Source organism: Lactuca serriola, chromosome 3, assembly GCF_051521515.1.
Source record: "Lactuca serriola cultivar US96UC23 chromosome 3, Lser_US96UC23_V15, whole genome shotgun sequence".
NCBI classification, from domain to species: domain Eukaryota; kingdom Viridiplantae; phylum Streptophyta; class Magnoliopsida; order Asterales; family Asteraceae; genus Lactuca; species Lactuca serriola.
In genome coordinates this window covers 146,810,526-146,882,614 of record NC_136410.1, presented here as the reverse complement: position 1 = coordinate 146,882,614, position 72,089 = coordinate 146,810,526, and the positions used below count along the sequence as shown (strand labels likewise).

The 72,089-nt window shown below is 34.4% G+C and overlaps 2 protein-coding genes across 2 annotated transcripts; both read left to right on the top strand.

Annotated features, from left to right (window-relative positions):
* The first annotated feature begins 401 nt into the window (after positions 1 to 401).
* Positions 402 to 2,997, top strand: LOC145093244 (salicylic acid-binding protein 2-like). Its single transcript, XM_079031327.1, has 3 exons — positions 402 to 805; positions 2,391 to 2,528; positions 2,599 to 2,997. The coding sequence occupies exons 1-3, from the start codon at positions 431 to 433 to the stop codon at positions 2,878 to 2,880; spliced, it is 795 nt and encodes a 264-aa protein (XP_078887453.1). The 5' UTR covers positions 402 to 430; the 3' UTR covers positions 2,881 to 2,997.
* Positions 2,998 to 41,062: 38,065 nt separating this feature from the next.
* Positions 41,063 to 50,951, top strand: LOC145093243 (salicylic acid-binding protein 2-like). The gene is made up of 3 exons (XM_079031326.1): positions 41,063 to 41,478; positions 50,356 to 50,493; positions 50,567 to 50,951. Exons 1-3 carry the CDS (start codon positions 41,092 to 41,094, stop codon positions 50,846 to 50,848), a joined length of 807 nt encoding a protein of 268 aa, XP_078887452.1. The 5' UTR covers positions 41,063 to 41,091; the 3' UTR covers positions 50,849 to 50,951.
* Positions 50,952 to 72,089: the final 21,138 nt, after the last annotated feature.

The window sequence follows — 72,089 nt, the reverse complement described above, 5'->3', positions numbered from 1 at the left end:
TGTAAACAACTTTCACAACAAAACGAATTTTCATTCCACAAACTCTTGTAAAACTTTTATTCTAGGTAATCAGTGATCTGTAAGGGAAGAAGTCAAATATTTTTTGAGTGTCTTTTCAAGACGTGAATTTTTTTATTATTATTATTGAGCGTGGAACAGTTAATTTTTTGTTAACTTTAAATATAATGATTTAATTATGTGATTTATTTTTTAAGGAACTTGAGGTTCGATATTATGCATATCATGCCTAGCACAATGTATATCCTTGATTTTTATTTATTATTATTCTTTTTTTGTGAGTGAGGCCCCATCTACCGATGGGCTATTCTAATATTAGTCATGATTTGACATACTGTTATGGACAATTTTGTCCTCCGGATCTTCCTTTAAATAATCACTCCAACAACTGGATGTGGATGGAGTGTCAAAAATGGCAACCACCGGAGATGAGGAGAAGCATTTTGTTCTGGTACACGGAGCATGCCATGGAGCATGGTGTTGGTTCAAGCTCAAACCTCTTCTTGAAGCTGCCGGCCACCGCGTCTCCGCCTTTGATCTCTCAGCCTCCGGCACAAACACCAAAGTAATACAAGACGTGGCTACACTTGCTGATTACAGTTTGCCGTTACTGGAATTCATGGCCACCATTCCGCCGGAGAAGAAGGTGGTGCTCGTCGGACATAGCCTTGGTGGTATGAACTTGGCTCTCGCCATGGAGAAGTTCCCGGAAAAGATCTCTATCGCAGTCTTCCTCTCTGCTTTCATGCCGGATACTGGACATACGCCTTCCTATGTTTTAGACCAGGTAAAAAAAAATATTTTTAATTGTTTTAAAATAAATAAATTATCTTTTTTTAATTGAGATTTTAATCTAATTTTATTTTTTTATTTTTTTTAATTGTTCTTAATATTATTATTAGCATTAGCCTTTTGTTTTATTTTTCTCCGTATCAAGTTGTACCAGTGCATTAACATATACTGATATATGTGGATATTTATCAACAAATTTTAGTTAAAAAGATTATATTTCCATAATTTAAAAAATATAGATCGTATGCGACACCATATAAGGAAACAAGTGACCTAGAAATGAATTGTTCAAGAATGTGATTGACGTAATATTTTGTCGATTTAATAATTAATCAAATACTTTTAAAATAACATCATAATGTTAACGTTTTTGTGTAAATATTAATTACTTTGGTCTATGAAATTTATACGTTTTCTTTCTTGATGTTTTGATATATATGTTTGAATACCAAGTTGTATGATTATTTCGTTTAGTCTGCACGTCATGTCATATATATATATATATATATATATATATATATATATATATATATATATATATATATATATATATATATATATATATATATATATATATACTAGGTGTAACACCCATTATTACATGGGTTCATTTTAAAGAAAAACATATAAAATTTTAAACATTTGAGAAATTTAAATTTATAAGAAAAAAAATAAAAAAATATTGAATTATTAAAATTAAATTGTTTGTTTTTCTTTTAAATTAAACAAATAATTTAGATCTACCTTAATAAATAAGAATGATTTTGTCACATGTCCTTCTCTTAATTATTTTGTCACATGTCCTTCTCTTAATTAATTTGTCACATGTCATTTTGAAACATAACTTGTTTCGGTAAAAAGTAAGATCCAGTGATCCACATAAACATAAATAACAGGTTATCATGTTAATTCTTAAAAATTTGTGGTTAATTTCGTACGTCATATTTTCAAGGATATTAACCATACATAGTTATCAACACAAAGCAATAATTGGGGCATGACTAATATAGTAAACGTTTAACATTTTCAAATAGTCCATGAATAGTAAAATCTACTAAAGTAGTTGTGGTGGACTCGTGGGGCCTAAAAACTATATCCACAAGACTTCAAATTAATTGCTGGTTTGAATTCAAACAATCAAAATTGTCGATACAAACATTATTTTTTCCATTAGGGAGTTAAAGCCTGACCATAAATTTCAATAATTTGTATTAAATGTGGTAATTCATTAATATTTTAAGTTGTAATATCATAAGCCAATATTTGTAAATTATTCTAAAACAAATTCTATCCTTATAATAACCAAGTTGAGAAGAAAATTTTAAGATCATATGACCGAATGTAAGATATTACAAAAAAGAAAATATACATATAGCTTTGAGCTCATGTATCCCTAAATGATTAAAACCACCTGATATAAAAAAACTTAAATATTAAATAACATTACATAGAAATGAAATGCGCATTAACAAATATATACTTCGATCATTTATCGTTTAAATTGTATTTACAATTATAATTTCTATTAAATTTTCATGCATTATATCTTAAAATTTATTTTTGTTACTGAATATACACAGTATAACGAAAGCACGCCGCCAGAAGCTTGGTTAGACACACAATTCTTGCCCTACAATAATGAAAATGAGTCTGAAACATCGATGTTTTTTGGTCCTGAGTTTCTATCATTGAAACTCTATCAACGTTGCTCCAATGAGGTAATAATTGTCATTTTCAAAAATAATAATTATCTTTGGATTAATGATAAAACTATATTGTTACCTATAGGATCTTGAATTAGGAAAAATATTGGTAAGGCCTGGATCTTTATTTCTAAAAGATCTAGCCGCAACAGAACAATTTACAAAAGGAAAATATGGCTCTGTAAAACGAGCATATATCATTTGTGATGAAGATAAAGCAATCAAAGAAGAGTTCCAACGTTGGATGATCGAAATCAATCCGGTAATTATGGTGAAAAAGTTGAATTGTGTGGATCATATGCCAATGTTGTGCGACCCGAAGCAACTTAGTGTTTGCCTCCTCGACATAGCACATGAATATGCATAGCCATGTCGTTCATATTTAAATAATTTTCTGAAAAGATTTTGATTGAAAATAAAGTTTAATCTTAATGTATAGTTGATTATGTGTGGAAATGTTAAGTTGAATTTACTTTCGGTATGATTTCACGATTTTGAAGCACTTGAAAATGATTGGTCATTAAACAACTCTCATACAATTTAAACGATTAAATAACTATCATTTAATTATAAGATGTGACTTTTACCGATAAGGGGAAAAACATTTCACCACTCCACAAGTTTTATTACCCCCCCCCCCCCCCCCCCTCTCCGTCGTGAAAGCAACTAAATTGTATAGAATTACCAAAACTATATATATATATATATATATATATATATATATATATATATATATATATATATATATATATATATATATATATGCTAAAGTGAATATACCTAACAACCTTATATAAACTTAGATACCTAACATCATCATACTGCGTAATTTTCCATTATATTTTCATGGCAATCGACCAAGGTTCTTAAACTTCATCCCTAAACTTGATTTACTTCAAAAAAAAATTGGAAATTCACTATTATATTCCTCCTACATCATTTCATTTGTAGCAGTAGTATATGAAGCCCATCATGAGGTATTCGACAGAAAAACGTGATGTAAAAAGAAGATAATATTGAAAGTCCAAAGATTTTGGATGTGATCAAGTTACAAGGTTGAAGTTTAATAACTTTAGGGCAATTGCAATTTAAATATGACACAAACCGATGTAGTATTATGGAGTTAGGTACCTAAGCTTATATAAGGTTGTTAGGTATATTTACTTTACCCATATATATATATATATATATATATATATATATATATATATATATATATATATATATATATATATCCCGTGACAACTACGGTTAGAAAATTAATTAAACTTTCATCGTAAAAACTCAAAATTATTAATCAATTATTTCAAATAAATTATTTTAAATAAATTATTAATTAAGAGATATTTTTTAGTTATATAAAATTATAATCGTTCATTTAAGTAAATACATAAATTATATCACCTTATAATATATATATATATATATATATATATATATATATATATATATATATATATATATATATTATTTTTATTCTAATGTTATTAATTTAATATAATTACAGTGTGAAATTAAAAACTTAAAATTTAAAATTAAGAATCAGTTATTAATTTAAAATATTTAGAGTGAGAAATTTAAAATTTAAAATGAAGAATTAATAGGTTGATATGTAACATATAATATTAATGAGAATTTCTAATATTGTGACACTTGTCAATATGAGAATAAATTTATTCATTTATATATATATATATATATATATATATATATATATATATGTGTGTGTGTGTGTGTGTGTATATATATATATATATACATATATATATATATATATATAGAGAGAGAGAGAGAGAGCTAGGTTCAAATGCGGATGAACATCTATTATGCGGACGTGTGGCCAGTGTTATTCTATAAGAATGACAAAGAAAATATGTTGTTTGATAATATGAATAGGTTCAATCTTACATAACTATTTTCATTATCACACATTCTCACAAATTAAATCGTCTATAGGGTTATTATAGACTTTTTATTATCATTCTCATTCTGTCAGAATATTTATTGAGTCGTATTCTGTCAGAATGAAAATGAGTGAAAAATGATTGGTGAGAACAAAAAGGAATAAAAATTAGTAAGAATGCATGAAAACGACGATATTTTTGTAAGGTTGAACGTATTCGCATTACTAAACAACTTATTCTCTTAGTAATTTTCATAGATCGCATTGTCCACACGTCCGCACAATAATTGTTCATCCACATTATAACATAACCCTATATATATATATATATATATATATATATATATATATATATATATATATTAGTTTATTTGAGATCATGTTAATTTTAAGAGATATAAAGATGCCATCATAGTGACTCATCTTAAAGATCAACACATATAAAAGAGAATTATAAAATAAAAAAGTGAACCATATATAACAACATGTCGGGTCCAATCAACCATTGGGTTGGAATATTCCAGGCCTAGTCATCCTTCGGGTCTAATCAAGCTCATGATGGAATACCATAGGTGGAATGCCAATATATAATAGGTCCACTCAATCATCGGATTGGAATACCTTCAAGCCCTTAGTACGAGTCTGGCATGCCAACCGGTGCTCAGCTCGTATCTGGAATGCTCATGAGCCCTCACTATGAGTCTGGTATGCCAACTGGCCCTCAACTCATATCTAAAATGCTCCGGGTTTGTTGGCTACAGCACAAAGCAGTACAACCTCAACCCACCATAATATGTCGACAGGTAACAGATAACAAACATATACAGATGTAACGCCTGTAGATCCGGGCTAGTCAATTTATAGACGATAAGTGTCAAAAATGACTTTTTGATAGAAGATTGTTTAGAATGAATAATCTTAACCAAGTGTTAGTGGCCGTGACAAGGATTTCGGATATATAAAGAATGTTGAAATCCAAGTTATAACGAAGAAGTTATGACATGTCAAAGTTTCGCGACAGAACCGCGACAACGTTGAGTAACGTAAATAGTGAATTTACGATAGAATATTTTTAGTCTTAGTGATCTAAACATAAATCGTTGTGTTCATTAAACCGGGAGCGTGCATAAAAAGAAAGCCCAAATCTGACTTCGTATGAGGAAGTTATGATTTTTCTAAGTTCCGGACTAGCAGTATGCAGCCAGAATTCGAATTATAGATCGAGTGATTTTTAGGTGACACAACCTAAACGAGAATCGAAGATCTCGTCAATAGTAGTTTAACAACAAAAAGACAGACGAAAACCGACGTCGGATGAAGAAGTTATGAATTTTTAACGGACTTTTTCTATCTCGGCCTGTTAAAAATATAATATTAAAAATGAAGTCAAAATTAGCCAACGGAGTCTAAACAAAAGTTGTAGAGTATAATCTCACATACGCGTGAGTCACACCCCCAAACCAAGGATGGAGGAAACGTCTGGGGGTGGAGGACTTCATGTATAGTATCATAACAACAATTATAATAATGATCAAAGTAAACACAACCAACATAAATATAATTGAAAAAGTTACACCATAGTATGAGTTTACTTGTTTCCAAATCAATTACAGTATGTTGAAAAAAATAAAATGTTTGACGCCTTACATCCCATCCTCAAAAGCACTTGGTTACCTGTTTATGGATTTCCTGAGAATACAAGTAGTTTTGAAAAAGTGTCAATATAAAGGTTGGTGAGTTCATAAGCTTTTGTATGCAGTTATGAAAAATGTTTCTTGTAAAAGTAGTGTTCGTTCCAGAAAAATCCAATATTTTCCTTAATGTGTAAAATGTAGTCTTAAAAACCCAAAGACCGAAATGTACAAGTAACTTTCCTTACTTATAGTAAATAATGCAAGTTTATATCAACATAAACTCGTTTGATTTCTATGAAATTTCCGTAAATCCTATCTTTGTTAATACTTAATGTGAGTTATTATAACCATGCTATGACCTAGTTGGCCTGAAACGACGTTCTTCGGGCGTCAGAAATGTTATGACATTTGTCACCCCAGACATGCCGGTCTAGCTGTTGCAAGCACCTAAGGTGTGGGTTTGTCAGACCCAATATAGATTTATATACAACTATCACGCTCTCCCTACAAGATATTCTGGTTACAATACGGGACTTAAGTGTATTACTTGAAAAGTAACATGAAGCGAAATGTCTCACAAAAGTCACTAACGGATTTACGTGTAGTGTAATGAAAACCCTTTTGTATAAGTGTACCCTTTTGTAATGAGTGTGTTATGTAATGAATCATAAACTATACTTATTATAGTTTATCAAAACAAGGATAGTAGTAGTGAACATAAACTATACTTATCATAGTTTACCAAATGTTTGCATGTAATGGATGTACTTTGTTGATTACAATTTGTTATTTACCATACTTAATATAACAAAAATCCATTTGTTTTCTGTTGTATGTCTAAATACCAAGACAAAATGACATGTAATGTAATAACGTGTAATTACATAATGATATGCACCTTGCTCAACAAGTTACAAGGTGTAATGAAATTGATAGGATTTTTCTGTCGTTCATATTTTCTATTCTTGTTCTTAGAAAATTTGTAGAAAAACCATCGAAGGTCCAAATCAGAATCCGTAAATTCTGAGAGTTTGGAAAATGAGTCTAAATTGTTCATAAATTTTGTCATGATTTTTAGTGACCTCCAACTTGTGTGAAAAAGTCCATAATCACCATAAATTGTAGAAAAATCGTATGGAGATATGCAAGTAGTCATTTTAAATCTATGAACTTGAACTAATTGCACCTAGTACAGTTTTGAAAACTAAAATGTTTAAGTTGTCCAAAACAGTCCAAGAATGGAGTCCAACTTTTCAGATGAAAGTTGTTGGAAGAGTTTAGTTGTGTTCTGGTTGTTTTCTGTCGCGCGCTCGCTCCCCAGCGAAATTCTCTACTCTGCCAGCGCACTCATCTGGCTAAGGTTACTCCCTAGGCTCTTCCTAGATTCCCACACTTCTCTGCCATCAGCTGTTGAAGGGATCCTAATGATGCCAGCCATCTACCACCTGAATATCGTCATATTCGCTTGGTAGCTGACTCCCATCATCGAGAGTTCCACAAAGCACGAAGCAAGCAGCATTCGAGTATCGAAGAATATATATGACTCACTCTGGGTGGTAACTCGGCTTGCTCTGCTCATCCTCGAAAGTACCACCGAACTCTGCAAATCTTCCCCTCGCGGGTTCTAACTATTCTTTCGCTAAGTACCACAGTACTTATCTAGGTATCTCCCCTAGATTACTCCTCTACTCAAATCCCCTAAAGGATTCCAACTAAATATTATCACTCATCACATACTCAAAAGCACATCGCATATAACAGCAATTCCTAGGCTAAGGCATCACAAATCAGGCCACTCGAGTCCTAAGATATGGAATACCTAGCATGTCTCTAGCATGCAATAATATCTCATAAAGTGCATCATAAATATCTCATAACACAAAAGTAAGGGTATTTTGGGAAGTCACCGTTCGGGCTCTGGCTGATTGTACACACTGCTCTTTCTCGCTTCCTCTTTGAACTCTTATTCGCTTTAGAAAATTATTTCTTTGAAAACTTTTCTTACTTCCTCAGTTTGAGTCCAGATGTACCCGAAGGCGCATCCGAATCCCTCAAACCAAGGCTCTGATACCAACTTGTAACACCGAAAATTTCAAAACAATTTTTCATTTAAAAATAATCGTTTAATTCTTAAAAACAATTTGCTTAAAATATCATTCATAATTGAATTACAAAACATGACTCCATTTCACTTGGATAATAAACCAGGATCCTCAAAACCATGACTCTTTCTCCGGTGTGTACAATCGAGTCGGTGTCGTCCCGTGATCCTGAGAGAAACCTGAAACCCATAACACAAAACAATGTAAGCACGAAGCTTAGTGAGTTCCCCAAAATACCATATATAACACATATTAGCCACTCGAGGCTATAACTCTGTGGGTCCGTGCACCCAACTCTGTGAACCCTCAGGCTCTATCTCTGTGAACCTTCCGGTTCTAACTCTGGGAACCTTCCGGTTCTAACTCTGTAAACATGCACGACATAAATCAAATAGAAATAATGCAGTACAACACATAACATACACAGCATACAAATACTCTGTCACATAACTCTGGTTACCTACTCAAGGTAAGGTATAGTGAGAAGACTCACCTCGCGTATCTCGGTAACCCGTAAATCCCTGAAATCACTAGTGCTCGATCTCCCGAGGTATAGTCCTCCTATAACACAAATACATCTCTAATTAACACTTTCCCAACTAAGGTTGACTAACTCTATCAAGTCAACATCGGTCAACTCTGGTCAACGGTCAACGGTCAACCCAACTCGTCGAGTCCCTACGGGGACCCGATTCCTCTGAATCCCCTTCCGACTCACTAAGTCACTCACCCAACTCGGTTTCTCAACCCCTGGTTCGAAAACACGGAACCACTCGCTCCAACTCGTCGAGTCTGCCAATGGACTCGACGAGTGCATTCCATGCACAACCCCAAACGACCTTCTGAGGTCAAATTTGTTCCACTAACTCATAGATCTAGTCTTTCCAAGCTTATTTACCACGTAAAGTTTATGTCTTGGCGCTCATATCACACCTATTGACTCATAAATGGTGTTTTAACCTCAAACACAATGATCCCAAACCAAAACCTCCATATACTCATATAAAGCTTGGACAAAGAGGCACTCTGGACCTCCATGGGTCCAGATCCATAACCTAACTCGCTTAAGGGACCATGGGAGCACTAGATCTAGTCACAAAAGGGCTCAATAAGCCCTAAATCAACATGAACATCACCTCAACAGAAAATGGTTCGAAAACAGTACCTCAAACGTGATGTTCTGGACCTCAGATCGTCAGGAAGTTAAACCTCTTGCTTCCTCTTGGCTATATCTTCCTTTCCCTTGCTAGACAACACCACCAAGGTCGACAATGGCTCCTTCTCTCACTACAAACGCTCAAGCTCGCTAGGGTTTCGCTCTGGGGCTGGTGAGCACAAATGATGGCCATAAGGCCCTTTAAATAGGTCCCAAACCCGAGAAATTAGGGTTTCATTAAACAACACAGACTCGCCGAGTCCACCAATGCGACTCGTCGAGTCCGGTTATTAATCCGGGTGAGAAATCACGTCTCTACTCGGCGAGTCTACGCACCAACTCGCCGAGTCCTTCCACAAAACTCGAAATAAAATGAATAAATATAATACCTGAAATTCCGGATGTTACACTATTGATTCTCCAATTTTGGATTTGACCAGAGGGGCGCAGACAGATGGAGTCAAGAAGGAGAACTAGAAACAGGAGAGTATCAGGGGAAAGATCGACATATTCGTCACCAGTAGTTGGGGATTGTTGACCCAGTGTGGTCGGGTTTGGATTCCGGTTTTTGGCGACGTCAGACATATAGTTTTGGAGGAGGCACATAAATCTCGCTTTTCAATACACTCAGGAGCTACCTAGATGTATCGGTACTTGAGACTAACTTACTAGTGGCCATGTATGAAGATGGGGATAGCTTGGTACGTTTAGAGTTGCTTGACCTGCAAGATGGTCAAGGCCGAGCACCAGAGGTCGTATTGCAAGCGGCAACCTTTGGAGGTTCCCATGTGGAAGTGGGAGCATATCACCATGGATTTTATCACCAAGCTACCGACGAATGCCAAGGGTATTGATGCTATCAGGGTCATCGTGGATCGATTAACCAAGAGTGCCCACTTTTCGGCCATCCAGGAGAGCTCATCGGACGAGAAATTGGCCGATGTGTATGTTCACGAGATTGTTGCTCGTCATGGGGTTCTGGTTTCCATTGTATTAGATCAAGATGTTTAGTTCACTTCACTATTCTGGCAGAAGTTCCACGAGGAACCGAGTACAAGCCTGCATTTCAATATTGCTTATCATTCGCAAACTCACAACCCGAGTGAGCGGACCATCTAGACACTTGAGGATATGTTGTGAGCTTGTGTCATAGATTTTGGTGGGAGTTGGGATTCCTAACTACCTCTCACAGAGTTCTCCTAAACCAACAATTATCACTCCAGCATTAGTGTACCGCCCTTTGAGCTTCTATATGGCCGGAGATGTTGTACCCCAGTTTGTTGGGGAGAGGTTGGTCACAGATTCATGGTGAGGACTAAGGTAGTCCTCCATACTATAGAGCTCATCCAACAGATCAGGTATATATTGCAGACAGCTTAGAGTCGGAAGAAGAGCTATGTCGACCGGCGTCGATCAGATTTAGAGTTTCAGGTCGTCAATATGGTACTACTAAAGGTATCACCCTAGAAGGGTGTAATACGCTTATGAAAGAGGGGGAAATTGGTTCCCCGGTATATTGGACCATTCTGTATGATCGCTAGGGTGGGCATTGTGTCCTACCAGTTTGATTTACCAAGTGAGCTCAACCAGATCCACAACACTTTCCATGTTTCGCAGTTGCAGAAATGTGTGTTGGATGAGGAGGCACTAGTCCCCTTGGATGATATTCAGGTTGATGAGTTCCTGAATTATATTGAGAGGCCGGTAGTGGTGGTGGAGGGAAAGATGAAGTTCCTATGCAAAAAGGAGATACCTTTGGTAAAGGTTCAATGGCAGCATTAAAGAAGTGGGTCTCGCATGCGTACGCTGGGCGTACTCAGCAGATACGTCGTGCCTATGCTGCTCAGGACAAAACCCTATTTTTGATGGTTTACACCCTATATAATCTCCTTATGGACCCAAGGCCTTGACCCTCATTAGCCTCCACCTAAAACTCGTCCCTCTAGCTAACCCTTAGTGTTAATATTTCATCTTTCAGCTCATTTGTGTGCTTTGGTTGTGCTCTTGAAGAAAAAGAAGAAGAAGGTGGTAGAAGTCTTCGATTAGTGTCTAAGTCCATAACTATAATTGGTATGTACTTGACCCGACTCGGCATGGTCCATTTGGGTTGCATGGCATCGAAAACATTTGGATAGACCGTTTGTGAGAAAAGGACATTTGTGACATATTAGTATATTATGAGTTCTAATAGATTAATATGAAATCATGTTATTTAATTAGTATTGATCAAGAATTAATTTGGACTTAATTTAGTGATCAAAATAGACTAATTAAATATATGGGGATTGATTGTGTAAATCATTCATTCTTACATATGTGGGCTTATGATCAAAGATTCCTTATGTTGGGTTTAACCCATGTGGTGACCCATGGATACTCCATGGAGGTTAAATCCCATAGAGCATAATGAATGGGTAAAGTCATGAGTTATATGGTGTAACCCTAATAGCCACACTATATAAGGACCCCTTTAGCTCAAGAAATTAGCACTAGTGATACATATGTGAGGGCTAGCCGATTTGAGCATGGAGTGTCTTCTCCTCATGGTTATTCCATGTGTTGGTGATGTTGTCTGAACCATTTGAGGTGTCTCATTTGGGGCACTAGGCTCTCAAGCTTCATGGAGTCAAGCTACATCAACAAGGTATGTATTCTCTCCATTTTATTACCCAAGTATTAAAAGATTGTATGCTAGTTAGAGTAATACCTTGGAATATTCATATTTGCATGTATAATAGAGAAAACATAGATCCAAGGTATTTAGGATTACATGTACACTTAGGAGTGTTATAATGCTCATAACCCAACAGTGGTATCAGAGCTTAGGCTTGTTTTCTTGTTATACTTGCAAAATCTACTTAAAAATCGAAGTTTTTTGTTGTCTGGACAACGGACTCGACGAGTCCATCAGGTGACTCGACGAGTCCATGCCTTAAAAGTGTTCAAAACGATCCAACTCGCCGAGTTGGTTCATGCACTCGACGAGTTGGAACCCCAGACAGCATATCTTCGACTGTTTTGGCTGGAAATGGACTAGGAACATTACCCTAAGCTGTTTTTCAACTTATAAACCTGTTTTTAATGTGGTAATGTTCATGCTAATCCAATTTCAAAGATAATTGTCAATAGATTCATGTTTTGTATCAGTTTAAGGTTTAGGCTAATTACATGAAAAAGTTTGATTTGAATTATCTTGTTCTTATGAGTTGCTTAGATTAATAGGAAAGTTATGTGAGATTGTTGTTTTCAATCCAAATTAATCGAAGAGTTGGTTCTAAAATGTGTTTTTGTAACTTGTCCTCAAGTTATATGAAAAGTCACATTTAAGATCCATAAAACTCATAAAGATTTCCATAAGTTATGAATAAGGAAGAGTAACATTCTTTTAATAGTTTAAAGTCTTCCATAACTTGTCCTCAAGTTATGGAACTTGAAGAGTTTTTAGATTAAAACTACTTTAAACACATAAGTTATGGAAATTGAATAGTTTCAAAACTTTCCCTCAAGTTTTGGAATTTTCAAAGTTACTCCCCATGTATACTTAAATTCCAAATTAAACCCTTAGAATTTTAAAAGTTAAAATTCAACCCTTATACTTTTAAAATATTAACAGTTAATAGTTATACATATATGTATAAGAGTAAAGTCAGTCTTACCGTTAGTAGGCCTCATTCATGAAGCCGGTCTATAAGGGGGTATAAGGTTACTGCCTATGAAATGGCAGTTTAATGGGTGTCTACTCTCACCCATCGCTTCCTTGACTGGTGGAGGGTCGTTAGCCGAACGGGTTTGACAAGACTATAATTCTCTCTTCATTAAAAGTATTAATGATAAACACTAAGTAACTAAACATTTATAAATTCCCAATCTTAGTTACTTAGGAAAATGTGAATTTGGTGCTAACCTATGAAATTCACAGTTTGTACCTTACCAAGTCGTTGGTGGAGCGTGTGTGGGTAACCGACACATTAACTTGGACTAGTAAGGATGACAAAGGGTGACTTAATGTTTATCATAGATCGGTGGAGCGTGTGTGGGTAACCGGCACATCGATTAGGTGATAATATTAAGGGTACCAAATGAATTTGCATGGTTATTCACACCTTGTTTTGTGATCCTCGGCATCCCAGTCACAAAATTTGAGAGGGCACACTCGAGATTGAAACATGCCATTGAAAAGTTCAATGAATCTCAAAAGATCTAGGAATTTCAAATCCAAGAAAAACCTAATAAAATTATTTCGTTTTCATGGTGGAAATTGGTGAATCGTCATTCGCCTACCTTCAAATATTTTATGGCTTGGATTACGGCATCCCTCTTCCAAGTTATAAAAATATTTTGTTGGGTCCTAGCCTTAATATTTTATATTGGGTGTTATATTAAGGACTTAAAAATTAACTTACTTGAATATCTCCCATATTAGATGTCTGGTTAAGACAACTATGATCTTCCCAAATCTCTTAAAACAAGTTCTCCTAATGAAGATGATGTCCCGTTATTGGTTCATGGAAATCATGCTTCTCTTCCTTCACCTTCTCTAATTATTCTCCCTAACCCACAAGTTCAAGGTCACTCAAGCCCTATTGGCAAGCAAGATCTATGTGTGATCACATCTTGGAGATGAAGTCACATATTGACAAGCCGGGAGAGTTGGGTGTCAAAGTCTTGAGAAAGGTGGATGTTCAATCACTTTCTAAGTCACATAGTGAGTTCCTTTGGGACTACTATGAAACAGACTATGACATTACCCTTAATGATGTTATCTATTTGCTTGGTGCTGCTGAATCAGCAATGATTTGGAGGACTAGCAAAGCAAATTTGATTAGAAGATCAACTTCCCAAACCTTCAATGGACATTAACAATGGTAACATTGGATATCCAGAAAAAGCTTTCTCTTCCCAACGGGAAAGGATCAGCCATAGTCAACTCGGTTGACCAAATGGTATAGAGAAAGGCTAACGCTGCAATAGTCTCGTGAACCATTCCCAAAGAATCAAAATGTTTCTATTGCCAAAGGAAGGGGCATTGGTTGTGAATCTGCCCTATTTACCTGAAAGATCATAAGGTTGGTTAATTCAAAGGGTTTGACTCTACTTCGGGTAAAGTCCACTATCTAACTCTATTAAGTTCCTATTTGGAGATTCTTATTACATGATGTGACTGGGTCACATGTTGATGTTTTAAGAGTCAAAGTAAAGAGAGGAAGCTTAAAGAAAGTATATGTTGATTCTGACTGCGAAGATGGATTTCGATCGCATGGTTCGGTGTTCAGAATTTTGAGTTGTTACTTAAGAGTCGTGATAGATTGCTTAAGAATAGATAACAACAAGGTTTTCATATGGATTGTAAAGATAAGTTTTTCCGCAAAGTTTTAAAATAAATTAAAAGGTTTTGATTTTATTTATTTTAAAATATCCTTACAATGGCATTTGTGAAAAAGTGTTACTTATATGATTCGATTAACAACAATATTGGTAAGTGGATTTGATTCTTTCATTTGTGGTAGTGTCTAAAATTACCAAATAAAGAAAGATTCTCATTACCCAAGTTTCAATTAGACCAAAACTTGGAATCATGAAAGTTGTATAGTATGATGAATGAGAATTCTCAGCTTTGGAAAATTAATACTAAGTCCTTGGTCACATGTATATGTGATTCAAGTGAAGGACAAAGGGATTTGGTACACTTGGGTGTGCGCTGATCAAGTCCACCACAAAGACTATTCGTCATGATTTACTAAAGTTTAGCAAATATGAAGAATCAAAATTAGGCAGAAACATAAAAGTTTCTCAAATCTGAAAAGATGGGAGAGTACTTTAGTATCATGTTTTATGATCATCTTAATGATTAAGATACCATATCACAATTGATCCTCTAAGGACATCTTAGTGCATTCTTATGGCTAAGAAGAGGAGTCATGAAGTGTTGGAATGGTTAAATCTTCATGATTGGAATGGTTAAATCAAGAAGATGAGTCATACTTCGTTCCAAAAACAAAGCCTTAGAGTCATATTCCAAGATTGTAACTTGAGTGACACATCTTAAAAAAGGTTTATTATCACTAGTCAAATGTAAGAGTAAAATGTTTTCTACTCTTGTACATTTGAAATTGGTAAGCTGTGATGTTTTGTATAAAATAGAGACCAACTTAGGCCAATTGCATGAAGTGTTAGTCTTGATAAGAATCCGCACTATCCCTTGAATATTTGTTTTGTCAAGCAATGGTTCTTGACAAGAGAGTCTTATATGTCAAGAGGACACTGGTAGTCTTAAAGGTCTTGAAAGTTTCATGAACTAATCAAGGATAAAACCTATAGTTCTTCACTAGCACACGACTTGAGGTTTATAACCTATCGTGTTGACATTTATGTGCCCATTCCAGTTAAAGCTGGCTTTGCATAGGAGTTCTAAGAGTTCTCAATTGATTGCATAACTACTTGGAAGCAATGGCAGGCCCTTGGGCTGCCAGGTGGCAAGAAGTTAAGACTGCACAAGTTCAATCCATATGAATTTGTAAGTGTCACTAACATTGTCTTGTGATTATGGTTTTGACAAAATTCACATGGAAAGGAACACATACACCATAAAATCTAAGTGTCATAAGGTTTCTCTCCGATTCATGAAAATGATGGTGATGAAACGCTTTCACTAAGTAGATTTTAAGTAGATATCAATTGTCATTTGCATTCTCAAAGTCGTTAACGGAGCGTGTGTGGTTAACCGGCACACTAGTAGGGACTTATGAAATGGCAAATGTCTAAACAATTGAGACTATGATTACGACATCCCTTTTCATAGTTCTAAAATTGCTTAGACTCACATGTGAGCTATCAAAGGAAAGGTGTATGATTTTGATAAATTCTTATCAAAGCATCGTGTATCAGAAATCTGAACTTTGGTAAGAAAGTCAATAAAGTATTGATTTCTAGAAGTCTAGCTGTTTTCTGAGTACATGTCAAAGCTAGTGGGAGCATAGGTGTTATGTTAAAAATAATCATGTTACTGGGAGCATGATAATTATGTTTAATATTGCAAGTTAGCAATGTTGATTATAGAAAACAAAAGTTTCAATTCGTGAAGTTGCAGGGATTGAAAAGTTGTTTTGCTATAATTAAGGGAGAGGAAATTATACTTCATTTCAAATCATCTTAGATAGTGATATTTTAATCATGTTTAGTCAAGTGTATATATATATATATATATATATATATATATATATATATATATATATAAATTTTATGTTGTAATGGTTCGAATTAAGGAAATTCAATATATATTGCGTTTTCAACATTCGATTATGATTATGACATCCCTCTTCATAGTCAAATTTTGAGAACATGGCAAATAAAAAAATATTGTAGCAAAAGATTGGTCTAGTATCATGTCTTTATGTGAGACATCATGAATCGTGTCCCATATGCTTCGGATATAGGATTGATTGCATGCACTATAATATTAATCCTTTCTAAATTTTCCAAATGCTCAGGGCATTAAGAGGGGAAAGTCTAGAATTAGATATGACTAAAATGATTAAACAATTTTCGAGGACAATCTAAGGTTTACCAAAGATTGGTTGCTCAGGGACAGTTGGAAGTACAGTGTTAATTTTTAGTAAGGACCATAATTGATATATTCTGAAAAGAGGCAACTCTTGTTCAGAAGTGATAGTCAAAATGAGAATATGGAAATATTACCATAGGTGGAAGTTATTCAATCTGTGTTAGATGAGAAAACTTAATACAAGAAGGATGTTCAAAGCAATGTACTTTGAATTTGAGACTTCGTTTCCATGGAATGATCTCCATTGGAATACTCTATAATGTCTGTTGACAAGTCTTTGTGACTTTGTGCATAATCATTACAAGAGGAACAATGCATATAAGTTTAGAATCTAACAGATTAAGTGAATGGTAGGAATTTGGAATTCTTACATTTATGATAAGATTTAGGGAATGTGAAATGAGAGTCATTGGAATTATGTTCAACCGACCTATTTCACAAAAGTAAAGATCATAGATAAACATAGTGGGCATACTTGGTGTATGTCATGACTAGTGTTTAAAAAAACATAGTTTACATGCTTGAAACATGGGACAACTATTGTTTTAATTCAAGTATAAAGTTGATAATTTGAAACAGTATCCAACGAATAATGTGTAACCAATATGGTGATAAATAAAAGGTGTTGTATTTATATTCATAAGTGTTGAGACCATATTAGATTCGATTATTCTTCTGTTTCACTTTGCATGTTTTGACTTCCAGAATAACTAGGTTATTTTTTCTAAATGACTAAGTTATTCAAACAATCCACAGTCAATATTATGTTGGAAGTAGGTATTAAGGCAAGACTGTCATGAATCGGGTTTGTAGATGTCCAAGGTAGTGGACATAGTAAGGGTTACTACAACATTCATGAGTACTCCTGGAATAGGGATTCGAGTATTGGATTCAACCAACGCTCATTTGAATCACTTCATAGATTTTATCACGAGTGATCATGGGACGATAATATCTTATATTCTTCAAACCTAGAGATATAATTTGTTGCCTATGAGTTGGTTATACATTGATTGCACGAAAACGCATTTGGTAACTCGATGTTATAAAACGTGCCTTTGTGTATGATTCAACAAGTAGTAGAACAAGCATATGAGTCGAAGTTTATCCATTCCTTTTACCCTTGGAGGGATAAAAGCGATATCTATGGGCCCCTCGATGATTTAGTGATGACACCCCGAAGTGCTTGGCCAAGCCAGGACTGATTTGATCTGCTCAATCAGTCGGTCGTCATAAATTGGAAATTGGGAAACAACAAATAGACAGAGAGAATGATTTATAATCCATGTCTCGGTCCATATGATATCTAGAATGGAGGAACATATGATCCCTTATCTAATGGACAATTCATTGACAAAGGTCAAAGTTCATCGACAAGGTCAGAGTTCGACAGCGGCTTTTGAGAGCTACGATTTCCAGTTAGGTTTTGAAGTCATAATCAATAATAGTTTTAGACCTATCCAAATGGGAGACTATTGGATTAGTGTCTAAGTTCATAACTATAATTGGTATGTAGTTGACCCGAATCGGCATGATCCATTTGGGTTGCACGGCATCAGAACATTTGGATAGACCGTTTGTGAGAAGAGGACATTTGTGACATATTAATATATTATATGTCCTAATATATTAATATGAAATCATTTTATTTAATTAGTATTGATCAAGAATTAATTTGGACTTAATTTGGTGATCAAAAGAGACTAATTAAATATATGGGGATTAATTGTGTAAATCATTCATTCTTATATATGTGGGCTTATGATGCTAGATTCCTTATGTTGGGTTTAACCCATGCGGTGACCCATGGATACTCCATGGAGGTTAAAACCCATAGAGCATAAGGAATGGGTAAATTCATGAGTTACATGGTGTAACCCTAATAGCCACACTATATAAGGACCCCTTTAGCTCAAGAAATTGGCACTAGTGATACATATGTGAGGGCTAGCCGATTTGAGCATGGATTGTCTTCTCCTCATGGTTATTCCATGTGTTGGTGATGTTGTGTGAACCATTTAAGGTGTCACAATTGGGGAACTAGGCTCTCAAGCTTCATGGAGTCAACCTACATCAACAAGGTATGTATTCTATCCATTTTATTACCCAAGTATTAAAAGATTGTATGCTAGTTAGGGTAATACCTTGGAATATTCATATTTGCATGTATAATAGAGAAAACATAGATCCAAGGTATTTAGGGTTGCAAGTACACTTAGGAGTGTTAGAATGCTCATAACCCAACAAGAAGGACATTGGAGCTTGGAGGAAGCTTGGATTTGGGATTCTCACCTTGCTAGCAACCTTTTGGAGGTAAAAAAAGCTTCTATCTTGACCATCTTTTCTTATAGATCTATATATTCCTTCATTTAGGGCATTTTTGGTCCCAACCTTTGTGATTCTTGAGCATGTCATGATCTTGATCAAATAAGTCATTCTTTCAAACCCAATGAGGGGTCTTGAGTTATAAAAATGAGACCTTGATGCTTAATTCTTCCCCATGCATGCTCTAGAAGGTCTTTAGGAGTTAAGAAGTTGGGATTTGTTTGTATTAAGCACTTAGTGGGCATGCAAAGTCATAAAGTTAGAAACTGTTGGGTTTTATGTACTACAACATCCCTATGGTGCACATGCAACCCTAATGCTTTGGATCTAAGTTTTCTCTAGTTATACATGCAACAAAAATTATCCAAAGCATGAAACCTATAACTAGCATACAACATAGATATTAGAAACACAAAAACTAATTAGAAGAATACCTCTTAGTTGTAGCATGTAGAATTTGGCCTTCCAAGAGCTTAGCACCTCAAGTGTGATGCCTCAAACAAGTCACAAACACCATGAACAAGTGGAGGATAATGAGAGAGAGGCTAGGAGCACACAAAATCGACTAGGGTTCTACTTTGAATCATTAAGCCAATTTTAGGTGCATTAGGGGTTACATTAATAGTGTGGAATTCCTAGGGTTTCAACTTGTAAACCCTAATTCACTTCGTTGGGCCTAGAATCCGATAATCCATATGATAAGCCCTTTGGAATAACTCTTAGTCCATTCTAATCAACATAGATCATTAGCCCAAACTATATGTAATACTAATTTACCTAATCAGTACCCGTTAATTTAATTAGTCTCTTTTGGTCACCAAATTAATTCTTGATCAATACCAATTAAATAATATGATTTCTCAGTTAATATATTATATTTATAATATATTAATAAATCACAAAACCTCTTTTCAAATATCCATCCTATCAGATTGTTCTGGTGAAGGCAACCCGAAATGGATTAAGCTACTCTCGGGTCAAGTACATACCAACTATAGTTATCGGCTTAGACACTTAATCCAACAGAAACTTCATGACTCTCAATGTTATTTTGGCCTTGGATCTGCATTTTGATGTGAAAAGTCGAAGTATTAAGCTCTTAAGTGGTTAAGAAGGAAACTTGTGCGTATGTTGGGCGTACCAAACGGTATGTTGTGCGTACGCAGGTTGAGCCCTGATGCCTCGGACCACGAGTACGCCTTACGTATATCCGAAGTATGCCCCCCATATGAGGCCTGAGTTGAATCGGTTAGGTTAACTCGGCTGGGTTGACTCGGTGGATTTTGTTGGTTTTGACCAAGTTGGAACGAGGGGTATTTTTGGTATTTTGAGCTGTTAATTGAGATTAGGTAATTGGTTTTTCGTTAGATGATCGTTGAGCCGATTTTTCAGAACAGAGAATTGTTTAGCTTGCATTCTGACCGAGATGTGAGCCTTTTTTACTGTATTTGTGGGTCGAAGGCACCAATATCAGCCCATTAGATTATGTATCCTGGTTTAGGATGTTGCTATATTGTAGTGATCTGCTAAGATCTACATGTTTATCTGTTTGTTGGTATATGTTTATCTGTTATGCATATGTCTACATAGTATGGTTGGGCTCAGGTTATACTGCTTTGTGTGGTAGCCAACAAACTCGGGAGCAATCTAGACATAAGCTGTGGGCTTTGGAGCAATCCAGATATGAGTTAAGGGCCCAATAGGCATGCCAAAATCATACTCTAGGATTAGGTGTAATCATATCTTTTAGTTGTGGACCCAATATATGTTGTTATATGTATGTGTGTGTTGGTACTTTTGGGGAACTCACTAACCTTTGGCTTGCAGTTTTTAGTTTATCGTTTCAGTTACTTCTGAGGATCATGGGAAGGCATGGGCGTGATCGTACACAACTTCCTGTTTTATGCTACTGGATCTTGGGAAAACTCTTATTTGATATATTTCTTTTGAAACAATGACCCTTTTTGTAAACAATGTTGATTAATGGTTGATTTTGAAAATTTTAAATTTATTTGAATTTTAGAGTGTTATATATATATATATATATATATATATATATATATATATATATATATATATATATATATATATATATATATATATATATATATATATATATATATATATATATGCTTTAGGCCAGATTGCATGTATTTTCTGGAACTTTGATACTTTATATATTTTACATGTAGTTTTAAAGATTGAACCAAATGTAGAGTAAAGAATTGTAGATAATCTTTTATTTTGAAACTGATACATGTTCAAACATTTAGAATAAAGAAACACAACCTGATGCATGCCAACAGGAATAACCTGATGCATGCCAACAGGAATGGGTCTTCACTCATATGCTTTACTTTGTTGCTTGATGCTAGTAGTTCATCTTTCTTATAAATCTGAATAAAGTTAAAATGTGTTATGTGGCTTATGCCTCTTGAAACCGAACCTTACAAAGATGGGAAAATTAATTTACATTAAAAGGAAAACAAAAATAAGTAAAACCTTACCGAATACAATAGATCCATCCGATCTCATCTGTTTAAGCATCATAATCCAAAATTTTACATATCACAAATGTAATTCCAAAATCAAACCTGGTTGAGATGGTTACCGTTGATAAACTGGAACAACCATGTGGAGTCTGGTTATTCCACTAAATTCATGCAAATAACCATGTAGTGAGATGGTCTGTAGAGTTTTTCCAAGCCCCTGAAATAATAGTACAATATAGTTAAGCTTTTAGTGTTTGATTATATTAAATGAAAGAACAAAAAAAATGAAAATTTATCAGGTAAAAGTGATGGTCACATTTTTAAAGTACAATGTTTTAATAAGAAACATATCAAAACTACATTGGTGTAATAGAAAATTTTGAAATCAGATGATATTATCCATTAATAATAGACGTTATTAGTCTAATTAAAATCCATTTCGTCGTTTGCGTTCTTTCATTTAAATGCAGTACTTTACCTTTATTCCTTTATGATTAGCCCATAATAAGTAAACGTTCATGGTAAAAAGTTTTCTAAAATATATGGTTTATAATCATAAATGATTATACCAAATACATGAAATTTATAAATATTGTCGGGAAATATTTTCTAAAAATATTATATTAATATGGTTATATCATAAATGATTACATCGGAGGACACAATGTTCATCATATATCTATTTATTAACAATAACTCAGCGTGATCACCTAACTAATTTCTAAATTGAATAATTAAATTAACATAAATTAAAATAAATAAAACAATATATATATCTATTTATTAACAATAACTCAGCGTGATCACCTAACTAATTTCTAAATTGAATAATTAAATTAACATAAATTAAAATAAATAAAACAATATAATTACACGAGGAAATACCAACCATATTGATTTTTTGAATCTTTTTATGTGCATACCAAAAGCTATTATATTGTCCTTCATCTCTTTTATGTCGAACCTGCAAAAAAATAAAGACTTTTTCTTCTCCAAATCGCACAAAGCCCCACCTACATAAAAATATGTCATAAATAATTATATTTCTTAGGGCGATTCAATACTTTCATAAGTAAATTATTTTAGAAAAAAATAAATAAAACTCTTCAATAATTTATAGTTTAAATGAATTCATGTTTGGATTAGAAAAATCAACTAGGAAAAGCTTTATTAAAAAAATTAGCATTTTTCCACAATAGCTTTTCAATTGAAGGATAACAATAAACATCTTAGCAGGAAACATAAAATACAATTATTAAAACTGACGTGTAACATCCTGTTTTCGACCATTTCTAGGTTGTGGACCGGAAGTCCATTGTGTAAGGTTTTGGGCCTTAAGGAGGCAAAGTTTAGTTCTTGTGGAATGAGGTAATGTTAGTTAAGAGATTTTACCCTTGAATTGTGTTTTAGGCCAAAGGGTAGAAAGGGAAAAGTTATACATGGGGTTCTTGCATGAAATATGGATTTTTATTCGAGAAGTTTTTAGTCCAAGATATTTAGATAATATTGTAGAGCTTTTCAACACCTTTAAGTTGATATAAAGAACGTCAAAAAACATAGTTGGAACAAAGAAGTTACGATCGTTTGAAGTTAGGGCAGTTTTTGAGTTGGTCGCGTATGTTAGTCGTACGGAGAGTACACTTGGCGTACTAGGGTATCCCCAGTACGCTGGGTGTACGTGATCAGTGCCCAAACCCTATTTTCATGGTTTGATCCTTATTTAAGCTCCTTAACTCCCCCAAAACCATTCCATTCTCAGCCTCCACCTCTCCAACACCTTCTCTTGAAACCTTAACCCTAGATTGAGCCTTGTGAGCAAAAAGAATGTGTTTTTAAGTGCTTTGGAGTATTCTTGGTGCACATTGGAGAAGAAGGAACTCATTGAAGAGGCATTGGTTGCTTTGGAGCTTGTAGATCTAGACCTTATTCACCTTGATCTTTCTTCTAAAGGTATAAACTTTGAATCTTGATGATGAAATTGCTAGATCTAGCTAGTTTTGGGTGTTATGAGCTTTTGCTCACTTCAAGTGCATAAAGTTTAGATCTTGAAAGTTTGTGAAATTGTTATGGATAAAGTTGGAAACTTTATCTATCTAAACATCATTTTGATTCAGATCTGAAGGTTGGAGACTTAGACTTAATGGATTGGGTCCTTTTGAGACTTAAATACTATAACTTGTTTGTGTGGATCATTCTAATGGATAAAGTTGGAAAGTTTATCCATTATAGAGCTATTAGAATAAAAATGTGATCTTGGTCCTTCTCTCCTTTCCATGTAAGAGTTGTGATGTCTTAATGGATTATTAAGTTAGGGTTTTAGCTTTTGGACCTTCCCTAGGCATGGAAAGTCATAAAGGTGGAAACTTTATGACTTAAGATAATGTTTTGAGGCTAGATTTGAGTTTGGGTGAAAATTATTTAACAGATTAAGTGCTTAACGGAAAGGATGGAACCAGGTCGTGTATGTTGGATGTAATTTTGATATGTTGGGCGTACTAAACTATCCTAGGTACGTTCGACGTAAGTTGAATACGTAGGGTGTACTCAACCAACCTTGGACTTTGAGTTTTGTTGACTCCATTGACCTTTGACTTTTTGACCAAATTTGACTTTAGGTCAAACTTGATGGTTTTGACTGGTGATTAAAATTTATATGGCTCTGGTGTTAGTGGATCCACGGGAGCAAGCAGTGTAGCAGAGAGTGTGTTGTATTGGTTCTCGGGTTTCTTCATTCAAGTGAGTTTTCCTCATTGTACTAGTGGGTCGAAGGTACCTATGCGGCCCACTGGATTCTAAGATATAAGATGTTACTATAAACATGTCTGTTTGTCTGACTGGTTATATGATTATCTGTTTGGTGGTTATATGTTATCTGTTATGCATATGTCGACATAGTATGGTTGGGTTGAGGTTGTAATGCTTTGTATGGTAGCCAACAAAACCCAGGAGCAATCAAGACATAATATATGATCCTCAAGGGCAAGACAGACTTATGTTGTGGGCTCGGGAGCAATCTAGACAAAATCTGTGGGCCCCGTGGGCAAGCCAGACTTATGTTGTGGGCTTAGGAGCAATCCAGATATGAGTTGTGGGCCTCATAGGCAAACTAGACTCATAATGTGGGGTATAGGGTAATCTAGTCTTTTAGTTGTGAACCCAGTATATGTTGTTATATGTTGTGCGTGTTGGTACTTTGGAGGAACTCACTAAGGTTCGTGCTTATAGTTGTTTGTTATGGTTTCAAGTACTTCAGATGATTGGGAAAAGCAAAGGCGTGGTCGTGCATATATTTTGGATTTTATGTTATTGGATTTTAGGATAATTTGATTTACATACTATACTTTAGAAACAACATTTTTGTAAACACTTATTTACATGGGTTTGTTTTGGAAAAATGAAAATTTTACTTTGATTTTTGGGACATTACAAGTTGGTATCAGAGCCTTGGTTTGAGTGAATTGGATGAACATTCATGTGAATCCAGACTCAAACTAAGGATCTGTGAAAGTTTTCAAATTATTTTCAAATTAAATTCAGATTATTTTCAAAAGTAACTAAGGATGGATGAGATGTATACGATCAGTCTGAGCAAGAAAGTATATCATGTGTTACCACACTATTACTTGTTTATGATGATTATAGTAGAATTGCATGCTAGTGATAGACTAGGGAACTTCAAGAATTTCATGATAGAATTTCCTGATATATGATGTTGGATAGCCTAGGGTTACTGTTAGATTAATGTCTAAGTCCATAACTATAATTGGTAAGACTTGACCCAACCCATCATGGTCTATTTGGGTTGCATGGCATCATGTATTTGGATAGACTATAATGAGAGAAATAACACTTAAGGTTTGTTAATATATTATAAGTTCTAATATATTAATAAGATTATTTAATTAGTATTGATCAAGAATTAATCTAGGATTAATTAAGTGATCAAAAGAAGACTAATTAAATATATGGGTTGATTGTGTAAATCATCCATACTTGTATAGTGGGCTAATGCTCCATGGATTATCAAGTTGGGATAAAACCCATAGGATGCTCCATGGATGCTCCATGGTGTATTTGAACCCATGGATCCAAGGAAATGGAAAGTCATGACAATTAGGGTTTACCCTAATTGTGACACTATATAAAGATCTTATTGGTGACAAAATCGGCACTAGAGTATATGTGAAAGGGCTAGCCGATTTTATGAAGTGTGGATTTCTATCTAATCTATTCCAAGTGTATTTGGTGTTGTGTGAACCATTTGAGGTGTCACACTTGGGGCACTAGGCACTCAAGCTTCATGAAGAAATTCTTTATCAAAGAGGTATGTAATTCTAACTTGATATATTCATATGAATCAATGTTATTATGCTAGTTAGGATGAATACCTTGAAAAGTTCATATTTGCATGTATAATAGAGAAAACATAGATCCAAGGTATTTAGGGTTGCATGTACACTTAGGAGTGTTAGAATGCTCAAAACCCATCAGTTACTTCTTGTATGAAATTGATCTCATTACTGTAGTTGCTTAGTGTCTTCGTCATAGTTGTACATAACAAATATTTTGTAGCCTAAGAATGTTTGATTTAGCTTAATTTGTTGTTCTCTTATGATTAAGGGCTTAGCGTAGAGTCAAGTATTCGGCTGTCAACGCGATCCAACGTTATGTATGATTAGGATGCACGAGTGGTTACAGGGTTGGTGGAAGTTTCATGATTGGGTGCAATTCATAGTTGGTTAGCCTGAGGAAGGATTAGCTACTCTTGTTAGAGTGAGGACAGGATGCCGGTGTATCCTAGATTCTTGGGTCTAGAGGTCGAGAATTTCGTATGAGGATCTACCTGATATTTATTGTGTCTTAGATCCAGTCGACTCCACTACCCAAATGCTACTTGCTTCTATAACGCCCTGTTCCGAATCGTTTCCTATTTCGGGGTGGTGACTGAAAATCGGGTATCATCAGGCTTAGGGCCTATGAGGAAAAGAGATTTAATCCTATTGGTTATGGGTAAGGTAATTTAGATGATCCGGTAGTTCGGTTTGTGTTTTGGAGCCAAGGGGTATATCGGTAAAGTGTCAGTTCGGGCTTTTATGGAAATTGGAATTTAGTTCAGGAGGTTTTAAGGAAAGTATAAGCTGATAGAAGCGTAGAGATTCTCATTACCTTTTTGTGGATATAAGGATCGTCGCAAACGGACTTATAGTGAAGAAGTTATGGCCTTCGAAAGTTTGGTGATTTTAGGGTTTAACCGGGTACGCAGGGTGTACACAAGTGTATGCATGGTGTACTAGTATGAAGGCCATTACGCGGGGCGTACATTGGTGTACAATGGGCACACTAAACAAATTGATTGTGGGTGCTTAGGGAAGTACATTAGGCATACCTGAAGTACGCAGAGCGTACTTCAATCAGACCAAAATCCTAATTTAGGGTCTTGGACCGTAGTTAAGCTCCTTAACTCACCACCAAACACTATTATCTTTAGCCTTTATCCCTCCAAACCCTAGAAACGAAAATCTAGCCTCCATTTGAGTGGTTTTTAAGCTTTTGGTGGTATTTCATGCTTTTTGGTGTTCATAGAAGAAGAAGGAACTTCTTGAAGAAGTGTGAGATTTCTTAAAGCTTTTGGATCCAGGCTTATTGCATCTTAATCTACATTTTGGAGGTCTAAAATTTCTATCTTGATGACCCTAGGTATCAGATCTAGTTTAAGGAGTATTTTGGCTTCATATTGGTCCTTAGATTCATCCTTCTAAGTAAGTGCTACTCCAAGAGCTTAGAATGTTGGATCTTGGCCTTTGGGAGGTCCCTTGTTCATAAAAACGTCATCTTGATGAATTATTTTGGACCATGCATGAGTTTAGATGTTTATTATGGATTTTATTAAGGATTTGGTCCCATTAAGACATGCAAAGGAGTAAAGTTGCCAACTTTACGTGTAAAGACATCTCATTAGGGTCATATCTGAGTTTGGAAGTCACTGTCTTAACCATTAAAGAGCTTAATATGGATTTTGGTCCCTGATGAGTATGTTGGGTGTACACAAGAAGTACGCTCCACCTAATGGGTGATTCGTGCATCAATAACTTGTACTCTGTGCTTCAAGGGTGAGTATGCGGGGTATACCATTCTGGTATGCAGGGCGTACACCCCAGTTTGTCATTTTGGGCTTTTTGAGGTTTGGGCCCTTTTAGGCCATTGGACTTCTGACTTTGGGCCATAGATGGACTTAAGGTTTTCTTGGAAGTAGGTTCATGATGGTTTTGGGGCCTAATCGGGTTATTGGGCCATAATGGGCTTTTGTTGCTTTTGATTTGGGCTTTGGGTTGCCATTTTGGGATTTTGTGCATTTTTGGTTGGTCCTTGGTTTTGGAACAAGTAAGAAAAGGGTAAAATGGTCTTTTACCCTTTAGGAAGTTGGTTTATGGAGTGGGCCTCGGATTTTGAGTTATCAGGTTAATTATTGATTAAGATTTTATTTATTGTTAGTTGGTGTGAGGTTATCCGGTTCAACGGTCCGAGTAGTATTTGATTATCAGCGGATTGAGGTGAGTCTCCTCATTGAGTTTAGCGGGTCGAAGGCACAAATTTCGTCTCATGGTTTATATGTTAGGATTCTAGATGTTTGTGTGACTCTTGCATGTGTTATGTGATGGTATGCTTACCGAGAAAGACCCGATACCAGGCGGGGCCTGATGAGTATATTGTATGCTAGTTATCACTATGTGTTTTTATGCTTACTAGGCAAGGCCCGATGCTAGGAAGGGCTTGATGACTGTATGGTATGCTATTATCTTTGTGATTATCGCATGTATTCATATGATTATATGTTTATAGGATTATATGTGTACCGGGTGGGGCCCGATCCCAGCTAGGGCCTGATGACTGACAGATATGTATACTGAGCGATGTTCGATGGCAGGCGGGACCCGATGGCGGGCAAGGCCTGATGAAGGGCGGGGCCCAATATGTGATTATTATGTATGGTATGTGGTATTTTGGGGAACTTACTAAGCTTTGTGCTTACAGTTTTTATGGTTATGGTTGTAGGAACTTATGGTTCAAAAAAGGAAGGGCCCGACTTGAATGCAACGCATCTACCCATGTTTCTGCATTATGATGATTGTGGGATTGTACTCTGATAACTATTTTCTTATAAAGAACTTTTGAATATTTAGAAAAAGGATATTAAATTTTCACTTAAAGATAATTAATGTTTTAGGACGTTACAAGTTGGTATCAGAGCCTTGAGTTGAGGGATTCAGGCACACTCTCGGGTGTGACTAAACTCAAACTGAGGAATTGGTAATTTTTCTTAAAAAGAAAACAAGTTTCTAAAAAGATTTTTGTAAAAGGGAAGAAATATCTAAAAGGATTTTTGTAAAGACAAACGGGGTATGATGTGTGCAATCGGCCGAGCTCAAGTATGTGATACCCAGAATATCCATACATGTTTGTTATGATTATGTTATGTGAATTGCATGCTAGTATGAGGCTAGGGATACTTTCAGGAATTGCATGATAGATTGGCCTGATATGTGATGCCTTGTAGCCTAGGAAGCATTGGATGCTATGCTAGATTGGGAATATATATCTTGGTATTACTAATTGCTAAGTGTATAATTTACATGCATAAGGAAACTGGCAGTGAGAGTGGAAGTTCCTAGCATGATTTGTAGTATGTGAGTTTGACTGTTCTTTTGTTATTTTATGGATTGGAGTGCTACTGCACTAATGTTGCTTGCTTTGTGCTTTGTGGAACTCTTAAGTGATGTGAGTTAGCTATTAAGTGAATATTTTAATCCATGTGTGACAAAGGTTGAATAATATTAGAGTGATGGATTTGAATCTATTGCGCAACTCTCGTTTGAGTCTAACCATTGTAGGGATGAGTATTTTACTCGAAGGATTATCTACCCTTTGTTTCATGTCATTATATCTATGAGGTGGTTAACTGACATTATATTTTGGGGAGTTCTTCAGCAGCTGATGGCAGGGTGAGGTCGGAAACCTAGGAATGCCTAGGAAGTGCTTCAGTGAGTTTAGTTGCACTGTTAGCAAGCATTTGGAGTATTAGTTTGAGAAGGTAAATTAGAGGATTTGGAATGATTCTTGAGGAAAGTATGGATAGGTGTGGAAGGTAGTATTGGGCACGTACTACTGAAAGCACAAGATCCATACTTGAATCAGGGAGAGTCTTAGAGAATCTAAGAAGCCTGTAGGATAAGTACTCTTGGGCACTATTGTAAAAATCCCGACTAGGTCCCGATTAATCTCCGATTAATCCCTAGGCATTACTCGACCGCTTAGAGGGCGCCTAGCGATTAATCCTTGCATACATAATGAGTGAAACATTATAAAACGATGAAATTTAGCATTTTGAAGAAGTTTTATCTCAATGGAAACTATTTGAGGCATGATTAGTGTTGTATTAATCATATTAACCTATTTTGTTATCCTATTAGTGGTATTTACAACCTTTGATGTGATATTAGTCATATTTAATTTTTTAAAATTCAACAAATTAGTAATTAATGGTCCCCGATTAATCCTCCGATTAAACCCCAGTCCACCGACTAGCTAGCGTCGAGCGTTTTTTACAACATGCTCTTGGGCATGTTCTGATCATTTGCATGGTTGTTTTTTTAGTATGGTGATGTCAGGAAGGGGGTTCAGGTTCTGGTTCCAGCTCAGTTGCAGGTACCGAGCCAATTGATGAGCGGATGCGGGAGTTCATATCGTCGGAGATTACCCGCGATATTTTGAGTAGACTCCTATGATCTTTGGTACGCTCAAGGAGGGGATTTTGGATGAGCGTCTGGGTGTGTTCCGTACTGAGGTTATGGCTATTTTTGGAACTCGCACTCTTTCTTTCTGTGAGTTCCGTGCTTGTGGAGCTCCCAAATTCTTTAGGGAGAAGGACCCCATTTCTAGTAGGAGATGGTTAGCGGATAAAGCTAACACTTTACGGACGCGTTTCTGCCCTAAGGGGTCGAGGGTCAGATTTGCCTCTTGTCTTCTGAAAGACAGAGACTGAGATTGGTGGGAGGGGTAGACTTCGCTTTGGGAGGCGAAGCCCTGGAGACGAAGAATTCGGTTGAGTTTGTGACCCGGTTTAGGGTCGATTTTTCCCCATCTATGGAGATGCAACACTTGGCAAGGGAGTTGCATGACCTTCGCCAGACGACTGAGACTTTAGCAAAGATCGCTGCCAAGTTCCAGGAGAGGGATTTATTGGTTCCGTAGTATGAAGAAGGCGAGGAGACGAAGAAAGTGAGATATCATGACATGTTGATGGATGAAATTAGGGAGTTCATGAGTCTGTCAGGGTGTGAGACCTTAAATTATATGATTCCTAGAGCTCAAGAGCATGATATTGATTTGGAGCACCTCGGGAAAAGGAAGCTAGAGCACAACCATATTTCAGTGGGCCAGGTGAAGAGGCCTAGGACTCAGGATTCACGCTCGAGAGGACATCAAGGTTGGGGCCGTTGTACCAAGTACAGGAGGACCCATGAGGGAGGATGTCAGGAGTCAAGGCGAGGATGTTTCAATTGTGTTCAGATGGGTCATTTTAGTCAGGATTGCCCTGTGGGTCGGATCCGATGTGTTTTCAGTACAATCAGGTGGACCACAAGAAGGCTGGATGTCCGAGGTTGAGGGGCAGTGCAGTGAGTGCACCTACTCCGGTTACTTTGAGGATCACTGACGGTCATGAGGGTAGGGTTAGAGCTCTGGCAGCAAGGAGTCGAGCATTTTAGTGCCAGTCAGGGGAGGCCATAGTTTTAGCAGATGCTATTGCGGGCATGTTATCGTTTGCTTTCTTCATCCTTAATATCAGTATTCATATTGCTTTGGAATCTTGTATTGGCTTAGGTAAGCATTATCTTTGGTTTAGTTCTCTGTTATCACTTAGGTTATATCATCAAGAATTATTATATTCCATTTTGTATGCAAATAGTCATTAGTGGGTCGTATCTTGCTGAGCGGGTTTCAATTTGTTCAGTTGTTTTTCCGGTTCTTTGATGGGGTCAATTCAGGGGTATCATTTGGAAGGTCTATAGTCGGATTAGATGGTTTGTTCTTCAATGAAGTCATATTTTATTCGTGTTAGCATTTGTTTAGGTAGGATCGACATTCGTCTATGGCAAGACCTTTGGGTCCAATCTCTACCAATTCTAAGGAAGGAGCGGTAGCAAGAAGATGAAGGTGGCAACTGCATGAATTTGTTTAGTCATTGGAAGTGTCGGGGGAATTTTGTTATTGCAAGGGTTAGAGATGGTTATAATTCAGAGATTCTTTTGATGATGGGAAGTTGGAGTGAAGGTTCGTCGGTTCAGATCAAGGGTTATGATCTTTGTCACCAACATAAAGGGCTTAAGGAATTGATGTTGTATCATAGGAATCGATTGGGGTTAGCTGGCTTACTGAGATTTCGAGGAATATTCATCTGGATTTCAAGAGTTGTGCGATCATCGGGATTGGCTAGTAATGGAATGCTAGTTCTTGGTAAGCTCAGGTTGTCGACGGCTCGAGATATAAGGAGGTAAGATGGGTTGGGAATCCATCAAATTTTGTGGGTTGGGTGAGCTTCGATGAATCCAAGTGGAGGAGAATCATTCAGATTTCCAGAAGCTGAATCAGGTGTGAAACTAGGGTGAGTTTCACATCCCAGTAAGGAGGGAAGACGACTCAAGTGGTCGTTTGGATTGAAGTTATGTGAGTTGGGAGTTTAGGAAATTTCCAATAGCTGGTTGGCGTCATCTTTGTGATGGATAGCAGGCATGTGGATGGATTCCGGTTGTGGGTTCTGTTACAGCCTCGCTTCATGTTCTTGTTTAATTAAGGCTTTGGGGTTCGAAACATGACCCAAACACCTAAATGGAGTTCAGTCGGGTGTGGGTTCGACGTAAGATGATTGTTGTTGACATGGTAGAGGTGTGGTAGGACCATGGGCAGTGACCACGACGGGATAGACGTTTCGTAAGACTACGGGTAGGGGTGCAAACGAGTCGAGCTGAGCCTGAGCCTGGCTAGGCTTGGCTCGGGCTCATTTAATTTTTATGAAGCTCAAGCTCGAGCTTGGCTTGATTCGAGCTTTCTTGTACTAAGCTCAGCTCGAGCTCGTAAAGACTTATACAAGCTCGGCTCGGGCTCGACTCGTTTTTTATCTGACGTGCCTAAATAAGCATAAGATCGGCTCAAGCTCGTTTACCAATACCCTAAATCCATAATTCCCCTAATATGTTTTTATTTTAATATATATAAATAACAATAAATTTTATTATATAAAGGCTCTTTAGGATCGTAAGCCTAATCGAGCTTAATGACATAGGCTCGAGCTTGAGCTCGTTTAATAAACAAGCTTAATATTAAGCTCGAGCTCGGCTCGGGCTCGTTTAAAATCGATTTTGAGTCAAGCTTCTAATGGTTTGATCCCGAGTAGCTTGGCTCGTTTGCACCCCTAACTGCGGGGTGGTCGTAACATTCATTGGATTGGTAGATAGTATACAAGTGTTGTAAGTTTGCGATGGGATCGTAGGATTCACCAGATTGGGGTAGACCATCATTGGGATGGTCGTGAGTATAAATGAGGATCAGCTCGTGCCTTGGGCAAGGCATACAGTGGGGTGAGACCCATGGGTGTGGCCCGTTCGTTGGTATACGTTGGGTGAGACCCATAGGCGAGGCTCGTATGATTATGGCAATGTAGAAGAGACCTGTTAGAGACTGGTTAGGTCAAGGAATTGGATTATGGTTTTAGTAGGATGATTATGTTGCTAGGGAGTGGCATAGTGTGGTGCATAGGCTAGGATAACTTTACATGTTGGTCTCTCAGGAACTTGGTGGCTGGACCAGGTGTGAGACTGGTAGTCTCAACGGTGCTTGGGGATTTTATATCCTAGTTTAGTGAATGGATGCAGTGGATCAGAAGATTTCCGGTGAAATGCAAGTGTAAATTCTTGGATCTCTGGTTATGAGTTATGTACCGAGTGAGCTTTTGGTCGAGACTCTTGTGATTATGTTTCAGATTGGTTCCACCTATGCGGAGGTTAGGCAAATGATAGGATTTCAGAATTTTAGCAGTATCGTGTTGAATCAACAATTATGGTATTAGTGTTTTGTTCAGAACTAGAAGGTTTTGATCGCATCGTTGGTTTCCAGGAGGGTGGTAAGGAGTGATTTTGAGGAGGAATTCTCATTTAAGTTGGGGGAGAGTTGTAACGCCCTGTTCTGAATCGTTTCCGATTGCAGGTGGTAACCAAAGATCGGGTATCATCGGGCTTAGGACCTTTAAGGGAAAGAGATTTAGACCCATTTGGGTGTGGGTAAGGTAATTTAGATGATCTGGGAATTCGGTTTGTGTTTTGGTGCGAAGTAGTATATCGGTAAAGTGTCAATTCGGGCTTTTATGGAAATTGTATTTTAGTTCGGCAGTTTGAAAGAAAGTATGAGTTGATAGAAGCTTAGAGCTTCTCGTTACCTTTTCGTGGATATAAGTATGTTGAAAATGGACTTATAACGAAGAAGTTACGGCCTTCAAAAGTTTGGTGATTTTAGGGTTTAACTGGGTACGCACTGCATACACAAGTATACGTATGGCGTACCAGCATGAAGGCCAGTATGCGGGGCATACATTGGTGTACACTGGGTATACTAAGCAAAGTGATCGCGAGTGCTTAAGGGAGTACATTGGACATACCAGAAGTACGCATAGCGTACTCGAATCAGACCCAAACCCTAACTTAGGGTCTTGGACCCTATTTAAGCTCCTCAACTCACCACCAAACCATATTATCTTCAGCCTTCATCCCTACAAACCCAAGAAACGAAACTCTAGCCTCCATTGAGTGGTGTTTGAGCTTTTGGTGGAATTTCATGCTTTTTGGTATTCATAAAAGAAGAAGGAACTTTTTGGAGAAGTGTAGGATTGCTTGAAGCTTTTGGATCCAAGCTTATTAAATCTTGATCTACATTTTGGAGGTATAAATTTTCTATCTTGATGACTCTAGGTATTAGATCTTTTTTAAGGAGTATCTTGGATTCATTTTGGTCCTTAGAGTCATCCTTGTGGGTATGAGCTACTCCAAGAGCTTAGAATGTTGGATCTTGGCCTTTGGGAGGTCCATTGTTCATAAAAATGTCACCTTGATGAATTATTTTGGACCATGAATGAGTTTGGATGTTTATTATGGATGTTATTAAGGATTTGGTCCCATTAAGCCATGCAAAGGAATAAAGTTTCCAACTTTACGTGTTAAGACATCTCATTAGAGTCATATCTGAGTTTGGATGTCACTATATTAACCATTAAAGAGCTTAATACGGTTTTTCTCCCTAATGAGTATGTTGGGCATACGCTCAACGTAATGGGTGATTCACACATCAATAACTTGTACTCTGTGCTTCGAGGGTGAGTATGCGGGGCGTACTCCCCAGTTTGTCATTTTGGGCTTTTTGAGGTTTGGGGCTTGTTTGGCCATTGGACTTTTGACTTTGGTGCATGGATGGACTAGGGTTTTTCTTGGAAGTAGTTAAATGATGGTTTTGGGGCCCAATCGGGTTATTGGGCCATAATAGGCTTTTGTTGCTTTTAATTTGGGCTTTGAGTTGCCATTTTTGGCTTTTGTGCATTTTGGGTTGGACTTGGTTATGGAACAAGTAAGAAAAGGGTAAAATGTTCTTTTACCCTTTAGGAAGTTGGTTTATGGAGTGGGCCTTTGATTTTGAGTTATCGGGTTAATTATTGATTAAGATTGTATTTATTATTAGTTGGCACGAGGTTATCTGGTTCAGCGGTCCGAGCAGTTATTTGATTATCAGCGGATTATGGTAAATCTCCTCACTGAGTTTAGCGGGTCGAAGGCACAAATTCTGGCCCATGGTTTATATTTTAGGATGCTAGATGTATGCATGACTCATACATGGGTTATGTGATGGTATGTTTACCGGGAAAGGCCCGATGCTAGGCAGGGCCTGATGAGTATATTGTATGCTAGTTATCAGTATGTGTTTTTATGCTTACCGGGCAAGGCCCAATGTCGGGCGGGGCTTGATGATTGTATGGTATGATATTGTCTTTGTGATTATCGCATGTGTTCATATGATTATATGTGTACCAGGTGGGGCCCGATGCCTGACAGGGCCTAATGACTGACAGATATGTATACCGAGTGGGGATCGATGTCGAGCGGGGCTCGACGCTGGGCAGGGCCTAGTATGTGATTATTATGTATGGTATGTGGTACTTTGGGTAACTTACTAAGCTTTGTTCTTACGGTTTTTATGGTTATGGTTTTAGGAACTTTTGGTTCGAAAGTGAAGGGCCCGACTTGATCGAAGAGCATCTACCCATTTTTCCGCATTATGATGATTTTAGGATTGTACTCTGATAACTGTTTTCTTATAAAGCACTTTTGAATATTTAGAAAAAGGATATTGAATGTTGACATAAAGATAATTAATGTTTAGGTTAAATTAAAAATGAAATTTTTACCTTATAGTTTTGGGACGTTACAGCTTCGTGCTTTGTAGTGCTCATATTGATGTGAGTTAACTATCAAATGAGAACATTAAATCACATGCTACAAAGGTCAAATAATATTGGAGTGAAGGATTTGGTCCTATTACGCAGCTCTTGTGTGAGTCTAACCGTTTTAGGTTTGAGTGCTTTAGTCGAAAGATTATTTAAGTTTTGTTGCATATAATTGTAGCTAACATTAGTAGGGGTTCTTCAGCAGCTGACAGCAGGGGAGGTGGGGAATCCTAGGAGAGCCTAGAAAGTATGTTAGTGTGGTTGCTACGCTGTTGAGAAGGTATTGGTAGTATTATATTATGAGTATGTAACTTAGAGGACCCGAGATGATTCTTGAGGAAAGTATGGATAGGCGTGGAAGGTAGTATTGGGCCCGTACTACTGGAAGCACATGATCCGTACTCGAATCAAGGAAAATAATGGGGATTCTAAGGAGCTGGTTAGGGAAGATAGCATGGTTTGATACCATGACCCAGGGGAAGTGTTTTTATATCTGCTGATCTGATTAGTGATAGTTGTTCATACTGATGATGGGTTTGGTGGTTTTTTGGGCCTTAGTAGTCATGTCAGTTTGGGTTTGAATGGTGATGGTCTAGGTGAGTTAGTTGAATTTGAGGTCTTGAGGGACTTGCTTAAGGTAATGCCAGCTGAGTCGCGAGACTCAATAAAGAAGCAATTATTATGATCGGCTCGGGGATTTCAGCAGGAGGCTGAGTGGTTGATAGATGGATTTGAATGTCAATATCCACGGCGGGGTTATGTTCTTCCAGCTTGTTGTGTTCGAAGGAAAGACAGAGCAGACATGTGATCTTCAAAGTTGGGGTGTAGACCCAACACTGGGCTACATGATTTTGGTTTTTGACGACAGTATGGTGGTGTCGGAATGCACAACAGGATCCTTGTCTTATAGTTTCTTGAGCTGAGATAAAGGATTTGCTTTCTTTGGATCATGTGGTCAGGAAAATTATTTAGAATGGTATATTATTTGTGCACCAGAAATCGCTTAATGAATGGTTGCTATGGTGGACCCCATATTTTTGTGGGTTGTCTATTAGGAGTTTGGTTTCCAGTATGAGGAGTTGGTTCCAAAATCTCGAGTGATTTGTCAGGTGGAGGTACACTTGAGTTGATGATGGATTTCGATGCAATGTGCGAATTCTTGGATTGACCATTCTTATGCTTGTGGGGGTGGCAGGTTGGTGATGACTTGTCAGGAAGTCAATAGTATATTTAAAGTTTTTGGGTGGAATTCGCGATCAGAATGTTTTGAGTATCTTTTCAGCATGTTTTGGTGGTGTCCCTAGTCAGGTACTAGGGGTAGGTTCGACGAATCAAAGCAATCATATCCAACCATCCATCTTCACACAAATCTCACAAGAAATAATCAAGAAAAACTATCCAATCGGATTTTATATAACTTTTGGTGAAGATTCGAGTTAAATAAGTCTAGGTTCAACTTCCAAAAAAAACAACCTTTTAAACGACGCATAAGATGCAAAAAATAGTGCTTTTTTACTCATGTACATGGCCAAACTTGGAGTCAATCCCGGGATTCCATTCCATCAGTTTCACAACAAAAAGTAACATTTATTTTTTTGAAAGTGAATTAATTTATTTAAGAGTGTCAAAAACCTCATCGTAATGTTTACAGATCTAGGTACCTTACCTATACAAAAGTAGAAAACCCATCCCTTTTAAAATGATTCAAGCTTGAAAAATATATCTATGATTGCGGGGAAATCTTCCACCATGTTAGAACCATTCCACATCCCAGTAATGAAGATATTCACATCCTTTCTCATGCTCTAGAGTTTTAGATCATCATAAACTTGATTGCTAAAAGAGAGTTGTAACAGTGTTGAATACATTCCCACATCCAATTTTCACACAAAAGCAATATCCAAATTAGAAGTTAATCCACATTCCTAAACACCTATATTCTAGGGAAATAATTTTTCAAACGAAGTACATTATAGGAATGAGTCACTCAAAAAGAACACGTATAGGCTGAGCACAATCCCACCTAGGAAAAGCCTTAGTAGAAAACCGAGAATCGATCTGAAAAAAAAAAAGTTCAAAATCCAATATTGTCCCTTTCTATTGACTTTGGGCGTAGCTGTTTTACTGGATCCTTTAAAAGTCCCTGAAAAGTGAAGAAGTGAAGACGTTAAAAGCATCTTGAAATTGTAATGGATAGAATTTAAGTTTTATGTTGCATTTTTTGTCGAAGAAATCACAACCACGCCATCTTTGTTAATTTCATAGTTTACCTGGTTGAAGTAATCTCCAAAACTGATAAAATATCTCAATCCCAATTTTGTTCTTCTCGATCTTGGGTTCCATACGATGGAATTTTTTGATCAATATCTTTGGCAATTAAAAAAATTGTTTTTTTTTGTTAATCTATGTTGCCAAACAGAAACAGAGTTGTGAAGCACATAAACAAATGAATATCAATATAAAATAAGAAAGCAAAGTTAAACAGAGTTAGTGGTAGGGTTGGTGTTAGGGCAAAGACACACCTGAAATCTTTTTATAACAATCGAAAGTATAAGCCTTCTCCAGCCGAAGAACACACCATCAGGAAACAAAATAAGTGGAGGAAAAGCAAACGGGTAAGATACAAATTTATGGAAATTTGAACCCATCATGGAGAAGAAGAAGAAAGAAAGAAAAGCATATATGTACCAACTTTAGGTGTGAAAGGAGATATGGTGAAGAGAGAAGGACAACAACTAGGGTTTTTAATACCCTATACATAACCCCCAAATCTGGAACGAACATAGGTGGTGGAGCTCTTCTCGATTAATTGGAATCTGTGGAGGAAGGTGGGCAAAGTGAGAGCAGAAGAGGTGAGACGGAAGAAGATGAAAGGAGTTCGAGACCGTGACAATATCAGTAACCATTTGACAATCAAAGGACATGACTTTGCGGATGAAGACGCATGTACAACGACACTCTCAAACCAAGGATAGGGGTAAAGTTAAACATAAACGAAAGAAGATGGAAAAGAAATTCGATGTGTCGTAGGTGGAGAAAAGATGAAAGACGGAAAATCGACGAAGTAAATTAGCGGTCGGAAATCTCTTGTGAAATCAAACACTTACTTTAGAGAAAAAGACGGAAAATCGATTTAGGCCTTCAGTAAAGTAAATAGAGTAATCTCCACCAAAATTCCGTTTTGCGATGGATGGGGGAGGCGGAGTGTGGCGGCGCGTGATAGAGTGTCGATCGATAGCGAACTGTGGTGCTATAATGCTAGTCTCTAACTGAGAACTGGAAACTGGAACAAAATCGTATATCAACTGAAGGAAACGTCGATGTAGAAGAAGATTGATTGGAAAGTTGAAAGAGGCATTGGTGTAGAGAAATGTAACCGGTCGACGATGGCAATAGAAGAAAGAAGTCTATCTAATAAGATGATGGAAGTGGTAACTTAACCAGTGACGGATACAGGATTTTGATAGGTTGGGGGCACAAAAAAAATCAAATATAATTTTCGGGTCGGGTCAAAATGATTTTGAGCACCGGTAACAAAAAATAGTTAAATTACATGCTATTATTATCATGTATCATTTTTCATCTTTGGAAACGATTACTTTATACAATTTCTTAGTCTTCTTTTTTAACACGTCGAACAAAAAATTTAGGATTTATAAATTATAACATTGAAATAAAAAAAGTCAAAAATTAGATTAGAGCAATATCTAAACAAACGAGAAGTAGAAGACTCATAAAATTACTTGGAATAAGATAATTTTAAAAGTTCTGTTGTATATCTGAATAACAAAATAAAAAGAAAAAAAATGGTTTTATATTTCTTCAATTTCATCCCAAACGGCCAAAGGCATTGAGGGCATCCTTATCAATAAATAAAATTTTTTTTGTCACATGTCACATTCTCATTTATTTTATCGCATTTAATTTTGTTATTGTTTTAAATTAATTTATATTTACGTGTCATTTTATTAAATTATTTTTTTTTAAATGTCACATTTATTTGGTTTAAATTAATTTTGTTGTTATTTTAAATTAACTTATATTTTGTCACATGTCACATTCTCATTTATTTTGTCGCATTTAATTTTGTTGTTATTTTAAATTAATTATATTTATGTGTAATTTTGTTAAATTACAGATAATATTTAAATGCAATAATAAATACATATCAATTTCATTAATGAATTTTTCTTTTAATTTCAAAATCACTAAATTAAAGATTCATTTATTTATTTATTTATTTATCTAAATTATTTGTTTAAATTTAAAAGAAAAAAAAACACATTAATTTTTATAATTCAATATTTTCTCATTTTTCTTATAAATTCAAACTTTTCAAATGTTTAGAATTTTGTATTTAGTTTTTTGTTTTAAATAAACTCATGTAATACATAAGTCTCACACCTAATTATCTATTAAAAAAATATTCAATTCATTTGTAATCTCTCTTCTACGACTTAACCCGGTGAGTTAAACCAACCTCATGAAGAATATCATGATTGGTATTATTCCTAAAGGAACTCAATATATATATATATATATATATATATATATATATATATATATATATATATATATATATATATATATATATATATATATAAAAGAAATTGTTCAAAATTTTCAGATAATAAGTTTTATTTTATATATTTTACAAACCAATAATAAATTGACATGTAAATTAGAAATGAAAATAAATTGACCCCTAGTCACCTATGTCGTAAAGAATTAATTCAATTTTTTATTTTTTTTATTTTATGTTTTCTTGTGAGCGAGCCACCTTCCAGCTATTCCAATATCTAATATTAGTCAATTTGACGATTTTGTCATCCGGAACTTTCTTTAAATAACCACACAAACAAATGGATGGAGGATAAAATGACAACCACCGGAGATGAGGAGAAGCATTTTGTTCTGGTACACGGAGCATGCCATGGAGCATGGTGTTGGTTCAAGCTCAAACCTCTTCTTGAAGCTGCCGGCCACCGCGTCTCCGCCTTTGATCTCTCAGCCTCCGGCACAAACACCAAAGTAATACAAGACGTGGCTACACTTGCTGATTACAGTTTGCCGTTACTGGAATTCATGGCCACCATTCCGCCGGAGAAGAAGGTGGTGCTCGTCGGACATAGCCTTGGTGGTATGAACTTGGCTCTCGCCATGGAGAAGTTCCCGGGAAAGATCTCTATTGCAGTCTTCCTCACGGCTTTCATGCCGGATACTGCACATACGCCTTCCTATGTTTTAGACCAGGTAAAAAAATATTTTTAATTGTTTTAAAATAAATAAATTATCTTTTTCTAATTGAGATTTTAATCTAATTTTATTTATTTTTTCACTTTACTTGCTATTATCATATGTCGATATTTATCAACAAATTTTAATTGAAAAGATTATGTTTCCATAACTAAAAAAATTATATTGTATGCGTCAGTATAACATTCTTAATGTAGGAAACAAGTAACCTAGAAATGAATTGTTCGAGAATGTGATTCACGTAATATTATGTCCTTTAATAATTAATCAAATACTTCTAAATTCTAATATAACATCATAATTAGTTAACGTTTTGTTATAAAAATTAATTACTTTGAATAATTAATCAAATACTTCTAATATAACATCATGATTGACGTAAGATGGAATACCAATTCTCATGATTCTTTCGTTTAGTTTAATTATGCACGTCATTCTATTTTATAGAAAATAACTTAAAAGCAATTATTTAAAAACTGGTTTGAACCGTTCAGTCGAACCGGTTGAACCGGGAAACGGAGGAGGGGACGGTTCAACTATTACCGGTTTTACATTGATTTTTGAGCCGAATTGAACCGGCCGGTTTTAGAAAAAACCCAGTTGAACTGGTCAAAATAAACCGGTTAAATCGAATAAAAACACATGAAAAAGAATCATTTACATAATAAACTTTGGTGATTTTTTTTCTTTCAAATATATTTAATTTTCCCTAAATAAAAACATATGGCAATATTATAAAGTTTTTTGATGTAGTTGTATTTATCTAAAACTATATTTCGTTTCGGTATTATATTTTATTTTCTTTTTGGCGTATATGGATTGATGTAAACACTAAAACTTATGGTTACGTGTTATTTTAAGGTATTTGGATTCATTTACAACTTATTTTTATGTGTATTTTTAATGTTTGAAATTATAAACATCAAATTCATAATTTATGTATGTATGTATGTGTAGGAAAATAAAAAAATAAAAAAACATGAAAAATATAGAAATCAGTTCACTCGGCGGTCGAACCGGTTGAACCGGGAACCGACCACCATACCGATTCAACTAAAAAACCGGTTTTTAAAACATTGCATAAAAGTATTTAAAATTATAGGAAAAAAAACACTATTTAATTTTAGTAGGTCCATAACTAATTGACATATATATATATATATATATATATATATATATATATATATATATATATATATATATATATATATATATAATACTTTTGAAAATAACAAGTTTTCAAAATTACATACATAATTCAACTTTGTTTAGTATAAAAGATGCAAACAAAATACAATATTTGTGCTGTGCCGTCAAAATTGCAAAAATGGTCCATGTGGTATGCATTTTTTTGGTGTTTCAGTTCAAACCATGATTTTTTTGGATTCATGGTCTTTTTGAAGTAGTTTCGTTGCGTTTTTTATCCTTTTGAATAGTGAAATGACTTTAATGCCCTTACGATATATTTTTCTTTGTTTTTTCTATTTAATTTAATTTTTTATTAATTAAAAATATGGGGCTTCTCTCTCTCTCTCTCTCTCTCTCTCTCTCTCTCTCCCTCTCTCTCGTCTTCTTCATCAAGATAACCCCCACACACACTAAACGATATCTTCGTCCACCATTGTTGTTCTTTTCTGTTTGACTCTCACCCCCTTAAATTCTCTCTCTCTCTCTCTCTCTATCTCTCTCTCTTTCTCTCTCTCTCTCTAACTCTCACATTCTTTACTTCCCTTTTTTATATCATTTCAGCGTTGGAACCCTCTAAAATATAAGGAATTTACTAGGTTTTTTGGGATGGTCCAGAGGCCGATCCATCTGAAGAACACTTGCAGTTTTAGGGTTCTAAATTATTCGTCTGAATTTCCTGAAGAAAATTAAGGAAAACAGCAAAGGAGATTCAAACAAGTTTTGTGTTCTTCATGGCTGGTAGTAACGAAATCAATGCAAATGATGCCAATGAATTTTTTTCTGATCAGTTTTCTCTACCCCTCATTATTTTCTTTGTTATTTTCCTCCTAAAATATTTAATTTCCATTTCATGTGTTCAGGTGGCAACTTATAGTCCTGATTCACCTCATGAGTGTGTGTGTGTGTGTGTGTGTTTTTAAGAAAGTAAACGAGAAACAGGGGAGTGTCCGTGTTTTTACCTAGATGTTCTGATCGGAAAAAAAAAACACATCCACCTCCCTTCTTAAAATCGAAATGCCAGGTCAGATCGAGGTGTAAATGAACTGAAAAACTAAGAAATTTGGTTTAAAGAGAGATGAGCAAGACTTCTTTAATCAAATGTATGTGTTCTTATTTGCAGAAAAAAAAATGTGCAAATAGGGGAGTACTAATTGATTGTGATAATAAAGGTTGATTCTTGTATACCTTTAAGGCATTATCAGATGAAGTTTTTCCACATCCACAAAGGTTCAATATTTTCAATAATCTACAATACCCACCAGCATATGCAAACACAGTTTCAGTAAATGAAGAACATCCACTAATGTTGACCAGAAATCTTCGTATAGATTACTTCTTTCATGACTGATTTTATCTAAAATCTGAAATTGGGGTTTATAAACTTCAAATTCTTGCATTAATAGGTAATATCATGTACCAATTTGAGTGTGCATGTGTTTTTCTGAGGAAGAAGATGAACATGATCGATCAGATGAAGAAAAAGAAGAAGAAGAAGAAGAGAGAGACAGAGAGAGAGAGACCTTTTTTATTTTTTTAATTATTAAAATAAATAAATTAGTATTAGATTTAAAAAGAAATGAAAGAAAAATGAAAAAATAAATATCACAAGGGCATTAAAGTCATTTCACTATTCATAGGGACCAAAAACGCAACAAAACTAGCTCAAAAGGACCACCAATCCAAAAAAGTTGTGCTTTGGACTAAAACTCCCAAAAAAATGTATACCACAGGGACCATTTTTGCAATTTTGTCTACTATGGCCATTAAAATTCAAAAAAAAAAAAAAACGTAAAAACCTTAAGCTTTTTTTTCGAAAAAAAAATAAAAAAATGGCGAAGATAGCAATTTTTCAAAATTATATACATAATTCAGCTTTGTTTAGAATATATATATATATATATATATATATATATATATATATATATATATATATATATATATAACTTTTATGGAAAAAAACCTTAAAAAACCATAAAAATGCATAAAAAATACGTAGAGATCATAAACCTTTTTTTTGACTTTATATTCTTAAAAATCGCAACATTTTATACAATTTCGTTGATTTTTTTTTTAGAAAAAAAAACCAAAAAATAATAAAATAATAAAAAAGTTAAAAAATTAAAAAAAAATCAATTTTTTGATTTTTTTTCAGCAAATTTGTAAAAAAAAAAACTTGCGATTTTTAAGAATATAAAGTCAAAAAAAAGATTTTTGATCTCTAAGTATTTTTTTTTTATGTATTTTTATGATTTTTAGGGTTTTTTTTTGTTTTACATATACCCCTTCCCTATATATATATATATATATATATATATATATATATATATATATATATATATATATATATATATATATATATATATATATATATATATATATATGTTAGGTTCCGTTAAGATTAAAAATAAAATAAAGATACTGAGATTTAACCACAACCACGTATTTCACATCTGCCGCTCTAACCCTCCGGCGTACCGGCACGGTAGGCCTGATATAATCATAAATGATTATACAGTGCCACTTGTTCCTTTCTCCTCCGCTACCATCCCCACCACCATAACCGTCACCGCTACGACCACTACCACCACCTCTGACACCAGTCGACCCTACCACAGTCACTTCCGTTACTTATACCACCGCCACCTCTGACACCACCACCTCTTATGCCACCAAGTGTCATAATCATTTATGATTACTCAATATGTGAACAGACATATATGTTCAATCATTTATAATTAGACATATACGTATAAATATGTATAATCCTATATGATTATACCACTCTGCTATATAATCATTTATGATTAAGCATACGATGTTGTTGCTGGTACGCTGGAGCATTAGAGTGACAAATAAGAAATATGTGGTTGAGGTTGAATCTCAAAATCTTTATTTTTTTTAATCTCAAGTGAACCCTCCTGATATATATATATATATATATATATATATATATATATATATATATATATATATATATATATATAAACGTATTTATACTTCTAGAACTTATATTAAAACTTATTAAAAACGGATTTATACTTTTAAAAACATGTTTTTATGTTTTGAGCTGTATAAAAATGATTTTATATATATATATATATATATATATATATATATATATATATATATATATATATATATATATATAGTTAGGTTATTTTGTTTTCACTATCTATTGTGTGCATGTATGATTGATTCTGGACCAATCATTTTAGTTATTTTAAAAAAGTAATTAATGTATATTATATGTTGAAGAGATAATGGATATTAATTACATCTTCAACATTTAATATGCATTAATTACTTTCTTAAAATAACTAAAATGATTGGTCCAGAATCAATCATACATGCACACAATAGATAGTGAAAACATTTGAACCTAACTAACTAACTATATATATATATATATATATATATATATATATATATATATATATATATAGGGAATCGTTCAAATGAGAACCCCAAAAGGTTAAGAACCCTAAGAACCATTTTTTAAATGTTTTCATTAAAGACATTTTAGACAAATTAAACATTAAAATTATATAAAACAAACTTTTTCATTTCCTTATTTACAACTAGTTGCCACTTATTCTTGGAAGTTGTCGGACCACCATCAGACCGGTGTCGGGCCGATGTCGGACCACCGCCGGACTAACATCAAGTTCAATTGTATTTTCATGTCATATTCACAGCTTAATAAAACAAATATTATAGTTCTAATTTATTTGGTAATAGTTTTTAATACATACCCTTTTATTTTTGCAACCAAACATACTAAATATTAATAAAAAATAGATTTATGCCTTGACAAAGTCAATTTTTCTTTTTCTAAATTTTAGATTTCCTTAAAAGATCTATGGTGTGTAATGCGTATTCACAGTTTAAATTTTTCATATTCACAGTTTAATGAACATATTGATTCACTAATACACAACAATATTTTCATGCATATATTCATTCATATTTTAGGGAAAAATTTATATAAAATATACAACTGAATACAGTCCATTTACAGTTTAATACACAAAAATTCACAAACTTAATACAATCCATTTTACAATAATTCAAAATTTCAAAGAAGATAAACTCAAATTCTACCATCACCACCAACTACAATACGACATCACCAGCCACAATTGTCACCATCGCAATCATCCTTCCTTCTAAATCAAATATGTATATAAAATCGTTATTTAGCAGCTTAAATATTATATTTATAATTTAGTAAACCAATTAATTCACTTATTATAAGTTTACTGCAAAATAATTATAAAACTAATATCTTCTTACATATTTATACAACACAAAAAATAAATATATTCACAAGAAAACTAAAAAAAACATTTTCGCATAAATCATTTATATTTTAACATAAAATTCATTGTAAATTCACAACTTAATACAGTCAATTAACAGTTTAAACAGAAAAATCACAAATTAATGCAATTAATTAACATTTTTAAACACAAAAATAACAATGTAATACAAAAAAATTCACAATTTAATACAGTTAATGCACAGTTTAAACAAAAAATTCATAGATAATGCAGTTAATTCACAGTTTAAAGCATAAAAATCATAGCTTAATACATAAAGTTCACAACTTATTACAACACATTCATAATTTAATACACAAAAGTATAAATTCACATCCATATTATCAACCTAAAATTCTTAATACAGTCAATTCACAGTTTAATACACAAATTCACAACTTAGTATAATAAATTTGATGTTTAATACATAAAAATTATACATTCATTACTATATTCTCAAATTAAAACTCATATTTCAAAACTTTTACTTCACAGTTTAATAAAGCAGTTTATGACACTTATTTAAAATGTTCACAACTAAAAAACACTTTTCAAATTTTATAATTTTCATTCACACAAATCATCAAACACCTTGTGTGCATCAAAAAAACCATTCACAATACTTATACAACTCAAACTATTCATAAATACAAAAAAAAACAGTAGGATTTAGGTTATTCAAATGTTAATACATAAGTTTTATACACTTATTCACAACTTAATGTACAACAAACACTATTTACAGTTTCAAATTTTCATTCAGGCAAATCATCAAACACATTGTGTGCATCATGAAATGTTTCTTGATTCTGATTTTTACTAAGCCTTTTAACACATAATAGGTAGCAAAAATGGAGTAAGATGTAAAACACAATAAATAAACATGAAGATAATTGTACAAAGGTTAAAAAACACTCATATAAGCTCATCATAATATACCTGATGTTAAAAAGATGATGAGTGACACATTGGTTGTAACAACACCACCAAATCTTAATGATCTTGCTTTGTCACTCGCAAGATCTCATATATCTGGTCTCGTCGGATGTTTGTGCTCGTGTAACTGGCCTCGTCAATAGTCAGTGACATTGTAATCGTCGTTACTGGTGGCAATTAGTAGCAAAACTTACATATTTGGAGGAGGAAGACACTACTGGTGGTTCTATAGTGGTTGAATGGTGGTGAATCTCATAGATCTAGAGCGGAAATCGCACATCTAGATGGTGGCACCGGTGTCAGCTTGGATTCCATCGGAACTCCTTTGTCTGAACATTAGATTTTATTGGAAATCCTTCCACGTCTCGAGATCCCATCAGAACTCCTTCCACATCACGAGATCTAGCTGAAAAACTTGTAGATCTGAAGGAGGAAATTGTAGATCTAGCGTAAAAAATCATAGATTTGGAGGTGGATCTCGTAGATCGGTGGAGGAGACATCGTCACTGGTGGTGGTGGTGGTGAAGCCGCCGTCACCGGTGGTGGCGGTGGTGCAACAAGCGATGAGAGTGGTGGTTTTCATCAGACTGGTGGTTGAAGGATATAAATGAAGGTTTTTGCTCTAAATGTTAAAAGGGAAGTTGAAGTTAATAAGTTTTAGATGTATCAGGTAATGGTTCTTATTCTTTTTTGGTTCTCATTTGAACCTTTACCTATATATATATATATATATATATATATATATATATATATATATATATATATATATATATATATATATATATATATATATATATATCATTTACCTATACGTGAGACCCTTTTTTGATTGGTAACACTATGCACGTCATTCAGGAGCTTCCTCTTGTCACCTGCTTGCTTGTCTTCTTCAAGCTTCCCTCAATGGTACATCATGGTGACTACACACCTGAAGTCCAAGAAACGACAACGTTTCCTGATGAGAGGTGTTTGTCTGCTTACTTTTAGTGACTTGAAGGTTAATTTTGCGTTTCCCCCAAAGCAGCTTCCCACCGCCTACATAATTTGAAGCGCCTATGCAACGTGTCTTACTCCCGCTAATTCCATTTGCCAAGCCATCCTCTATTAAAATCTCCACTCTTCAACTACCTCCTCTTTGCCGCCTCAAATAGTCGACTCGTTTCTCTTTTCCCTTAAATAGCTTACTCACCTGTAAATACGAGTTTGGATTCCCCCCTACTACTGGTCATCTGACTTTGCTTGGCCGACAAATCAGAAGAAATAGAAACACCGTCTGAAGAGGAACACACAGTTAAAAGGTTTTTTTTCTTCTATTTCGGGCATATTAATCGCCACCCCACAGGTCGTCCATCAAAGAAAATGGTTGGTAGGTTACTTTATCTTTATTTTTCTCTTTTCAAATCAACTCCAATCACGCTTTGTGCTTTCTTAATTTTGCAATAAAGTGTTATATATATATATATATATATATATATATATATATATATATATATATATATATATATATATATATATATATATAAAAGGGTCATACGTGTTTTGTGCTAAACAAAGTTAAGCATTATTTTTTATATAATTTTGAAACATAATTTGTTATTGTCATAACTAAGATTTACATAAATATAAATAAAATGTTATGATGTTAATCCTAAAAAAATTAATTATAACTTTTGCATCCATACATGTGGTATTAAATTGTACGTCATATTTTCAACGAATCTATACATAGTGATCAACAGAAAGGAATAATTCGGCCATGACTAATAAGTACACGTGTAACATTTTCAAATAGTGTAATTTAAAGTCGTGGTTGTGGACTCGTGGGGGCCTGAAAACTAGATCCACTACACTTCAAGTTAATTGCTAGATTGGTGTATATATATATATATATATATATATATATATATATATATATATATATATATATATATATATATATATATTTTGTTTTCAAACAATCAAAATTGTCAATACAAACAATTTCTTGACATTAGAGAATTAAATCATGAGCTTAAATTTCTATAATTGTATTATATGTGGTAATTCATTAATATTTTAAGTTGTAATATCATAACCGAATATTTGTAAATTATTCTAAAATAATTTCTATTCTCATATGAACAAAGTTGAGAAGAAAATTTTAAGATCATATGACTGAATTAATGTAAAAAATTACAAAAAGGAAAACATACATATAGCGTTAAGCTCTTGTATGAATCCCTAAATGTTAAAAACTAGAGACGTGAAATCAAAAATATAGATATTAAATAACGTTACATAGAAATGGAATGCACATACATAGAAATGGAATGCACATTAACTAATATATATACTTCCATTATTTATTGTCCAATATGTATTTAAAATTATAATTTGTATTAGTTTTCATTGCATTATATCTTATAATTTATTTTATTTACCGAATATACAGTATAACAAAAGCACACCACAAGAAGCTTGGTTAGACACACAATTATTGTCATACAATGATGAAAATGAGTCTGAAACATCGATGCTTCTTGGTCCCGAGTTTCTATCATTGAAACTCTATCAACTTTGCACCAATGAGGTAATAATCGTCATCATTCTCAAAAATAATTATTATCATTGGATTAGTGATAACACTATTATGCTACTTATAGGATCGTGAATTAGGAAAAATATTGATAAGGCCTGGATCTTTATTTCTAAAAGACCTAGCCACAGCAAAACATTTTACAGAAGGAAGGTTTGGCTCTGTAAAACGAGCTTTTATCATTTGTGATGAAGATATAACAATCAAAGAAGAGTTTCAACGTTGGATGATCGAAAACAATCCAGTGGTTGAGGTGAAAGAGTTGAATGGAATGGATCATATGCCGATGTTGTGCGACCCGAAGCAACTTAGTGTTTGCCTCCTTGATATAGCACATGAATATGCATAGTCATGTTGTTCATTTATAAATTATTTTTGGAAAATGAAATATGTATGTGATTTTGATTGCAAATAACGTTTAATGATAGCGTATTATCGCTTTTGTGTGGCAAGGCCATGTTGAAATTTAGGAAGTTTTGACATATTATTTAAGGACTTTGAAGCACTTGATAACAATAGGACATAGTGAAGCACCCCTCATATAATTTAGACAATTAAATAGTTTTAAACCATTTAACTTTCTTGAAATCAACATTTGTGAAAAGTTTTAATTTTAATAAAATTTGCAAATTAAAAAATATAAAGTATAAAGGTGATCAACACATAATAATAGTGTTAGTCTGAATATAGATTGTGATATTCTACATGTCCAAGCCCTTATAAATGATCTTATATAGATTGTGATATTCTACATGTCCAAGTCCTTATAAATGATCTTCATCTTCAACAGTAAGTCTGAATATATGTAAAACATATATTATAATTTGAATATATGTAAAAAAATACATATATTAAGCTTAGGAAGCCTAGTTAATAATAATGTGGTCTATGTTCCAAATAATTTAAGAAATTGTCACATTCACGAGAACTCCTTTAAATATCTTTAAAACATTATAAGTAGTATATAAATAACTAGAGGAAGGTCACCCGCGCCATTGGCGCGGGTTTGAATGGGTCAGAGAGAGATAAGTTGGTGTTGTTTGGGAGAATGCAGGAAATAGCAACATAGTTACTTTGGTTATCTATTACAGCATCATACATCCATTTCTTTCTATCACAAGTTTACAACTTTAATTTTGAAAAATCTAACCTACTTACAACAGCATCATCCAAATGCAAAACAATTTCTACAGTTGTTAGATAGATATTTTAAAGTATAATACCCAACCATTTAAAAAAATGAAACTACAATGTTAGAAATGAGTGTATTTTTCAATGTAACTATAAGAATTTGGGGTCTTTACCTACACATAAATTACCCACACATGATATGTGTACGTATATATCTATACATATTTTTCATATGTATGGGTAATTGAAAAAAATATTTTTTCATAACATTTAACATTTAATATGTGTAGGTAATACTTTATAGTAACATTTTATTTAGGTGGAAAATTTCCCACTAAGATTTGTGATTTATTTAGTATGAAATTACCCGCACATGTTATAAAGATATATTATGTGTAGGTAATATACATACACATATATATAAATTAAAAGGATGTATGGGTGATTTAGTTGATTTTACAAACACATAATTTTACTTCACATATGTTGTTGCTAACTAAATTAAATATTAATAATAACTGAAGTTGTATAAATGACATGGCAAAGTAATACCTACACATATTAAAAATTTTCTGTATGTGTAGGTAATATTCCTACGTGTATATGTGAAGTTAAATTTTTTTAATGATATATTATTTTTTCAGTAAAATTTCTCATCTAAGTTGGTGATTCATTTGATGTTAAATTAGTCTTTGAAATTTTTCTTAATGTGCAGATAATGTATATGGAAATTAAATTTGTCTGTTTTACCAACATATAATATTTGTTTATAAACGAGTATTTAATATTTAAAATATAAACGCGTATATGTAGTTGTTTGTTCAATTTACCAACAAAATATATTTTTTCAAATTCAATACGCACTTATACTTTAGACGTATTCATATGTATAGATAATATATAAATATACAATAGTTATTAATAAAATATAATATTTACATAAAATCATTTTAAATTAGTGTTGTAAATACAAGAAAATGACAGCGCAATTAGAAATCTAAAACAAACTAAAGTAAAAATCGGGAAATATCTAAAATATCGTTTAGGATATTTGAAATTTGCCAAAAACTTTATTGAAAATTTTTACTATTAGTTATTCCCCTCCAAATTTCTAAAAGTTGATTTGAATTACCTAAATTTTTTTAATCATTCCATCCATATGCCAATTTTAATTTAAATGATCCTGTCAAGAATTTCATTCATATAATTTTACTATTAATAATCAATTATTCACAATCGTATACGAAAACACAAATACTTCGCTATCCTCACCGCCACTCACTAATTGAAACCCTAGCGTCATGCTCCTTTGCTGCTCATTGTCGTTACCCGCCATATATATATATATATATATATATATATATATATATATATATATATATATATATATATATATATATATATATATATATATATAAATTCAAATCTTGCACTATTCATCATCGTGATCATGTTTAATGTTTATTGATAGATATGCTTCTCTTCTGCTTCTGTTGGTATGTTTCATGTTTACATATTTGTTTTTTTTTGCTAATTCTATTGTTGCTGCTCCATCTCGTTGATTTAATGGCCAAATATAGGTCCCCTATGGTATACTTAATATAAACATAAATGAAGTTTAGCTATATTTAATTAATTTTATGAAAGAAAGAACAATCGTGTTTTTCATATCTGCAATGTCTATTTACTAATGTATATGATAAAATGAGATCAAATCCCTCTAATATCAAGCAATCAGCCAAGTCCAATCTCTTCAATCTCAGGTAACAATAACAAGTTTTTTTTTTTCTTTTTGGTACACTAATTTATTGATCGATACTAATTCTTCAGCTTTATTAGTTGACCCATTTAGAACATACTTGGGTATTAATGTAGAACGATCTCAACTGAGCAATAACTGATTAGTAAAATGCTCAAATTTACTTGTTGATATATTTTTTATATGTCGAGAGCTATTGATCTAAGTTGTATAATTACTTTAAATGACAGATTGGAGGTCAGATCAAGCAAAGCAAAATACTACATCACCTCCAAATATTGATGGGACTGAGCATATAGACTTATTTTTTTCTTTGGATGGTTGAAGCATTTTAATTGTATTACTTGAATTTTTTTGTTTGTGTATTGAATTATTACGTAATAACATTTTATATTAGAATGGTTTTTTCTCACATATGTTTCTATTTCCATTTACATATTTTGTATGTGTTTGTATATATTTGAATATTTGTCACCTTTATGTTTTGTTGTTAGTTCCTACATATAAGTATATATTTACCAACACATATTACAATTGATACCTACACATCTACCAACACATATGTTATGACATGTGTCACGACACTTTGTAAAGACATGCCACATAACTTGACAAGTCATCTATGTAGTCCATGTCATTGTCCATATTAGTAGCCATGTCATCAACCACGTCATCAGCCATTAAAACAAATTATAAAACTTTTATCCACACATATTTAATAGTTTTAGCCACACATGTATGTCTTGGTATAGTTGACCATATACTAACACATAAGTGATATGTAGGTGATGATCTATATCAACAGACATGAGCCAATACATAGTAACACTTAAATTATTTGTGGGTAAACATAATTACCAACACAAAACAACCTTCCACCCACACAAAACATGTGTAGGTAAACAACCAAATTTCTTGTAGAATATTCAATACTCGAAGCAAACCGACCCCTTACGTGGTAAATTGATCCAATAACACACAAGTTTGGTAATACAAATAAACAATGTGATGGGTTTTGAGCATTCTAACACTCCCAAGTGTACATGCAACCCTAAATACCTTGGATCTATGTTTTCTCTATTATACATACAAATATGAATATCTAAGTTATTATCCTAACTAGCATATCAAAACAATGATTCATATGAATATAACTTGTTAGAATACATACCTCTTTGATGTAGCTTGACTCCATGATGCTCGAGAGCCTAGTGCCCCAAGTGTGACACCTCAAATGGTTCATACAACACCAAATGCACATGGAATGACTTGAGAGAAATGGAACACTTCATAAAATCGGCTAGCCCTTTCTATCACACATAGTGGCCGATTTTTCCTAAGAATATGATCTTTATATAGTGTCATAATTAGCGTAAACCCTAATTCTCATGGCTTTCCATTTCCTTGGATCCATGGGTTCAAATACACCATGGAGCATCCTATGGGTTTTAGCCCAACTTGATAATCCATGGAGTCTTAGCCCACTATAAAAGTATGGATGATTTACACAATCAACCCATATATTTAATTAGTCTTCTTTTGATCACATAATTAATTCTAGATTAATTCTTGATCAATACTAATTAAATAATCTTATTAATATATTAGAACTTATAATATATTACCAAACTTTAAGTGTTGTTTCTCTCATTTTAGTCAATCCAAATGCATGATGCCATGCAACCCAAATGGACCATGCCGAGTCGGGTCAAGTAGATACCAAATATAGTTATGGACTGAGACACTAATGCAACAGTCTCCCACTTGGATAAGTCAAAAAGTATTATTGCGTATGACTTCAAGAACCAACTTGCAATCGTAGCTCTCAAAAGCCGTTGTCGAACTCTGACCTTGCCGATGAACTCAGACCTTTGTCAATGACTTGTCCATTAGATAAGGGATCATATATTCCTCCATTCTAGATATCATATGGACTGAGACATGGATTATAAATCATTCTATCTGTCTATTTGTTGTTTCACGATTTCCGATTCATGATGACTGACTGATTGAACAAATCAAATCAGTACTGGCTTGGCCAAGCACTCACATGTATCATCATTAAATCATCAAGGGGCCCACATATATCACTTTTATCCCGAAGGTAAAAGGAATGGATAAACTTCGACTCATATGGCTTGTTCTACTACTTGTTGAATCATACAAAAAGGCACGTTTTATAACATCGAGTTACCAATGCGTTTTCGTGCAATCAATGTACAACCAATTCATAGTAACAACTCATATATCTAGGTTTCAAGAATATAAGATATTATAGTCTCATGATCACTCGTGATAAAATCCATGAAGTGATTCCAATGAGAGTGGGTTGAATCCAATACTCAGAACTTATGAGCACTCATGAATGTTGTAGCATCACCTTGTCCAACATCTTAGACCTCTACAAGCCCAACCTATGACAGTCTTGATTCATATCTACTTCCAACATGTGACCGACTGTGGATGGTTTGAGTAAATTAGTCATTCATGAAAAACGACCTAGTTATTCTGGAAGCCAAAACATGCAAAATGAAACACAAGATCGAATAATTGAATCCAATATGGTCTCAACACTTATGAATATAAATAAAAAACCTTTTATTTATCACCATATGATTACACTTTATTCATTGCATACTGTTTCAGCTATCAACTTTATTCTTGAATTAAAACAATAGTTGTCCCATGCTCCAAGCATGTACACTATGTTTTCTAAACACTAGTCATGCCATACACCAAGTATGCATACTAAGTTTTTCTATGATATTTACTTTGTGAAATAGATCGATTGCACATAACTCCAATGATTCTTATTTCACAGTCCTGAATCCTTACCGTAAATGCAGGAATTCCAAATTCATGCCATTTACCGAAATCTGTTAGATTTGAAACTTATATGCATTGATCCTCTTGTAATGATTATGCACAAAGTCACAAAGACTTGACAACAAACATTACAGAGCATTCCAAAGGAGATCAACTCCTTGGAAACATCCTTCTTGCATTAAGTTTCCTAATCTTACACAGATTTATTGAACGATTTCCACCTTCCCATATTCTCATTGTGACTATCACTTTTGAACAAGACTTGCCTCTTTTCAGAATATGTCAATATGGTCCTTCCAAAAATTAACATTATACTTCCAACTGTCCCTGAACAACCAAGCTTTGGTAAACCTTAGATTGTCCTCGACAATTGTTAAATCATTTTAGTCATATCCAATTCTAGATCTTTTCCCTTCTTAATGCCCAAGGCATTTGGAAAATTTTTAGAAAGGATGAATAGTATAGCACATGTAATCGATCATATATCCGAAGCATATGGGACACGATTCATGATGTCTCACATAAAGACTAAACCACTCTTTTGCTATAATATTTCCATTTCAAGTTGCCAAGTTATCATAATTCAGATTATGAAAAGGGATGTCGTAATCATAATCGAATTCTAGAATGGAAATTATACTTCATCTCAAATCTAAAAGCTTAGATTGAGGTTTTAATCGTATTTAGTCAAGGATATATATATATATATATATATATATATATATATATATATATATATATATATATATATATATATATATATATATATCCTTGACTAAATACGATTAAAACCTCAATCTAAGCTTTTAGATTTGAGATGAAGTATAATTTCCTCTCCCTTAATTATAGCAAAACAACTTTTTCCCAATTGAAACCTTTTGTTTTCTATAATTAACATTGCTAACTTGCAACCTTTATCATAATTATCATGTTCCCACTAACATGATGATTATTAGCATACCACTTATGCTCCCACTAGCTTTATCATGTACTCAGAAATCAGCTGAACTTCTAGAAAAACAATACTTTATTGACTTTCTTACCAAATTCAGATTTCTGATACTAGATTGCTTTGATAAAACTTTATCAATATCATACACCTTATCTTAGATAGCTCACAGGTGTGTCTAAACAATTTTAAGAACTATGAAAATGGATGTCGTAATCATAGTCTCGACTGTTTAGACCTTTGCCACTTTTCACACGTCCATGCTAGTGTGCCGGTTAACCACACACGCTCCACTAACGACTTTGAGAATGCAAATATCACAATTGCTATCTAGCTAAAATCTACTTAGTGAAAGTGTTTCCTCACCATCATTTTCATGGATCGAAGAGAAACATTATGACACTTAGATTTAATGGTGTATGTGTTCTTATCCATGTGAATTGTCAAAACCATAGTCACAAGACAAGGATAATGACAAATCTAAACTCATATGGACCGACAATCTTAATTTCTTGCCATCTGGCAGCTCAAGGGACTGCCATTGCTTCCAAGTTGTTGTGCAACCAATTGAGAACTCTAAGAACTCATATGCAAAGCCAACTATTATTGGAATGGGAACAGAATATGTCAACACGATAGGTTATAAACCTCAAGTCGTGTGCTAGTGAAGAACTTCAGGTTTTATTCTTGATTAGTTCTTGAGACTTTCAAGACCTTTAAGACTCCCACTGTCCTCTTGACATATAAGACTTTCTTGTCAGATATTTAAGAGATAGTGTGGATTCTAATCAAGACAAACACATCACGCAATTGGCCTTAGTTGGTCTTTGTTTTATCCAAAACATCACAACTTACCAATTTCAAATGTACAAGAGTAGAGCACTTTTACTCTTACATTTGACAAGTGTTTTAAACCTTCTTTAAGACATGTCACTCAAGTTACAATCTTAGAGTATAACTCTAAGAATTGTTTTTGGAACGAAGTATGAATCATCTTCTTGATTTAACCACTTCAACAATTCATAGCTCCTCTTCTTAGCTATCAGAATCCACTTAGAGGATGAATTGTGATAAGGTCTCTTAATCATTAAGATGATCATATAACATGATACTAAAGTACTCTCCCATCTTTTCAGATTTGAGAAACTTTTATCCTTCTGCCTAATTTGATTCTTCTCATTCATTCCGCCATACACTGAAATCTTTTCAATGCTTCATAATTATACTTAGGCTTGTAAGTATAACCAAATTTACCAGACTTAGTAAATCATGACGAATAGTCTTATCCATCTTTTGTGGTGGACTTTGGCCAGTACACAAGAATGTGTACTCGATCTCTTAGTCCTTCACTTGACTCACATATACATGTGAACAAGGAACTAGTCTTAATTTTCCAAAGATAAAAATTTCTCATTCATCATGCTATACAACTTGTATGATTCCAAGTTTCGGTCCAATTGAAACTTGGGTGATGAGGATCTTTCCTTATTTAGTAAATTTAGACATTACCACAAATGAAAGAATCAATTTCATATTTCCACTCTTGCTATTAATGGAATCATATAAGCAACAATTTTTTTCCTCAAATGCCATTGTAAGGATATTTTAAAATAAATAAAATCAAAATTTTTCCACTTATTTTAAAAACTTTGCAGAAAAACTATCCTTGCAATGCAAAAGCGCATGAAAGCTTTGTTGTTATCTATTCCTAAGCAATATATCATAACTCCTAAGAAGTAGCTCAAGAAATCCGATCTTCAAACTATGCGATAGAAATCCATCTACGCGATCAGATTCAACATATTCTTTCTTTAAATTTCTTCGTTTTTCTTTGATTCTTAAAAACATCAACATGTGACCCAGTCACATCATGTATCAAGAATCTCATAGTGGAAACTTAGCAGAGTTAGATAGTGGACTTTACCTGAAGTAGGGTCAAACTTATTGACTTTAACATCCTTAGGTAAAATTGGCAGCTTAGCAACTAATGCCCCCTCCTTTGGCAATATAAACATATGGACCCTTTGGTAATGGTACGCGGGACTATCACATACTTATCTTTTCTCTTTACCATTTGGTTAACCGAGTTGACTATGGCTGATCCCTTTCCATTAGGAAGAGAATGTTTTTTCTGGATTTCCAGTGTCATCATTGTCAATGTCCATAAACTTTTAGGAAGTTGATCTTAGCAAATAAATAAGATCATTAAGGGTCTTGTCATAGTCTGTTTGATAGGAGTCCCAAAGGAACTCACTATGTGACTTAGAAAGTGATTGAACCACAAACTTTCTCAAGACTTTGACACCCAACTCTCCCGGCTTGTCAATATGTGACTTCATCTCCAAGATATGATCACACCTAGACCTTGCCTTGCCAATAGGGCTTGAGTGACCTTGAACTTGTGGGTTAGGGAGAATAATTGGAGGAGGTAGAGGAAGTGTGAAGTTCCAAGAGATTTTGGGAAAATCATAGATGTCTGAATTAAGCATCTTTTGGGAGATATTCAAGATAGTTGATTTAAAGTCCTTAATATAACATCCAATATAAAATATTAAGGCTACGACCCAACACAATACTTTTATAACTTGGACGAGGGATGCCGTAATCCAAGCTATAAAATATTTGAAGGTAGGCGAATGACGATTCACCAATTTCCACCATGAAAAGGAAATAATTTAATTAGGTTTTACTTGGATTTGAAACTCCTAGATCTTTTGAGATTCATTGAACTGTTCAATGGCATGTTTCAATCTCGAGTGTGCCCTTCAAGTTTTGTGACTGGGATGCCGAGGATCACAAAACAAGGTGTGAATAACCATGCAAATATACTTGGTACCCTTAATATTTACCCCTCAATCGATGTGCCGGTTAACCACACACGCTCCATCGATACTATGATATTAAGTTACCCTTTGCCTACCTTGTTAAATACAAGTTAGTGTGCCAGTTAACCACACATGCTCCACTAACCGACTTAAGAAAAGTGCAAAGTGTAATTTCATGGGTTAGCACCACATTCACATTTTCCTAAGTAACTAAGATTGGGTATTCATAAGAGTTTAGTTACTTAGTATTTATCATTAATACTTTTAATGAAGGGAGAATAATAGTCCTTGTCCTACCCGTTCGGCTAATGACCCTCCACCAGTCAAGGAAGCGGTGGGTGAGAGTGGACACCCAATAAACTGCCATTTTATAGGCAGTAACCTTATACCCCCCTTATAGATCAGCTTCGTGAATAAGGCCTACTAATGGTAAGACTGACTTGCTCTTATACATATATATATATATATATATATATATATATATATATATATATATATATATATATATATTATTAACTTATAATATTATAAAGTATAAGGGTTGAATTTTAACTTTTAAATTTCTAAGGGCTTAGCTTGGAATTAAAGTATTCATAAGAGAAAACTTTTCAAATTCCAAAACTTGAGGGCAAGTTTTGAAAATATTCAAAACTAATTAATTCCATAACTTATGTGTTTAAAGTAGTTTTAATTAAAAACTCTTCAAGTTCCATAACTTGAAGACAAGTTATGGAAGACTTTAAACTATTAAAGAATGTAACTCTTCTTCTTTGTAACTTATGGAACTATTTAAGGTTTCATATTGTAATGATTGAATGAAGTGACTCTTGAACCTCCATAACTTGAGGACAAGTTATGGAGTCATAAAACCATTTAATGAGGACAAGAATCTTCATTTTGTAACCATTGCCAACTTTTATGAGTTTTAAGAAACTTTAATGTGACTTTTCATGTAACTTGAGGACAAGTTACACAAAAACATTTTAGAATGAATTCTTAGATTAAAATGGATCAAAGACACATAATCAATCAACCTTTTCTATTAATCTAAGCAACTCATATGAACAAGATAAATGGAATCAAACTTTTTCATGTAATTAGCATAACACTTAAACTAATACAAAACATGAATCTATTGACAATTATCTTTAAAATTGGATTAGTATGAACATTACCACGTCAAAAACAAGTTTATAAGTACAAAAACAGCTTAGGGTAAAGTTCCTAGTCCATTTGTAGCAAAAAAAAACTCGAAAATATGCTGTCTGGGGCTCCTCTCGTCGAGTGTATAAACCTACTCGACGGGTAGGATGATTTTCTTCATGGACTCGACGAGTTCATCAGTGGACTCGGCGAGTCCAGTGCCCAGAAAGCCAGAAAATCGATTTTTTCAGCATTTTTCAGCAATTTGCATCAAGTATAATTGAAAACAAGCCTAGGCTCTAATACCACTGATGAGTTTTGAGCATTCTAACACTCATAAGTGTAAAAGCAACCCTAAATACCTTGGATCTATGTTTTCCCAATTATACATACAAATATGAATATCCAAGGTATTATCCTAACTAGCATATCAAAACAATGATTCATATGAATATAACTTGTTAGAATACATACCTCTTTGATGTGGCTTGACTCCATGATGCTCGAGAGCCTAGTGCCCCAAGTGTGACACCTCACACAACACCAAATGCACATGGAATGACTTGAGAGAAATGGAACACTTCATAAAATCGGCTAGCCCTTTCTATCAAACATAGTGGTCGGTTTTTCCCAAGAATATGATCTTTATATAGTCTCACAATTAGGGTAAACCCTAATTGTCATGGCTTTCCATTTCCTTGGATCCATGGGTTCAAATACACCATGGAGCATCCTATGGGTTTTAGCCCAACTTGATAATCCATGGAGTCTTAGCCCACTATAAAAGTATGGATGATTTACACAATCAACCCATATATTTAATTAGTCTTCTTTTGATCACAATATTAATTCTAGATTAATTCTTGATCAATACTAATTATATAATCTTATTAATATATTAGAACTTATAATATATTACCAAACTTTAAGTGTTGTTTCTCTCATTTTAGTCAATCCAAATGCATGATGTCATGCAACCCAAATGGACCATGTCGAGTCGGGTCAAGTACATACCAAATATATTTATGGACTTAGACACTAATGCAACAGTCTCCCACTTGGATAAGTCTAAAACTATTATGGCGTATGACTTCAAGAACTAACTGGCAATCGTAGCTCTCAAAAGCCGCTGTCGAACTCTGACCTTGCCGATGAACTCTGACCTTTGTCAATGACTTGTCCATTAGATAAGGGGTCATATATTCCTCCATTCTAGATATCATATGGACTGAGACGTGGATTATAAATCATTCTCTCTGTCTATTTGTTGTTTCCCGATTTCCGATTCATGATGACTGACTGATTGAACAAATCAAATCAGTCCTGGCTTGGCCAAGCATTCACATGTATCATCATTAAATCATCAAGGGGCCCACATATATCACTTTTATCCCGAAGGTAAAAGGAATGGATAAACTTTGACTCATGTGGCTTGTTCTACTACTTGTTGAATCATACAAAAAGGCACGTTTCATAACATCGAGTTACCAATACGTTTTCGTGCAATCAATGTACAACCAATTCATAGTAACAACTCATACCTCTAGGTTTAAGGAATATAAGATATTATCGTCTCATGATCACTCGTGATAAAATCCATGAAGTGATTCCAATGAGCGTGGGTTGAATCCAATACTCAGAACTTATGAGCACTCATGAATGTTGTAGCATCACCTTGTCCAACATCTTAGACCTCTACAAGCCCAACCCGTGATAGTCTTGATTCATATCTACTTCCAACATGTGACCGACTGTGGATGGTTTGAAAAAATTAGTCATTCAGGAGGAACTTGAGAGGAGGTTACTTGCACTCATAAAATCAGCATGCCCTCTTGTCTAACCACTAGTGCACCACTTTCATGAGCTATAGTGGTTCTTATATAGTGTGGCTTAATCAGGGTTACAGCATGCAAACCCTAATGTGCATGACCTTCCATATTCCTCATGCTCTATGGGTTTAAACCTCCATGGATCATCTATGTGTCACCACATGGGTTTAGCCCAACATAAGGAACTATGGATCATAAGCCCACATTATAATATTGAATGATTTACATAATCAATCCCCATATATTTAATTAGTCTCTTTTGATCACAAAATTAATTCCAAATTACTTCTTGATCAATACTAATTAAATAATATGATTTCATATTAATGTATTAGAACTTATATTATATTAATAAACCATAAATGACCTCTTCTCAATTATCCATCCTTTATATTATTCTGGTGTCATGCAACCCAAATGGACTATGCTACTCTCGGGTCAAGTACATACCAATAATAGTTATGGACTTAGACACTAATCTAACAGTCTTCCACTTGGATAAGTCTAATAACTATCATTGCAAGCATGACTCAAACCCAACTAGCAATCGCAGCTCTTAAAAGCCGTTGTCGAACTCTGACCTAGTCAATGACTTGTCCATTAGATAAGGGATCATATATTCCTCCATTTTAGATATCATATGGACTGAGACATGGATTGCAATCATTCTCTCTGTTCATCTATTGTTTCCCGATTTCCTATTATGACCGACTAATTGAACAAATCAAATCAGTCTACGCCTGGTGTCATCACTAAATCATCGAGGGGCCCACAAATATCGCTTTTATCCACATGGGGTAAAAGGAACAGATAAAATTTGACTCAAATGCTCGCTTGTACTTATTCATCAAATTAAACACAACAATATATTTTATAACATCCAAGTTACTGGTGCATTTATATATGTTAATGTGCAACTGAATCACAACTACAACTCACATGTCTCCGTTTCAAGAATATAAGATATTACCGTCTCATGATCACTCATGATAAAATCCATGAAGTTATTCAAATGAGCCTGGGTTGGATCCAATACTCAAATCTTAATCCAGGAGTACTCATGAATACCGCAACCACCTTGTCCTAGACAAACTACAGACCCATTCATGACAATTTTGCCTCAATACCTACTTCCAAAGTAAGATCGACTGTGGATGGTTTGAATAACCTAGTTATTCGGGAAGTCAAAACATGCAAAGTGAAACATAAGAATAATACTAATCCTATATGGCCCAAAGCTTTTGAGTCTCATATTGATTACTCATTATTCATTGTATAATGTTTCGAATAATCAACTTAATACCTGAATTAAAACAATAGTTATGCCATGCTCCAAGCATGCACACTATGCTTTTCTAAACAATAGTTATTCCATTCACCAAGCATGTGCGCTATGTTTGTCTATGGTCCTTACTTTGTGAAATAGATCAATTGAAAAACATTTCAATGATGCTCATTTCAAAATTCCAAATCCTTATTGCAAGTGTAAGAATTCCAAATTCTTGTCACTACTAGAAAGTGTTAGATTCTAAACTATCATGCAATGATTCTTTTGTAATGTCTAGGTGCCAAAAGTCATAGAGACTTGACCAATGATATTACAAAATATTCATTTTGAGATTGTTACAAGACAATTCCATGGAAATGAAGTCTCAAATTCAAAGTACATTCCTTTGAACATCCTTCTTGCATAAAAGTTTTTAACTTTCTCATCTATTCTTCAACTCCCAATATGGAAACATTCTATATCTGCCATACGACAATTCATTATTAATAGACTCCTGTCTATTCATAATAATGTCAATATGGTCCTTTCATTACTATACTTCTAACTGTCCTTAAGCGACCAATACTTGGCGAACCTTAGATTGTCCTTAACAGTTGTTTAACCACTTTTGTCATATCCGGTTCTATTCCTTTTCTCCTAAAGGCCCTAGGCATTTGGAAAATTAGATCAAGAGAATATTATAGCATATGCAATCGATCCTATACCCGAAGCATATGGGACATGATTCATAATGTCTAACATAAAAACATGATAGTTAATCAGTCTTTTGCTATAATATTTCTATTTGCCATGTTCTCATAGTTTTGATTATGAAGAGGGATGTCGTAATCATAATCAAATTTTGAGAACGCAATTAACATTTCCATATATAGAATTTCCTTATGTTGAACCATTCCAACATAACATTCATATATATTTGACAAAAATTAATTAAAATCTCACTCTAATCTTTTAGATTTGAAATGAAGTATGGATTCCTCTCCCTTAATTATAGCAAAACAACTTTTCAAACCCTGCATCTTTGCAAATTGAAAGTTTTGTTTTCTATAATTAACATTGCCAACTTGCAACACTTTCCATAATAATTATGTTGCCACTAGCATAATAATTATTATCTTTATTAGCATAAAACTTATGCTCCCACTAGCTTTGACATGTATTTAGAAATCAGCTGGATTTCTAGAAACCAATACTTATTGACTCTCATTACCAAAGTTCAGATTTCTGATATGAGATGCTTCGATAAGAGTTTATCTAGGCTTGTTAAATTCATACACCTTTCCTTAGATAGTTTCCATGTGTGTCTTAACTATTCAGAACTTACGACAATAAGCTCCAAATTTTTAGACCCTTTTGTCATTTCTCACAATTCGAACTATGAAGAGGGATGTCGTAATCATAATCGAATTTGAGAATGCAAATATCACAATTTCTATCTCCTTAAAATCTACTTAGTAAAAGCGTTTCCTCACAATCATTTTCATGAATTGGAGAGAAACCTTATGACGCTTAGATTTTATGGTTTATTTGTTCCTATCCATGTGAATTTTTCAAAACCATAATCACAAGACATAGTTAGTGACAAATCCAAACTTATATGGACTGAACTTGTTTAATCTTAATTTCTTGCCACCTGGCAGCACAAGGGCCTGTTGTTGCTTCCAAGTTGCTATGAAAACAACTGAGAACTCATAGAACTCACATGCATAGTCAGCCAACTGGATCGGGCATAGAAACAAGAATATGTCAACACGATAGGTTACAAACCTCAAGTCGTGTGCTAGTGTTTAACATTAGGTTTATTCTTGATTAGTTCTTGAAACTTGTCAAGATCTTTAAGACTCCCATTGACCTCTTGACATATAATATTCTCTTGTCATGAACTAATCCTTGACAAACAGATATTCAAGAGTTAGTGCGGATTCTTATCAAGAAAAACACTTCACACAATTGGTCTTAGTTAGCCTTTTTCCTTACCAAGACATCACAACTTACCAATTTCAAATGTACAAGAGCAGAAAACATTTTACTCTACATTTGATAAGTGTTATAAACCTTCTTAATTTAATGTCACTCAAGGCACAATCTTGGAGTATGACTCTAAGACTTGTTTTTTTCTTTTTCAGAACGAAGTATGGCTCATCTTCTTGATTCAACCATTTCAACAATTCACGATACCTCTTCTTAGCCATATAAATGCACTAAGATATCTTTAGAGGATCAATTGTGATATGGTTTTCCATAATCATTAAGACGGTCATAAAACACGATAATCAAGTACTCTCCCATCTTTTCCGATTAGAGAAACTTTTATCTTTCTGCCTAATTTGAATATTCTCATTTGTTCTACCATACATTGAACTTTTTCCAATGTTTCAGAATTATACTTAAACTTGTAAGCATAACCATGTTTAGTAAACTTTAGTAAATCATGGAGAATAGTCTTATCGTTCTTTGTGGTGGACCTGACCAGCACACACCCAACGTACCTGATCCCCTAGTCCTTTACTTGACTCACATATTCATGTGAACAAGGAATTAGTCTTATTTTCCTAAAGATAAAGGTTCGCATCCATCACACACTACAAGTTGCATTATTCCAAGTTTCTATCCAACTGAAACTTGGGTGATGAGAATCATTCCTTATTTGTTATATTTTGACATTACCACAAACAAAAGAATGAAATTCATATTGCTAACATAGAAACATACAAACATCAATTTTCACTAATGTTATTGCAAGGAGATGTAATAAAACAAAATTTTATTTATTTATAAAATGCGGAATTTTTTTCCTTACAATGCAATTACAAGTGAAAACTATGTTTCTAAATATTTTTAAGCGATCTATCATAACTCTTCAACAGCCGCTGAAGAATCTGATCATCGAATCATGCGATCGAAATCCATCTTTTCGCAATCAGATTCAGCATGCTCTTACTCTTAAGCTTCCTCTCTTTTCTTCAGTTCTACAAAACATCAAGATGCGACCTAGTCACGTCATGTATTAAGAATCTCCAAATAGGAACTTAATAGAGTTAGACATTAGACTTACCTGAAGTAGAGTCAAGCTTTAACGTTACCATCCTTGCGGTCTTTCAGGTAAATATGGCAGCTTCGCAACCAGTGCCCCTTCCCTTGGAAACAGAAACATATGGACTCTTTAGGAATGGTACATAGGACTATCTCAGACTTAGCCTTTCTCTTTAGCATTTGGTCAAATGACTTGACCATGGTCGATCCCTTTCCACGTACTGTCAGTCCCAGATTAGTGTGTCGGTTAACCACACACGCTCCACTAATGACTTAACAAGGTGCAAAGTGCAATTACATGGGTTACCACTAAATTCACATTTTCCTAAGTAACTAAGATTTTGGAATTTATAAGTGCTTAGTTACTTTATATTTATCATTATACTTTTAATGAAGGGAGAATTAGAGTCATATCTTACCCGTTCGACTAACGACCCTCCACCAATCAAGGAAGCGGTGGGTGAGAGTGGAAACCCATTAAACTGTCATTTTATAGGCAGTAACCTTATACCCCCTTATAGACCGACTTCGTGAATGAGGCCTACTAACAGTAAGACTGACTTTACTCTTATACATATATATAAATATTAAACCTATAATATTATAATAGTATAAGGGTTGAATTTTAAACTTTTAAAATTCTAGGGTTTGGAACTAAATGTTTCAATGTACGACTTTGCATTTACAAATTCCAAAACTTGAGGGCAAGTTTTGAACTATTCAAAAACTTTTGGAATCCATAATTTATGAGTTTAATATAGGATTTATGAAAAGATTCTTGACATTCAATAACTTGAGGACAAGTTATGGAGTTCATAAAAACATTTATGAGAAAAGACTCTTCAAGTTCATAACCTACGATTTTAATGATCTCTTTAAAAGAAAACTTCTCATTTTCCATAACTTGAAGACAAGTTATGGAATTCATCAAAACCATTTAGATCAAAAAATTCTAACAAGAAAAACAAACAATTTTCCTATGATCGAAATTAAACTTATAAGAACAAGACAATTCATATCAAACACATTTCATGTAATTAGCCTAACCATATAAACTAATACAAAACATGAAACTTTGATAATTATCTTTTAAAATGGATAAGCATGAACATTAACCTCTTGAAAAACAGGTTTCTAGGTTCAAAAAATAGTTTAGGGTAATGATCCCAATCAAATTGCAAGCCAAAACTCGAAATTCTGCTCACAGGTGCATCACCACGTCATGGTAAAAGCTGACACGTCATGGTGAGCAGTCAGATGCAAAATTGGCAGATTTTCTAACTTTGAAAAACAAGTAGCATCAAGTATAAAAGAAAACAACCCTAGTCTCTGATACCACCGAAGGGTTTAGAGCATTCTAACCCTCCTATGGTGTACATGCAACCCTAGATGCTTTGGATCTATGTTTTATCTAATATACATGCAAAATTTTATTTTTCCAAAGCATCATCCTAACTAGCATACAATGGAGTATCTTTACTACAAAATTCTAGTTAGATGACATACCTTTTGTTGTAGTTGGGAACCTTGGACCTTTAAGAACTTAGCACCCCAAGTGTTGCACCTCAAATTGAATCACACAACACCAGCAACAATGGAGGAACTTGAGAGGAGGTTACTTGCACTCATAAAATTGGCTTGCCCTCTTGTGTAACCACTAGTGCACCAATTTCATGAGCTAGAGGGGTTCTTATATAGTGTGGCTTAATTAGGGTTACACCATGCAAACCCTAATGTGCATGACCTTCCATATTCCTCATGCTCCATGGGTTTAAACCTCAGTGGATCATCCATGGGTCACCACATGGGTTTAGCCCAACATAAGGAACTATGGATCATAAGCCCACATTATAAGAATGAATGATTTACATAAGCAATCCCCATATATTTATTTAGTCTCTTTTGATCACAAAATTAATTCCAAATTGATTCTTGATCAATACTAATTAAATAATATGATTTCATATTAATATATTAGAAATTATAATATATTAATAAACCATAAATAACCACTTCTCAATTATCCATCCTTCAGATTGTTCCTGTGCCATGCAACCCAAATAGACCATGCTACTCTCAAGTCAAGTACATACCAATAATAGTTATGGACTTAGACACTAATCCAATAATAATCATCACCAACATTTTGATTACAATAGTCAAACTATGTATGTCTTCTACTCAATTATTAAAATTTAAAAGGTCTATTAAAATTACAAAATTTTTCCTTTTTATGATGTTGACCCATGTTTTTCATCATGAAACTGATTCGTATATAATGATTTTCCTGTCTCATAACCTTCACTTGATAATAAAACACACCACCACGATGTTTGATATGTTGAGTGAAAAAGCTTACATATACTTAGAAGACCGAGTATCTTGATCCAGATGATGTTGTAAATGTAATACCATGCAGATTCGAGCTAGGCATACATCAGATTTATATATACTATTTCTTCCTTCGTCGAGGTACTACTTGCAGCTGTTGAACCCTCTTACCCCTATCTCTGTTATGTAGCGTTACTTTTCTTTGATGGTCAATGAGGAATGCTTCTTAAAGTGATAATGCCATGGTTCGATGGGAATTTGAGAAATCCATGCATTGTTAAAGGCACCAATTGTAATTGCCATAGTCCAGTTCTTCCGAGATGCATCTTTTAAGGGGAGGGAGCTTTTATTATGATTAACTCTTCCAGGATGTTCTTGATCAGGTTACTTTCATAATCGACTAATGTAAAAGGGATGGATATTTTCCCTCCGGTCATACCGCCTGCCCCGTAAATCCCATTACTGACGAGGTGGCTAGTTTCGCGAAAGCTCTTACCTTCGGTGGCAGCTGATCTAAACAATGTTTGTATAAGATGTTCACTGAACACCCATTGTAGACATATACCCTATGAATGAGGGTCTTCCCCACCGATTCTTTGATTATAAGAGGTCCAGTCCCTTCATGCCCCACAGGAACCTAGATATTATGAGAGAACTCCAAGCTCATCCATTTTCTTTTCTTTACCGGCATCATTATGTCCTTCCAGGATGTTCTTGATCAGGTTACTTTCATAATCGACTAATGTAAAAGGGATGGATATTTTCCCTCCGGCCATACCGCCTGCCCCGTAAATCCTAATACTGACGAGGTGGCTAGTTTCACGAAAGCTCTTACCTTAGGTGGCAGTTGATCTAAACAATGTTTGTATAAGATAATCACTGAACACCCATTGTCGACATATAACCTATGAATGAGGGTCTTCCCTACCGATTCTTTGATTATAAGAGGTCCAGTCCCTTCATGCCCCACAGGAACCTGGATATTATGAGAGAACTCCAAGCTCATCCATTTTCTTTTCTTTACCGGCATCATTCTGTCCTTCGAACATATCATGAGTACCTCTACGTCGTACACCACATTCTCTTTCTTTCCATCCTATTCTTCCTTATGTCGTCCCGTCATCCTTATTTCTTTTTCTCTTTTTAAGCTCTCACAATCCGCTGTATAATGACCCATTTTCTTATGGAAGTCACAATATTTATTTGGGTCATGAGGATATCTCTTTGTAGTTCTTGCTATTGTATCTTTCTTCTATTGTAACACCCTGTTTCGAGGACAAAACTACAAAATTGGTCTATGTGGTTTGCAAAAAACTTTGGATGGGGTCCAACAACTTTCCAACTTGCATAGAAAGTCTAAAATCAAAACTTTTCTTTGGTTTTGGTCCTAAAAAAGATGAAAGGACTATTCTGCCCTTATTATTCCTTTTTCACATTTTTTATTTACTTATATATTTTAATAATTAAAAAAAGAAAAAGAAAAAAGAAACACCCTGCTCCACACCCATCGACGGTACCTTCCTCCCCTCACACACACACACACACTCGACTTCATCTTCTTCGTCTTCCTTCTTCACCATCGACTACATGTTCTCCATCCTATCTCCACCATCTTCATAATTGACTTGCATCCTCCTCCTTCTCCATCTGTCGCCTACATCATCTGAATTCCCCCTTGTGACCTAAATTTAATATATGTGAATTCGGAGAGATCACCATGGCTAACCAATATGAAAATCGGATTAGCCATAGCCGATCGTCTCCATCAAAATCTGTCCAGACCCTTCCTCCTCTCTCTCCATCTGCCACCCATGTCATCCAGTAACCAGCAAAAGCAAAAAAGATATTACAGATCGATAATTATATGTTTAAAAACCAAACCTAAATCTCAAAATCTGTTCATTAAAAGATGTGAATGTTGTCCTTTGGAGAAAAGCGACCAGTCGTCGGAGAAGACAAAATGATGGATAAGGGAAGAGGGGAAATGGTTGTTAGAGGTAATTGGGATGCACTATGATCGAGATCCTCACTGGATAGCAAGTGTGGAAAGACAGGGGGAGTAGAAACCCTCTGACAAATCGGGTATTATGAGGAATACATGGAAAGGAAGAGGGGAATGAGGGCTTTTTTTGATGGGAAGGAGGGAGGTATGAAGTGCCGATGAGGGTGGGCTGAGCCGCCGGAAAAGATGAAGTTGAGGTGGGTGGTTTCGTTTGGGATGAGAGAGAAAGATAGAGAGAGAGAGAGAGAGAGAGAGAGGGAGAGTGAGTGAGAGTGAAAGGGTATGTGATTTTATTTTTTCTTTTTTATAATTATCAAAGGGGGTGGGATTTTATTATTTATTTTGTTATTATTATTTAAATACTTAAAAAAATAAAAAAGACAAAAATGCATTAATATTTATAAAATAAAAATATAAAAAATACAAAAAAGAAATTTAAAGGGAAAAATAGTCAATTCAAGTGCTCCATGGACC

Coding starts and splice junctions, on each gene's coding strand:
- LOC145093244 (XM_079031327.1), top strand. CDS start 431: ATGGCAACCACCGGAGATGAGGAGAAGCATTTTGTTCTGGTACACGGA. Junction 806..2,390: donor CTTCCTATGTTTTAGACCAG/GTAAAAAAAAAT, acceptor GAATATACACAG/TATAACGAAAGCACGCCGCC. Junction 2,529..2,598: donor ATCAACGTTGCTCCAATGAG/GTAATAATTGTC, acceptor TGTTACCTATAG/GATCTTGAATTAGGAAAAAT.
- LOC145093243 (XM_079031326.1), top strand. CDS start 41,092: ATGGAGGATAAAATGACAACCACCGGAGATGAGGAGAAGCATTTTGTT. Junction 41,479..50,355: donor CTTCCTATGTTTTAGACCAG/GTAAAAAAATAT, acceptor CCGAATATACAG/TATAACAAAAGCACACCACA. Junction 50,494..50,566: donor ATCAACTTTGCACCAATGAG/GTAATAATCGTC, acceptor TGCTACTTATAG/GATCGTGAATTAGGAAAAAT.